This window comes from Nicotiana tabacum, chromosome 22 (genome assembly GCF_000715075.1).
Source record: "Nicotiana tabacum cultivar K326 chromosome 22, ASM71507v2, whole genome shotgun sequence".
NCBI lineage: Eukaryota > Viridiplantae > Streptophyta > Magnoliopsida > Solanales > Solanaceae > Nicotiana > Nicotiana tabacum.
This window is the reverse complement of record NC_134101.1, coordinates 187,962,628-188,034,716: the sequence shown is the minus strand read 5'-3', so window position 1 is coordinate 188,034,716 and position 72,089 is coordinate 187,962,628. Positions and strand designations below refer to the sequence as shown.

Here is a 72,089-nt window from a genome sequence, read left to right as displayed (position 1 = left end):
GTACACTAAAGCAGACAAGAAAGTTGTGGAGAAGAACTTTTGTGCCAAGAAAATTCTAGTGTGTGGAATAGGACCTGAAGAGTACAATAGAATCTCCACCTACGACACTGCCAAGGAGATATGGGAAACCTTGCAAACAACTCATGAGGGAATTGCACAAGTAAAACAGTTTAAGATTGATATGCTCACTACCAAGTATGAACTTTTTAAAATGAGGGACGATGAATCCATTTAAGATATGCACACAAGGTTCACTTCCATCATAAATGAGTTATACTCACTTGGTGAAACTATTCCCAGAAACAAGCTAGTGAGGAAAATATTCAGCTTTCTATCTAGCTCTTGGGAAAGCAAAGTGAATGCTATTACTGAATCAAAGGACTTACATGAGCTGACCATAGAAGAGTTGATCAGAAACTTGAAGACCTACGAGTTGAAGAGAAAGATAGATAATGAAAGAAGAGAACCAAAGAAGGAAAAGAACCTGGTACTTAAAGCTGATAACAATGATTCAAGTGAGGAAGAAAGTGACATGGTTTACTTAACCAAAAGATTTCAGAAGATGGTTAGAAGAAATGGAGAAATGCTAAAAAGGGACGGCTCTAATAGACTAGAAAACTGTGATCTTTGTTACAAGTGTGGAAAGCCTGGACACTTCATGAAAGACTGTCCTCTCTTGAAACAAGAATTCACCAAGAACTACCATGAGAAAATGGCTAAGACAAACCCGGTTCCCTTCAAGGACTTCAAGAGAAAAAGATCCATTGACAATATGATGAGACATGCTCTTGCAGCATGAGGGGTTCCTCTAGTGAGTTTGAAGATGAACCTGATACTGGTGATAGTTCCACGATGGCAGTTGAAGACGAGGAGATTGGATATGACTCAACTTTTGCTTTGATGGCTCAATCAGATGATGATGAAGACAATGACAACAAAAGGGTAAATTTCAAGGATGTTCAGAGAAATCTGAAATCCTATTCTCCAAAAAGACTCGTGTCTTTAGCTGATGTATTAATCACTGCTTTTCATAGTCTTGTGGAGGATATGGATTCTTTGACCTTAGAATTAGGAGAATCTGAACAAACTAGAGACGACTTAGTGGCTGTAGTTACTGACTATAAGAAAACCATTGAAATCCTCAGAAAAGAAAAGGATGATCTGTTGGCAGAAATTACAGACCTAAGGGAAACAACAGTGAAACCATGGACTAAGTCAAAACCTGAAAATTCTGGAAAGGGAAAGGAGATAGCCAGTGAGGAACACATTAGGCTTGAAAATGAGGTGAAAGCTATGAGATCTAGGATGTCTGCTAAAATTGAGAAAAACGAGCAACTCCAAACTAATCTGGAAAGAGTAAAGAATGATTTGAAAAGTCCCTAAAGTGGACCTGGTCCTTAGAAGCTACCGCTGCCTTGCATACTAATGATTGTGAAAACAGGCAGGGAATAGGGTTCCAAAGGGAGAAAACTCCTCACAACCCTCACAGCAAGTTCGTCACTGTCTCTGATAACTGGACTTGTACCCAGTGTGGGAACACTGGGCGCTTTAAGGAAGATGTCCAGGCCAAGAATCAATCAATTCAGAAAAAGAAAGTGTTTGCTGAAAAGGTGACTACAAAAGAGGGACCAGGTACCACTTACAAAAAATGCACATTACCTACATGGACTAAGAGAACTCTTATTCATCCTCTTGCCTACTACAAGGGACCCAAACTTGCGTAGGTTCCTAAAACTAACTCTTAATCTCTTGTGCAGGTAACAGTGAAAGGAAGCGGTCAACAATGGTTCATGGATAGTGGGTGTTCAAAGCACATGACTGGGAACACTACATACTTTCTTTCACTAAAAGCCCTGCAAGGAGGGAGTGTATCCTTTGAAAATGAAAAAAAGGGTACATTCTTGGAGTTGAAAAAGTCGGGAAGTCACTCACTCATTCTATTGAAAATGTGTACTATGTCAATGGCCTTAAGTACAGTCTCATAGTGTCTCTCAAATCTGTGACAAAGGAAACAAGGTGGAATTCTGGTCCAAAATATGTACAGTCTCTAATCTTGTGGCCGGTGAAATAGTACTTGTGGCCAAAAGATACAAGAACATCTATGTTGTTGATTTCGAGTCCTTACAGAGTGGTGATCTGAGGTGTCTGAAAGCTGTTGATGATGCTGCTGAATTATGGCACAGAAGACTAGGCCATGCAAATTTTTCTCTTCTGAACAAACTAATTCAGAAGGACCTGGTCCATGGTCTGCCTATGTCGCAATTCAAGATGTAAAAAGTCTGTGATGTCTGTGCTAGAGGAAAACATGTGAAGTCCTCTTTTAAGTCTAAAAGAGATGTGAGCACCTCAAAGCCACTAGAGCTTCTGCATATGGATCTGTGTGGACCTGTGAGAGTGCAAAACAGATGAGGAAAAAGATACATTTTTGTGATAGTAGATTACTACTCCAGATTCACATGGACTCTGTTTCTCAGAACCAAAGATGAAACTGTTGAGGTGTTTGTGGCCTTTGTGAAGAAAATTTAGGTGAAGATGGAGTCTAGAGTCGCATGCATTAGATCAGATCATGGGACAGAATTTGACAATGTCAAATTTGATGAATTCTACAATGAAAATATCATCACTCACAACTTCTCAGCTCCCAGAACTCCCCAACAAAATAGAGTAGTAGAAAGGAAGAACAGAACTCTGGAAGAAATGGCAAGAATAATGTTGATCGATAGTGGAATTGCAAAGAATTTCTGGGCTGAAGCTGTTAACACTGCTTGCTACTTGGTGAACATGTACATGATCAAATCACTTCTGAACAATACCCCATATGAATTGTTGAATGGAAGGAAACCCAAGCTGACTCACCTAAGAACATTTGGGTGCAAATGCTATGTTCTCAACAATGGAAAGGATTAGCTTGGTAAATTCGATGCCAAGAGTGATGAAGGAATATTTCTGGGCTACTCTTCTCAAAGCAAGACTTACAAGATATATAATAAGCAGACTCAATGTGTTGAGGAAAGTGTCCATGTTATTTTGATGAGTCTTATCCATCATATGAGAAGAGTGCTGAGGAAGAACAAGATGGAGAACCCTTACTAGTCCCTGGTGAAGTCATTAACATGACAAATGGAAAGGCAAATATGATGAGTCAAGTAAAGGAGCTAAATGAAGACAACACTGCCTCATCTTCAATAGAACCAAGTACCTCAATTACAACCACTAAAGCTGAAGAAAGAGTGGTTGATACAGTTCAGGGAACTCCACTAGCACCTGAGAGAAGGACAGAGGAATATCAGCCAAACATACCCTCTTCCTCTCAGAATGAACCTCAGGCATTTAACTGGAGACACCAAAGCTCTCATCCAATAGACAACATTATTACTCCTTTAGATTCCGGAGTACAAACCAGGTCACAGAAATTCACTTGCCTTCTCATCCTTTCTCTCCTAGATAGAACCCAAAAATATCAAGGAAGCCTTGAAAGATGCAGATTGGATTACAGCCATGCAAGACGAGCTACATCATTTTGAGAGAAACAATGTGTGGCACCTGGTACCTAGACCCCCAGATCGAATCATTATAGGAACTAGGTGGGTATTCATGAATAAGCTCGATGAACATGGAATTACCACAAGGAACAAGGTCAGGCTAGTGGTCCAAGGCTACAATCATGAGGAAGGGATTAACTATGATGAAACGTTTGCTTCAGTGGCTCGCATGAAAGCTATTAGAATTCTAATCGCTTTTGCATCTCATATGGAATTCACCTTGTTTCAAATGGATGTCAAGAGTACATTTTTGAATGGACTCCTTAAGGAAGAAGTTTATGTGAAGCAATCCCTAGGGTTTGAATGTCATGAGCACCTTGAATATGTGTTTAAACTGGAGAAAGCTTTGTACGGGCTAAAGCAGGCTCCTCGAGCATGGTATGAAATGTTGTCAAAGTTCCTCTTGGAAAATGGATTTAAAAGAGGGAAAATTGACAACAGTCTTTTCTTAAAAAAACGAGGAAGGAACCTGCTCATTGTTTAGGTCTATGTTGATGATATCATTTTTGGAGCAACAACTGATTCTCCTATGTGAAGAATTTGCAAAACTCATGAGAAGTGAATTTGAAATGAGCATGATGGGGGAACTGAACTTCTTCTTGGGTCTTCAAGTAAAACAGTCCCCAAAGGGTATATCCATTTGTCAGCAAAAATACATCAGGGAGCTCTTGAAGAGGTTTGACATGGAAGCATCAAAGGTGATAGACACTCCCATTGCTACTGCCACTCGACTGGACATGGATGAAACTGGATCTCCTGTGAATCAAACCATATATAGAAGAATTATTGGGTCTCTCCTCTATCTCATTGCTAGCAGACCTGATATTGTTTTTAGTGTAGGGCTGTGTGCACGGTTTCAATCAAATTCCAATGAATCTCACTTGAAGGCTACCAAAAAAATACTGAGATATCTCAAAGGAACACAGGACCTGGTGTTGTATTATTCGTCAGGTGACAGTTTTAATCTGATTGGGTATTCTGATGCAGATTATGCAGGTTATCTTGTGGACAGGAAAAGCACTTCTGGAATGGCTCACTTCTTAGGTTCATGTCTTATCTCTTGGGGTACAAGGAAGCAAAATTCAGTGGCTCTTTCAACAGCTGAAGCTGAATATGTAGCCGCAGCATCCTGCTGTGCTCAACTTTTATGGATCAAGCAGCAACTGGAGGACTTTGGGGTACTCACTGAGAGTGTGCCCCTTCTATGTGACAACACCAGTGCACTCAACATGGCCAAGAATCTAGTTCAACACAAAAGGACAAAGCATATTGATGTGAGGCATCACTTTCTGAGGGACAATGTGGAGAAAGCGCTGATATGTATGAAGTTCTGCAACATAAAAGACCAAATTGCAGACATTTTCGCCAAAGCACTAAGTAGGGAACAATTTGAAAGAAACAAAGTGAAGCTGAGGCTTTTAAAGCCCAATTGAGAACCTGATTCCTCTTTATCTGGCTAAGAAAATCACCTTCAAGAAATAACTGGCTAAAAGTATTTTCTAACCATGTCTAACTCACTTCAATACCGTTGCAGGTAAACACACATGATGAGTATAGAAGTTGTAGATGCAATGCATGAATGATAAAAGAGGATTGATTCTTTCAAATAAAAAGGTCAAGAACCCGGTTCTTGTACCAAAGGTTAGTAGTTCTGTGCATCATTTAACACACGTTTTAAAAAGGGTACAAATCACAACTGCTATGTCATCAACTTTTCAAATCCTGCTGTCATGTCTCTTCATTTCAAATCATTCCATCTCCCTCTGAAACATTGCAATTCTCCACGCCCAACCGCCGTTTTAGAACCGGTGCTTATTCCTCTCTCTTCATAATTATCCTTTCCTCTTAAAAACCTCTTTTCTGCTCTTCCTAACCATAAGTATTACATTAGAATTTCCCAAAAGCATCGTCATACCACTTATTTCAATGGCTGAGACAACTTCCGATCTCTCTGCCTTAGTCGTAACTACTATTGATCAATCTATGGAGTCTTCCGCTCCCACTAAGTCTTCCTCACCCACTATTACTCCTGCCGCTACAGTTACTCTTCATCCAGTTTTCCAGTCTCTTCCTAATTCAAAAACCCTTAAAACTGATGCTCCATTCTCCCCATCATCTGAGGCTCCCACCAGTCAAAGACCAAGTGGAGAACAAAGTCAAAACCCTGAAGTCACAAAGAGTTTTTCCATCGTTGCTACCGATTCCATGGTGGTGGTAGCACCATTTGAGGAAGAGAAAAATGTTGTAACCGTATTTGTGGTATCTGCTGATGGTGTACTGCATGAGATTACCTCTCAGAAAAACGAGGCACAAAGTGTGGGGGAAGAAAGGGCCATTGTAACTATTGAAGGGGATGCACTAGCAGATACTACTAGGGCATCACATGAGGAACCTGATCCCTCTCCGGAGGACCCAGGTCAGGGCTCTTGTTCCTAGGACAGTGTTGTTCCTACATTCGATGTTGTGCCCTTGGAAATTCAAGCACCTGAAATTAGATCTAGTGATGAAGAAGACCTAGACAATGTGGCTCTTGATGCATTCATAAGTAAGCGGAGGGTTGTGTCCACCCCCGAGTCTGAAACCAAACGTCCTACTACCAGGCTTCAAGTTAAGGTGACCTACGATTATACCCTTCAAAAGAGCAAGAAGAGTAGTAAGAAGAAAAGGAGAAAGTTGGTGAAAGACGGTGTACCTGTAAGTGATGAGGCGATCCCTGTAGTCGAGGTGGAAGAGGAAACTCCAGATGAACCTGGTTCACTTGTTAGACGGTCTTCGAAAAAGACGAAGCTTGCTTCAATAGAGAAGGGGTCAACATCTAGGTCCAAGATGAAGGAGGTGGTGAGTGAGTTTTCGATGACTAATGAGGATGTGTTAGTCAAATTCAAGGGAAAAGGAAAATTCAGTAGAGAGAAGTCCGACAAGCACAAGTCGGAAACTTTTGAAGAACCTAGTTCTGTGAAGAGAATGAGAAGTGAAGTCAGCCTTGGCTCTGAACACCTGAGGCATCAAAAATTTCTGTTGGGTCGTACGTTTGACCCAGCAATCTCTGAGATGGCTGGAATGTGCCAAATTTTGGAAATGGTCGAGTTTCAACACTGGGCGCATCTATTTCAAATTGATGCACCTAAGGTATATGAGGATGAGGTACAAAGCTTCTTTGCTAGCCTTTTTCATGTTGAGACTGACCACATTTGTGCCTTGGTCAATGGGGTAGACATCGTGTTCGATGTAAAGTTGCTTGGAGAGATTCTTAAAGTTCCTACAGCTGGTGTGTCCAGTGTAAAAAATGTATGTCAGTTTAACTTCAGAAATGTTGTGGTAAAAGGCAATGCAAACCAGAAGGGGGACCAAATCCATAAGAAAGTGCTACTCCCTGTCTATCAGCTGCTGTTCGAATTGGTTAACAAAGTTCTATTTCCTCGAGCTTAGAGGAGGTCAGTGACTTCTAAGTATGACCTATTCTTGATGGAGCAACTGGACAGTTTTACTCCTGTGAGTCTACCTGCTATTATGATTGAACACATGCAAAAGGCTGCCACCTTCATAGATGGTAATCATGGACTTCCCTATGGGTTCTTGCTTACTCAAGTGTTCAAATTTTTTGAAGTCCCACTGGGGACAGGCAAGGTGGGGACTAGGAAGCAGACTTTCTCACATATAACTTTGAAAGAGTGCGAGTGCATAAAAAAGAATTGGGGGGGGGGGGGTTAGGAAGTACATCAACCGTCTCACAGCTTATTAATGCTTAGAACAGTGTAGCTGAGGAAATTCGTCGGTTGAAGGCCAGGAATGCTATCCTGGAAGGTCAGCAAGCCCAAGGGGTTCCGGTATCAAATGATGAAGTGGCTCATTTGACAAAGGAGAATGTTGATCTCAGGGCGCAAGTAGAGAACCTAAAAGTAGAACTGCTCAATGAGCAAAAGTTGACAAATGCCCGGATAGATCTCATTCTCCAAACGCTTGCTGCAGCTTCCAAGCCATTTACTCCTAGTGCCCCCTAAGTACCCCTTTAGTGACCAATTTCTGGAAATGTTTGTTAAGTTTTCTTTGATGTTTTGGCGGATGTTTTTGTTTTCCTTTTTTTTTGTGGTTGGGATGAAACACTACTGCTCCCGTTTTAACAAGTCCAATGTTGCCCTTTGCTTAAAAGCAAAGGGATATTAAAATTTTATAAATATCAATCCTTGTTTTATTATGTCAGTACTCCCCTTTTGTGTTTCTATTCTCTATCATGATTGTGTGCACATATGTGGCATGAGTTAGCTTAGCTGGACTTCTTTGTGCCGTTATTCTGTCTGTGTTGTTTTAATGATGCCAAAGGGGGGGGGGGGGATATGGAGCCATCAACTCAGGAGGAACACATGTGTTACAAGTCAGGGGAACCTGTGTTTCCCTGTTACTTAATCTGGTTCTTACTGCTCTAAATCCACTCTATAAATGTTAAGTTTGTCATCATCAAAAAGAGGGAAATTGATAGGTTTTAAATGCTCATGCCTTATGTTTTGACGATCTAACAAACTTATTGTTAGATAGGGAACCTGACCTACTCAGACTATACTGCAAGCTTAACGAATTCTAGCTACAAGTGAATTGCTACAGCTTCAGGAGCTAGGAACCTAAATAAGGAACTGATACCCTTGTGGTTTCTTCATCACAGTACAAAGTCAATTGGTCACAACTGGAAATGAAGTGACTGACTGCACTGTTTCTTCCGCACTACACTTTCCAGCGCCCACTCATTCTCTGACCAACTAAAATGATCACATAATTTCAAGTGATGTGATCAAGGTGTACCTACAATGAGTTTACACAAAACATCACTTGAATGTTTTAGTTTCTTATTCAAGCTTCTTGCCAAAAATAGAGAAATCAATCCTCACAAGCTTGAAGAACAAAGTTGAATGCAACTAATATCGTAATATTCGATATTGGTTAGGAGATTATCATCGTAGGCGTGCTGTAACTAAGGAAGAAAAGTTTAATCATGCTCATGCACAACTTCGAAATGTCGTCGAGCGTGCTTATGGAGTACTGAAAGAAAGATTCCCGATATTGGACAAGATGCCTCCATATCCTATTGATATTCAAAGAGATGTTGTTATTGCATGTTTTGTAGTTCATAATTTTATCAGAAAGGAGCACATCAATGATGATTTGTTTAATCAGTTTGATTTGCTTCAAATAATATTTGACGAAGAACGACAACAAGAAGCAGTATTGGATGAAACTAATGGAGCTAGCTAGACAGTTGAAGATTATCAGATTATGAATGACATGCGCAAGCAATTTGCACTCAAACTAATAAAAAGAAGAGGAAATACTTGAGAGTTTTGTGTTTTAGTTGTTTGAAATTATCTTTTGGTGTTTGAATGTTAAAACTTGATCTGATTATCAATTAGTTATTCAAATACTCTAATATTTGGGCATTTAAGTTAGAACTAGTTTTGAGTTTACTATTAATTTGTTGGATAATTTTTAATCACTTTTTTCTGAATTTTATATTTGTTATGTTTAAAATAGAAAAATTATACACATTCAGATGTTGAAAAACAAACAGTCTTAATCATTCAGTGTTCAGATATATATACCATATCTTAATATTCAGACGTGCATTTAGATTCAGACGTCTTAATCTTAATAGAAACAAATGAGGCCTAAGCCCTGTTCAATGTGTACCTAAAAAGGGGTATGACTGTTGTAGTAAATGAACAACTGATATTCCTCGATTTCCCCCTGAAATCAACTGCTTTAGCTCACTTCTTGCCTTCAAAAATGGAGAACTTAGCACAAATTCGCGAAGGAAACATTATATACTTTCTGACCCAGGGATTCCGCATCTGCGGTCCAAGACACCGCATTTGCGGTTTTCACTTATGGGCCAATATCCGCATCTACGATGCATTGCCCGCACCTGTGCTATCGCAGGTGCGCTACCCTTACCGCTTTTGTGGTTCCTGCTGCTCCTCTTTGCCACATCTGCAGCTCCCTCTATGCTTTTGCGAGCCCGCACCTGCAGTCCCCTAGCCGCGGGTGCGGTTATGACAACAGACTATAACTTCAGCTGCCATTTCTAATTTCCATTCTTTTCGTCAATCACCCGAAATCACCCCGAGGCCCCCGGGACCTTAACCAAAAGCACAAACAAGTCACATACCACTATCCAAACTTATACCAATCTTCAAAACACCTCAAACATCATCGAATCAACCAAATCACATCGAATTCAAGCCTAAGGTTCCAAAATCTTCTGAATTACGCTTTTGATCAAAGAGTCTACCAAACCACGTCTGAATGACCTGAAATTTTGTATACACATCCCAAATGGCACGACGAACCTACTACAACTCCCGGAATTCCATTCCGACCCCTATATAAAAATCTCACCTATCAACCGGAAAACGCTGAAATTCCAATTTCGTCAATTCAAGCCTAAATCTACTTTGTACCTCCAATACACATTCCTATCACGCTCCTAAGTCTCAAATCACCTTCCGAAGCTATCTGAACCATTGAAACTCACATCCGAGCCCTCTAACACCTAAGTCAACATCCGATTGACTTTTCTAACTTAAGCTTCCTCAAAAGAGACTAAGTGTCTCAAACCTTACAAAAACCTTTCCTAACCCAAGCCAACCAAACCCGATCACACATAGAACCGATAAACAAAGCAATAAGAAGCAGAAATGGGAGAAACAGAGCGGTAACTCATGAGACGACTAGCTGGGTCGTCACATCTTCCCCCTTTTAAACAAACATTCATTTTCGAACAAGTCAAGAAACATACCTGAAGCCTCAAACAGATGAGAATATCTGCTTCGTATCTCCCGCTCGGTCTCCCAGGTAGCCTCCTCCACGGTCCGACCTCTCCACTACACTTTCACTGAAGCTATATCCTTTGATCTCAACTTTCCAACCTGACGCTCCAAAATAGCTATTGGCTCCACATCATAAGTCAAATCACCATCTAACTGCACCATGCTGAAATCCAAAACATGAGACGGATCCCCAATATACTTCCGGAGCATAGAAACATGAAATACCGGATGCACACTCGACAAGATGGGTGGCAAAGCAAGCTCATAAGCCATCTCCCCAATCCTCCAAAGCACCTCAAAAGGCTCAATGAATCGAGGACTCAATTTAACCTTCTTCCTAAACCTTATAACACCCTTCATGGGCGAAACCTTCAACAGAACCTTCTCACCAACCATGTAGGACACATCCCGAACCTTTCTATCAGCATAACTCTTTTGTCTCGACTGCGTTGTACGAAGCCTCTCCTGAATTACCTTCACCTTTTCTAAAGCATCCTGCACCAAGTCTGTCCTCAATAGCTTAGCCTCACCCGGCTCAAACCAACCAACTGGAGATCTATACTCCCTCCCATACAAAGCCTCATATGGAGCCATCTGAATACTCGACTGGTAGTTATTGTTATAAGCAAACTCTACAAGTGGTAGAAACTGATCCCATGACCCTCCGAAATCAATGACATAAGCACACAACATGTCCTCCAATATCCGAATAGTACGCTCGGACTGTCCGTCCGTCTGAGGGTAAAAAGTTGTGCTCAACTCCACCTGAGTACCCAATTCTCGTTGCGCAGACCTCCAAAACTGCGAAGTAAACTGAGTGCCCCTATCTGAAATGATGGAAACTGGGACACCATGCAAACGAACAATCTCCCAGATATAGATCTCTTCCAACCACTCTGAAGAATAGGTAGTACACACAAGAATGAAGTGCGCGGACTTGGTCAGCCGATCCACAATCACCCAAATAGCATCGAACTTCTTCAAATTCCGTGGGAGCCCAACTACAAAGTCCATGGTGATCCGCTCCCACTTCTACTCTGGAATAACCATCTGCCGAAGTAAGCCACCCGGTCTTTGATGCTCATATTTCACCTGCTGACAATTGAGACACCGGGCTACAAATCCCACAATGTCCTTCTTCATTCTCCTCCACCAATAATATTGTCTCAGATCTTGATACATCTTCGTGGAACCCGAATGAATGGAATACCGTGAGCTATGGGACTCCTCCAGAATCAACTCCCGAAGCGCATCTACATTGGGCACACATATCCGACCATGCATCCTCAACACCCCATCATCACCAATAGTCACATCTCTACCATCATCGTGCTGAACACTGTCCTTAAGGACAATCAAATGAGGATCATCATACTAGCGCTCTCTAATACGATCATATAAGGAAGACCGGAAAATCACACATGCCAATACCCGATTGGGCTCCGAAATATCCAATCTCACGAACCGATTGGCCAAGGCCTGAACATCAACTACAAGAGGTCTCTCCCCAATGGGAATATATGCCAAACTCTCCATACTCACCGCCTTTCGGCTCAACGCATCGGCCACCACATTGACCTTCCCCGGATGGTAAAATATAGTAATATCATAATCCGTTGGCAACTCAGACCACCTCCGCTGCCTCAAATTGAGATCCTTCTGCTTTAACAAGTGCCAGAGGCTACGATGATCAATAAACACCTAGAAAGACACACCATACAAATAATGCCTCCAAATCTTCAACGCGTGAACAATGGCAGCCAACTCCAAATCATGAATAGGGTAGTTCTTCTTATGGGGCTTCAACTAACGAAAAGCATAAGCAATAACTCTACCCTTCTGCATCAACACACACCCAATACCAACTCTCGAAGCATCACAATACACAGTATAAAAACCTGAAACTAATAGTAAAACTAGCATTGGAGTTGTGGTCAAGGCAGTCTTGAGCTTCTGAAAGCTCCCTCACACTCATTCGACCATACAAATGAAGCACCCTTCTGAGTCAACTTGGTCAAGGGCGATGCGATAGATGAGAATCCCTGAACAAACCGGTGGTAATAACCCGCCAAACTAAGAAAGTTGCGAATCTCTATGGCTGAGGACGGTCTGGGACAACTCTGAACCGCCTCTATCTTCTTCGAATCAACCTGAATACCCTCACTGGACACCACGTGCCCTAAGAAAGCCACTGAACTAAGCCAAAACTCACACTTGGAGAACTTTGCATAAAGTTTCTCCTCCATCAATCTCTGTAACACAACCCTCAAATGATCTGCATGCTCCTCCTGACTACGCGAATACACCAAAATATCATCAATGAAAACTATGACAAACGAGTCGAGATAAGATCGGAACACGTTGTTTATCAAATGCATGAACGCTGTTGGGGCATTGGTCAGCCCAAAAGACATCACCAAGAACTCATAATGACCATATCGGGTCCTGAAAGCTGTCTTAATAATATCTGAATCCTTGATCTTCATCTGGTGATAACCCGAACGGAAATCAATCTTGGAGAACACTCTCACTCCCTAAAGCAGGTCGAACAAATCATCAATGCCAAGTAAAGGATACTTGTTCTTAACTGTTACTTTGTTCAACTGCCTATAATCATTGCACTTCCTAATCGTGTCATCCTTCTTCTTCACAAATAGAACCGGCGCACCCTAAGGCGACACACTAGGCCGAATGAACCCCTTATCAAGGAGTTCCAGAAGCTGCTCCTTTAACTCCTTCAACTTTGCTGGTGCCATATGATACGGCGGAATAGAAATGGGCTGAGTGCCCGACACCAGATCAATACCAAAGTCAATATCCCTGTCCGGTGGCATGCCTGGTAAGTCTGCAGGAAACACATCAGGAAACTCCCTCATAACTGGAACAGAATCAATACTGGAGTCTCTACACCGACATCCCTCACAAAGGCTAGATACGAAAGACAATACTTCCCTACCATACGTTGGGACTTCAAGAATGAGATTACTCTATTGGGAACATAATCATCAAACCTCGCCACTCAATCCATGGCACACCCGGTATAGCTAATATCACTGTCTTAGCATGACAGTCAGAAATAGTACACACGGAGATAGCCAATACATGCCCAGAATAACATCGAAATCCACCACACATAACAACAAGAGATCCAATCGGGTCTCTAGACCCCCAATAGTAACCACACATGACCAATACACACGGTCTACAACAATAGTATCGCCCATCAGAGTAGATACATGAATAGGTAAAACAAGAGACCCACAGGGCGTATCTAAATAACGAGAAAAGTATGATGACACATAAGAAAAGGTGGAACCGGGATCAAATAATACAGAAGTATCTCTGTGGCAGACTGAGACAATACCTGTAATAACAGCATCGGAAGCAATAGCATCGGGTCTAGATGGAAGTGCATAGAAACGGGCCTGACCACCACCTGATCGACCTCCCTCTCTAGGGCGACCCCTAGCTGACTAACCTCCACCCCTAGTTGCTGGGTGGGTAGTGGTGAAGTAACTGGTGCTGAAGCGATGGCTGGCTCCTCTGCTCGGATGAACCCACAAGACTATGAGGACACTGCCTCCACATATGACCTATCTCTCTACACTCATAGCAACTCCCTGGCACTGGAGACGGGGACTGAAGGGAACCCCTAACACCGGAATGACTAGCAGATGCACCTGGCATATAAGAGCCCTGAACTGATGGAGCACGGGATAAACTCTGAGCTGGAAGGGCACTGAGTGATGACTGGCCCTGATGAGAACTGTGAGAACCATGACCCGATGATGCCCCACAATAACCTGGGCGAGCTGGCTGAGCATACCTGAACGAACGACCTCTGCCGTGCTGAAACTGACCCTTCGAAGGAGCACCACCATAACTACCAGATCCTTGAGGCCTCTTGACCTCCCTCTCATCTCGCTCCTAGCGACGAACTGACTCAATCTCACGAACAATGTCAACAATCTCCTTAATAGTAGCACCAGACACCCTCTCCCTGGTCATGGGAATATGAAGTTGATAAGTGAGGCCATCCATAAACCTCCTAATCCTCTCTCTATTTGTCATAACCAACCAAATAGCATGACGAGCTAACTCGGAGAACCTCATCTCATACTGCGTCAAAGTCATCTCTCCTTGATGCAACCACTCAAACTACCTACGCAGATCCTCTCTGTGAGACTGCGACACATACTTCTCCAGAAAGAGAATGGAGAACTGCTTCCAGGTAAGCGGTGCTGCACCAACATGCCTACGCCTCTCATAAGCCTCCCACCAAGTGAAGGTTGCTCCAGAAAACTGAAAAGTAGTGAAAGCGACCCCGCTGGTCTCCAGAATACTTGTTGTGCGAAGAATCCGCTGACACTTGTCCAAGAAACCCTGGGCATCCTCGCCCTCTGCACCATTGAACGTCGGAGGCTGAAGTTTACCAAACCTCTCCAACCTACGCTTCCTCTGGCATGGTAGGAGCTACATAGTCCTGAGCAGCTACAACCAGCTGGGCTGGATTTGCCCCCGGTGTCTGAAGTCCCTGCACGACCTACTCAGGTGTGCGAGCGGCGGGAGTCTGAGTGCCTCCCCCGGCCTAAGAAGTAGCTGCGGCTGTAGTAATTGAAATCGCATGAGCTAGGCCAGTGCATACTAATAGAATCTGAGCCAAGGCCTCCTGAAGACCCGGAATCACGATGGGCACAGTTGGTGCCTGAGCTGGTGTTGTTGGAGCGTCCACAACTGGAACCTAATCCTGAACTGGGGCGATTGGTGGATCTGTAAGTGCTGCCCTAGCTACTGTGCGGGCCACACCCTTGCCCCTACTGCGACCATGACCGCGTCCTCAACCTCTATTGGCCACAGTTGGTGGTACTGGTGGTCATCCATCCTGACCGGTAGCGCATGTCATCACCATTTGTGGAGAATAGAATAACAGAAGTTTAGTACTCGGATCAACAGATTCGCACGACAAGAATTTCAAGAATATGAAGTTTTTCCTAAAGGTTCTGCAGCCTCTCGAGGATAAATAAAATTATTTCCGTACCGATCCGCGAGACTCTACTAAACCTGCTCATGACTCGTGAGACCTATGTAACCTAGGCTCTAATACTAACTTGTCACGACCCTAAACCCGGACCCGGTCGTGATGGTACCTCTCGTGAAGACAAGGCCAGCCGATACAACACCCAATTCTTTTTAAGCAATTAAAATAATACAAATTAAGTCTTTAACATAATTATAATACCAAAATAAGCAGTGAAATAATACAGTTTGCGGAAATAAAACCAACATAGTCCGACATCAGGATGTCACCAGTAATGAGCATCTACTAACTGATTAAAAATAGGAAGGGTCTACATAGTCGATTATAGAACTAAACCAAGAGAAAATAAAATAGAGGGATAAGCACTGGGCTGCGAACAACGAGCAGCTACCTAGTGAATCTCTGAATCTGCCTGAGCTGGAAGAATCAACACTCGCTAGCGGGACCTGAAGCGCCTGAATCTGCACACAGGATGCAGGGAGTAAAGTGAGTACTCCAACTTAGTGAGTAAAAACAATAAATGAAGGCTGAGCGATAAGAAATTGCGTAAAAGCACATCAACATGCTATAAAGAAGCAGTATAAAAACCAGTAAAAACAATGAAATAGTGAAAACATATAAATACACCTTAGTTCAGAATAAGCTTCTTTAAAACATCTTTTTAATAGTTAAATAATTAAATGAAAAGCAGCTAAAATAGATAAACACATAAAAAACCGCCCCTCGGGCAATATCATGGAACAACACCAGCCCCTCGAGCTATATCTCATATCACAATGGGTACCCGCGCTCACTGAGGGTGTACAGACTCCGGGAGGGGCCCCTTACTGCCCAAGCGCAATATCAGCCATCTCGTGGCGTAATCAATATGCTCTCGGCCTCATATCAACAAGCCACCTCATGGCGTACAATCTCAGGCCATCGGCCTTACTTAGTCAGAATCTCACAAGCCATTCGGGCAACAGTAAAACATGATGCCCATCCCAAATTATCATTTAAAATATCATTTAATGGGTTAAAATAGAGTAAACATGGCTGAGTTATGAAAACAGTAGAATATAACATGACTGAGTACCAGTATAAAGTCAAAACAATGAGGAAATATCAGTATAAATCCCCTAAAGGTCCAAATAGTTGGCACGAGGCCCAAATATGGCATTCAGCCCAAAACATGATGATAGCAAATAGTTTCCAATCAAATACGTGGTAAAACAATCATTCAGGATGGATTAAGTCACAATCCCCAATGGTACACGACCCCACACTCGTCATCTAGCGTGTGTGTCACCTCAACATAGCACAACGATGTGAAATCTGGGGTTTCATACCCTGAGGACGACATTTACAATCATTACTCACCTCGATCGGGTCCAATCTCTAGCCCGACATGCCTTTGCCCCTCGAATCGGCCTTAACTTGCGTCAAACCTATCCAAAATCAGAATCACGACGTCAAAATATAATAAGGGAATGAAGACCATGCAAAAATAATCAACTTATGACATAAATCCTGAAATTAACCAAAACCCGACCCCAGGGCCCACGTCTCAGAATTTGATAAAACCTACATCAATAGATTCCTTATCTCTCCACGAGTTCATACATATCAAAAGTCCCAAAATCTGACCACAAATGGCCCCTCAAATCCTCAAGTCAAGGTCTCCAATACCAAGCCCTAATCCCTCAATTTTCTTCCTTAATTTCCAATAAAACCATGATTTGACAATGGAAAAATGATCATAAACTCAAGTAATGAAGCTTAGGGAACTTACCCAACTAATATTCCTCGATTTCCCCTTAAAATTCACTGCCTTAGCTCACTTCCCATCTTCAAAAATGGAGAACTTAGCACAAATTCGCGAAGGAAACATTATATACTTTCTGACCCAGGGATTCCGCACATGCGGTCCAAGACACTGCATCTACGGTTTTCACTTATGGGCCAATATCCGCATCTGCGATGCATTGCCCGCACCTACGCCATCGCAGGTGTGCTCCCCTTACCGCTTCTATGATTCCAGCTGGTACTCCTCTTGGTCGTATCTGCGGCTGCCTCTACACTTCTGCGAGCCCCCACCTGCGGTCCCCTAGCCGCAGGTGCGATTATGACAGCAGACTACAACTTCAGCTGTCATTTCCAATTTCCATTCTTTCCGTCAATCACCCGCAATCACCCCGAAGCCCCCAAGACCTCAACCAATAGCACAAACAAGTCACATACCACCACCCAAACTTATACCAATCTTCAAAACACCTCAAATATCATCGAATCAACCAAATCACATTGAATTCAAGCCTAAGGTTCCAAAGTCTTCCAAATTACGCTTTTGATCAAAGAGTCTACCAAACCACGTCCGAATGACCTGAAATTTTGTACACACATCCCAAATGATACGAAGTACCTACTGCAACTCTGGAATTCCATTCCGACCCCTATATCAAAATATCACCTATCAACCGGAAAACGCTGAAATTCCAATTTCGCCAATTCAAGCCTAAATATACTCCGAACCTCCAAAACACATTCCGATCATGCTCCTAAGTCTCAAATCACCTTGCAAAGCTATCCGAACCATCGAAACTCACATCCGATCCCTCTAACCCATAAGTCAACATCCGGTTGACTTTTCCAACTTAAGCTTCCTCAAAAGAGACTAAGTGTCTCAAATCTTACAAAAACCTTTCCGAACCCAAGACAATCAAACCTGATCACACATAGAACTGATAAACAAAGCAATAAGAAGCAGAAATGGGGGAAATAGAGCGATAAATCATGAGATGACTGGCCGGATCGTTACAGTTATTACCCCGGAAGATCAAGAAAAGACCACTTTTACATGCCCTTATTGCACTTATGCATTTAAGAGAATGCCATTTGGGTTGTGTAATATACCTGCGACTTTTCAAAGGTGTATGATGGTTATTTTCACTGATATGTTGGAACGGTTTGTGGAGGTTTTTATGGATGATTTTTCAGTGTTTGGTCCTTCTTTTGATAAATGCTTAACCAATCTTGCTAAAGTGCTTGCCAAGTGTAAGGAAACTAATCCGGTACTAAATTGGGAAAAGTGACATTTTATGGTACGTGAAGGTATAGTGCTGGGACACAAGGTGTCCAAAGATAGACTGGAAGTTGACAAGGCTAAGGTGGAAACAATAGAAAAGTTTCCACCACCGATTTCAGTGAAAGGAGTTAGGAGTTTTCTAGGACATGCAGGTTTTTGTCATCGATTTATAAAGGATTTCTAAAAAAATTTCTCTCCTTTGTGCAGGTTGTTAGAGAAGGATGTGTCGTTCAAGTTTGATGATGCTTGTCTGAAAGCATTCGAGGAGATGAAAAAGAAGTTAGTGAGTGCACCAATCATAGTGGCTCCTGACTGGAACGACCCATTTGAGCTGATGTGTGACGCTAGTGATGGTGCATTGGGGCCATATTGGGCCATATGAGGAGAAAAATATTTCACTCCATTTACTACGCAATCAAAACTCTCACTTTCACTCAAATAAATTATACTGTGACAAAAAAGGATTTGCTTGTTGTAGTATGGACGTTCGATAAATTTTGGGCCTATTTGGTTGGCACCAAAGTCATCGTCTACACAGATAATGCAGCCATCAAGTATTTGCTTGGAAACAAAGATGCTAAACCAAGGCTAATCCATTGGGTTTTACTCTTGTAGGAATTTGACTTGGAGATCCGAGACCGTAAAGGAACAGAGGATCAAGTGGCGGATCACCTGTCCAGGTTAGAAACTCGGGATCATGTAGCTGAGGGAAATGTCATCAAGAAAACATTCCCAGATGAGCCATTGTTGGCCATTATTGCTGGGGACGCTCCATGATATGCGGATTTTGTGAACTATCTGGCAAGTGGAAAAATGCAGCCTGATCTTGAAGCTTATGCTAAAAAGAAGTTATTGAGAGATGTGAGGTCATATGTGTGGGATGATCCATTCCTGTTCAAATCTTGTATTGATCAGCTAATGAGAAAATGTGTGCCCGAATCTGAAATAAATGCTACCTTACATGAATGCCATGCATCACCTTATGGTGGTCATCATGCGGGTGACAAAACAGCAACTAAGGTATTACAATCGGGTTTTTATTGGCCTAGGGTGTTTAAGGACGCCCATGAGTTCGTGAGGAGATGTGATATGTGCCAGAGAACAGGAATAATTACGAAAAGGCATGAGATGCCATTGCATGGTATTATGGAGGTTGAAAATTTTAATGTTTGGGGAATTGATTTTATGGGTTTGTTTCCCTCGTCCAGTGGGTGTAAGTACATTTTGGTGGCTGTTGACTTTTGTAGCGAAGTGGGTAGAGGCCATAACTCTTCCTACCAATGATGCTAAGGTTGCGGTCAAATTTGTGAAAAATCATATCTTTACAAGGTTTGGCACTCCGAGAGTGATGATAAGTGATGGGGGAACCCATTTCTGTAAAAAGCTCTTGGACAATGTCTTAGCGCAATATGTGGTCAAACATAACGTTGCAACCGCTTACCATCCTCAGACTAGTGGGCAAGTTGAAGTCTCAAATAGAGAGATAAAATAGATCCTGGAGAAGACGGTTGGTGCAAGTAGGAAAGATTGGGTTGCAAAGCTTGATAATGCTCTATGGGAATACCAGATCGCCTACAAAACTCCAATCAGAACCTCCCCTTACAAGCTGGTTTATGGGAAAGCATGCCATTTACCGGTGGAACTTGAGCACAAGGCTTATTGAGCAATAAAGAAGCTGAACTTTGATGCAGACTTAGTGGGCAAAAAGTAGTGGATGCAATTTAACGAGCTTGATGAGTTTCGCTTGCATGCGTATGAGAATGCCGAGTTATATAAAGAAAAGACCAAGCGCTGGCATGATAAGCATATTCAGCATCGCGAGTTTGAATCGGGCCAATTGGTTCTCTTGTTCAATTCGAGATTGAGAATATTTTCGGGGAAGCTCAAATCGAGATGGCCGGGCCCGTTTGAGGTAGTGAGAGTCACTCCACATAGTGCAATTGAGTTGCGTGTCTTAGGTGGCGAGAGAACGTTCTTAGTGAACGGACAAAGAGTAAAGCACTATTATGGGGGTGACTTTGATCGTCGAAAGACGAAGGTGTTACTTGCTAATGATTAGATGAGATTATGTGTCGTGCCATGATGTTAAACCAGACACTTGTTGGGAGGCCACCCATCTTTACTGCTTTGTTTTATTTTTATTTTTTAACTTATTATTGTTGTAGTGTTGCTTTTGTTTTGTAGGATTATGAGCATAGGAAGCAAAGCCATTGGAAGAGTGCAAAAGCGAGTTAGATGGTGAGAACTAAGTATGGGGTGTCGCACAAAGGTCATGCTTGGGGGATGTCTGAGTACCCATGAGCTGTTATTGCTTCGGCCTTTGGCCTTTTAGCGAGTTTCTTGTCCACCCTCGTTATTTTTTTGCTTTAATTATGCATTAGGGACACTGCAGTCTTTTAAGTGTGAGGCAAGAGAATTCTCTAAATAATTAGTAGTAGGACGTTAGAAAAATGTTAACTTCTTATTTTTGTTCTCGTAGTTGTATAGTGTGTAGTAAAAATAAAAAAAAAGTAGAAAAATCGGAATCTTCCCGATGATGGATCTCCTAGACAATTTTCTTGAGGGATTTAAGTCTAAAGACAAAGGACAAAAAGATTTTCTTTGTAGGTAATGTAGTAATTCCCCCTTGAGTTTTCTTTGTGGCGCGGTTCTTTTCCAAGGGTTTGTTTGAATTGGGTATAGGTAGTTTTATTATTTTAGGAGTATGAGTCATTGTGATATGTTTTGAATTGAAGCAATAACTCTTGACTTTGTTATGCCTTGAGAATAGTGAGTACTTGGGTTGTGATGCTTAGGCTCAGTTTTTAACTCTTGTATAAGTACCTTAAATTGTATAATCTTAACTTTGCTTAACTGCTTTGACTAGAGTTTCTTGATGAGTCCAATCCCGAGTGAGTTATGTGCCATGTGTGTGTGAGGTTTGTGTGTTATTCTGTGCATCGCATTTGATGTCTAGAACTTGCCCCGTGTGTTTGCAAAGCGAAATAGTAGTTTTGTTCAGTCTTGAAAGTGATATAGGCGTTTCTTTGTTGAGCCAGTTATATGCTTTTCTTACCTACCTAATTGTTATGTATCATAGTTAACCCCTTTGAGCATGTAATCATGTTTCTTTGGCAGCCACATTACAAGCCGTACCCATTTATTTGAATTAACCATTTATTTGAAACTTTTCACCTCGCATGAGCACGTGAATTGTTATAAACTTTATAAAAGTTAAAGAGTGGGTAGTTGGTTTGGCTTTTGAGTGTAACTAATGAAATAAGAAAAAAGGTGCACTGCTTTGAAAAAATAAAAGCCACTTGAATTGAAAAAGAAAAAAAAGAAAAAAAATATTTGTATTGTTGTGAAAAAAAATATTCCTTGATAGTGGTTACTCTTGATGTAATTGTGCTTAAAGAAGTGTGGAGCTAATATACATTAATATGAAGGTGGAGTTATGGTTTGACACAAGTACGGGATTTAAATGTTAAAGTATATGTATTAAAGTATTTAGAGAGGTGTAGTCACTCTTATATCCAAATGTATCCTACCCGACTCGCAGCATACATGCCACGACCCTAAACCCGGACCCGATCGTGATGGCGCCTACCGTAAAACATGGCCAGCCGACACAAATCCCCAATCCATTTAAACAGTTATAATTAATCCATTTAAGTCATTAATAAGAAATAAATCCCAAAATATAGTGAAATAGAACAAGTGCGGAAATAAACACAACCCGACATCGAGGTGTCACCAGCCATGAGTATCTAAACATCTATCTAAGAGTACGAAAGAGACTACACAGTCTATTACAGAACTAGTACAAAGAAAAGTAAGATAAGAGGGAGAAGCACTAGGCTGGGAACGCCGAGCAACTATCTAGTGAACTCCGAACAGCCTACTGGAAGCAATCAGCCCTTACTAGCAGGACTCGAGGCTTCTGAATCTACACACAGGGTGCAGGGAGTAATGTGAATATGCCAACTCAGTGAGTAATAAAAGTAACGGCAGCTGAGCGATAAGAAAACACGTAAAACACAACAACATGCTACAAAGAGGCAGTATAAAGCCAATACAATGCAATAAAATAGTGAAAACTTATAAAAACACCTTAGTTTAGCAAAAACGCCTTTAAGCAGTTCAAAGAATGAATGAAAACATGGAGAAAAGATAGAAACATAAATCAGCCCCTCAGGCAAAATACCAACAGAACCAACCCCTCGGGCAATAACATGGAACAACATCAGCCCTTTGGTCTATATCACATATCACACTGGGTACCCGCACTTACTGGGGCATACAAACTCCAAGAGGGGCCCCTTACGGCCTAAGCGCAATATCAAACCATCTTGTGGCATAATCAAATAGGCACTCGGCCTTATGACAAGCCAACTTGTGGCATAACAAATCAGGCCCTCAGCCTCATAATCATGAATCAGTATATACTACTATGGCGTGCAGCCCAATCAAAAAGTATCCTCACAATACATGCCCTCGGCCTTACTCAGTCAGAATCTCATAAGTCACTCGGGCAACAGTAAAATATGATGCTCAGCCCAAAATATCAAAAACAAGTAAAGATGGCTGAATTGTGAAAACAGTAGAATATAGAATGACTGAGTACAATTACGAAGTCAAAACAATGAGGAATAGTAGTAAAAATTCCCTAAGGGTCCAAAACAGTTGGCACGAGGCCCAAATATGGCATTCAACCCAAAACATAATGATAACAAACAATTTTCAATCAAATACGCAGTTAAACAGTGATACGGGATGGACTAAGTCACAATCCCCAATGGTGCACGACCCCACGCTCGTCATCTAGTGTGTGCATTACCTTAAAATAGCACAACGATGTGAAATCTGGGGTTTCATACCCTTAGGACAACATTTACAATCATTACTCGCCTCTATCCGGTCCAAACTCTAGCCCGCGATGCCTTGGCCTCTCGAATCAGCCTCTGGATGCTCCAAATCTAACAAAAATCAGTACATAACCATCAAAATATGATAAGGGAACAAAACCCACTCGAAAAAAAATCAAATTACAACACAAATCCTGAAATTGGCCAAACCTGACCCCCGGGCCCATGTCTCAGAATCCGATAAAAATTACATCAATAATTATCACTCCCTGAGTTCATTCATATCAAAAGTACCAAAATCCAACGACAAATGACCCCTCAAATCCCTAATTTTAGGTCACCAATTACAAGCCTTAGTTTCTTCAATATTTAGGCTTAAATTCTACAAATTCCATGATTAATTAGGTAAAAAACACATTAGAATTGAGTATTAAGTCCATAAATCTTACCTCCAAGTGTCCCCCCCTGATTCCTTCTTCAATCCTCTTTAAAAAGCTCTAAAATTGTTCAACAATGGTGAAACTTAGGCTAAAAATCGCGGAATTGGTCTTTTAAAACATTCTGCCCAGCACTTAAAACCTCTCCTTCGCGAACGCGATCAACGCCTTGCGTTTGCGAAGCACAACCTGGCGTTGACCACTTTTCCTTCATTGCGAACGCGACACCCCGTACGCAAACGCAAAGCCTCAGTCTTCCCATCATCGCGAACACGACCCTACACACGCGAACGCGAAGCTCACTGACCCCAACCCTTTGCGAATGCGGGACCTCCATCGCGAATGCGAAGGCCAATCCTCCTGCCTCTCATCCGAACCCTTCGTGAATGCGAGGGCCACTCGCAAACGGGAAGGCCAAAAGTCTGTAACACTCACAACAGATTTTCTGCAATCTTTTTCAACTTGAAATGATCCGTTCAACCACACGAAACTCACCTGAGGCCCACGGGATCTCAACCAAACATGCCAACTTATCCCATAACATCATTCAAATTTGTTCCAACCTTCAGAGCGCTCAAAACAACACCAAAACACCAAATTTGCATCGGATTCAAGCCTAAGAATTTCAAAAACTTCCAAATTCTGCTTTCGATCAAAAAGTCTATCAAACCATGTCCGAATGACCTAAAATTTTGCACACATATCCCAAATGACACAACGGACAAACTGCAACTACCGGAATTCCATTCCGACCCCTATATTAAAATCTCACCTATCAACCGGAAAACTCCAAAATTCCAATTTCGCTAATTTAAGCCTAAATCTACTCCATACCTCCAAAACACATTCCGATCATGCCCCCAAGTTTCAAATCACCTCCCAAAGCTATCCGAACCATTGGAACTCACATCCGAGCCCTTTATCATATAAGTCAATATCCGATTGACTTTTCCAACTTAAGCTTGCTCAAAAGAGACTAAGTGTCTCAAATCTTACCAAAACCTCTCCGAACCCGAGCCAACCAACACGAAAATACCTGAAGCCTCAAATAGGTAAGGATATCTGCTCTGCATCTCCCGCTCGGTCTCCCAGGTATCCTCTTCCACGGGCCGACCTCTCCACTGTACTTTTACTGAAGCTATATCCTTTGATCTTAACTTTCGAACCTGACGCTCCAAAATAGCCATTGGCTCCACATCATAAGTCAAATCACCATCTAACTGAACCGTGCTGAAATCGAGAACATGAGACGAATTCCTAATATACTTCCGAAGCATAGAAATATGAAATATCAGATGCACGCTCGACAAGCTGGTTGGCAAAGCAAGCTCATAAGCCACCTCTCCAATCCTCAGAAGCACCTCAAAAGGCTCAATTTACCCCTCTTCCCAAATCTCATAACACCCTTCATGGGTGAAACCTTCAACGGGACCTTCTCCCCAACCATGTAGGATACATCCCGAACCTTCCTATCAGCATAACTCTTTTGTCTCGACTGTGATGTACGAAGCCTCTCCTGAATCACCTTCACCTTGTCTAAAGTATCCTGCACCAAATCTGTACCCAATAGCCTAGCCTCACCCGGCTCAAACCAACTAACTGGAGATCTACACTGTCTCACATACAAAGCCTCATATGGAGCCATCTAAATACTCGTCAGGTAACTGTTGTTATAAGCAAACTCTGCGAGCGGTAGAACTGATCCCGTGACCCTCCAAAATCAATGACACAAGCACGCAACATGTCCTCCAATATCTGAATAGTGTGCTCGGACTGCCCGTCCTTTTGAGGGTGAAACGTTATGCTCAACTCAACCTAAGTACCCAACTCTCATTGCACCGACCTCCAAAATTGTGAATTAAACTAAGTGCCCCTATCTGAAATGATGGAAACTAGGACACCATACGACCGAACAATCTCCCGGATATAGATCTTTGCCAACCTCTTTAAGAATAGGTAGTACACATAGGAATAAAGTGCGCGGACAGCCGATCCACAATTACCCAAATAGCATCGAACTTCTTCAAAGTCCGTGGGAGCCTAACTACAAAGTCCATGGTGATCCACTCCCACTTCCACTTTGGAATATCCATCTGCTGAAGCAAGCCACCTGGTCTATGTTGCTCATATTTCACCTGCTGACAATTGAGACACCGGGCTACAAATCCCACAATGTCCTTCTTCATTCTCCTCCACCAATAATGTTGTCTCAGATCTTGATACATCTTCGCGGCACCCGAATGAATGGAATACCGCGGGCTATGGGCCTCCTACAGAATCAACTCCTGAATCCCATCTACATTGGGCACACATATCCGGCCATGCATCCTCAACACCACATCATCACCAATGGTCACATCTCTAGCATCATCGTGCTAAATCATGTCCTTAAGGACAAACAAATAAGGATCATCATATTGGCGCTCTCTGATGCGATCATATAAGGAAGACTGGGAAATCACACAAGTCAATACCCGACTGGGCTCCGAAATATCCAACCTCATGAACCGATTGGCCTTGGCCTGAACATCAACTGCAAGAGGTCTCTCCCTAATGGGAATATATGCCAGACTCCCCATACTCACCGCCTTCCTACTCAAAGCATCGGCCACCACATTGGCTTTCCCCGGATGGTACAAAATAGTGATATCATAATCCTTTAGCAACTCCAACCATCTCCGCTGCCTGAAATTGAGATCCTTCTACTTGAACAAGTTCTGGAGGCTACGATAATCAGTAAACACCTCACAAGACATACCATACAAGTAATGCCTCTAAATCTTCAACGCGTGAACAATGACAGCTAACTCCAAATCATGAACAGGGTAGTTCTTCTCATGGGGCTTCAACTAACGAGAAGCATAAGCAATAACTCTTCCCTCCTGCATCAATACACACCCAATACCAAATCTCGAAGCATCACAATACACGGTATATGAACCTGAAGCTGATGGCAAAACTAACACTGGAGCTGTGGTCAAGGCAGTCTTGAGCTTCTGAAAGCTCTCCTCACACTCATCTGACCACCTGAATAGAGCACCCTTTTAAGTCAACTTGGTCAAGGGTGATGCGACAAATGAGAATCCCTAAACAAACCGGCGATAATAACCCGCCAAACCAAGAAAGCTGCGAATCTCTGTGGCTGAGGATGGTCTCGGCCAACTCTGAACCGCCTCTATCTTCTTTGGATGAACCTGAATACCCTCACTGGACACCACGTGCCCCAAGAAAGCCACTGAACTGAGCCAAAACTCACACTTGAAGAACTTTGCATGAAGTTTCTCCTCCCTCAATCTCTGCAACACAACTCTCAAATGCTCCGCGTGCTCCTCTTGACTACGCAAATACACTAGAATATCATCAATGAAAACTATGACAAATGAGTTGAGATAGGGCCGAAACACGTTGTTCATCAAATGCATGAAAGTTGCTAGGGCATTGGTCAACCCAAAAGACATCACCAAGAACTCATAATGACCATATCGGGTCCTGAAAGCCATCTTAAGACTATCCGAGTCCCTGATTTTCAACTGGTGATAATCTGAATGAAGATCAATCTTAGAGAACACCCTCGCTCCTTGAAGCTGGTCAAATAAATCATCAATGCAAGGCAAATGATACTTGTTCTTAATTGTAACCTTGTTCAAATGCCTATAATCAATGCACATCCTCATAATGCCATCCTTCTTCTTCACAAATAGAACAGATGCACCCCAAGGTGATACACTAGGCCGAATGAACCCCTTATCAAGGAGTTCCTGAAGCTGCTCCTCTTACTCCTTCAACTTTGCTGGTTCTATATGATACGGTGGAATAGAAATGGGCTGAGTGCCCGACACCAGATCAATACCTAAATCAATATCCCTATCTGGTGGCATGCTCGGCAGGTCTACAGGAAACACATCGGGAAAATCTCTCACAATAGGAACAGAATCAATACTAGGAGTCTCTCCACCAACATCCCTCACAAAGGCTAAGTAAGAAAGACAACCTTTCCCAACCATACGATGGGCCTTCAAGAATGAAATTACCCTACTAGGAACATAACTCGTCGAACCTCGCCACTCAATCCGTGGCACACCCGGCATAGCCAATATCACTATCTTAGCATGACAGTTCAAAATAGCGCGACACGGAGATAGCCAATCCATGCCCAATATAACATCGAAGTCTACCATACATAATAACAAAAGATCCACTCGGGTCTCTAGACCCCCAATAGTCACCACACATGACCGGTACACACAGTCTACAACAACAGTATCGCCCACCGGAGTAGATACACAAACACACTAAACAAGGGACTCACGAGGCGTATCCAAATAACGAGAAAAGTATGATGACACATAAGAATAAGTGGAATCGGGATCAAATAATACAGAGGCATCTCTGTGGCAGACTGAGACAATACCTGTGATCACAGCATCTGAAGCAATAGCATCAGGTCTAGCTGAGAGTGCATAGAAATGGGCCTGACTGCCCCCTGATCAACCTCCCCTTCTAAGGCGACCCCTAGCTGACTGACCTCCACCCCTAGCTGGCTGGGCGGGTGGTGGTGAAGTAACTGGCGCTAAAACCGATGGCTGACTCCTTTGCTGAGATGAACCCCTAAGACGACGAGGGCACTGCCTTCATATATGACCCAACTCTCCACACTCATAGCAATTCCCTAGTGCTGGAGATGGGGACTGAAGGGAACCCCTAGTACCAGAATAACTAGCAGATGCACCTGGCATAGAAGAGCCCTTAACTGACGGAGCACGGGACGAACTCTAGGCTGGAAGGGCACTGAGTGATGACTGGCCCTGATGAGAACTGTGAGAACCATGACCCGATGATTCCCCAAGATAACCTGGGTGAGCTGACTAAGCATGCTTGAATGGACGGCCTCTGCCATGCTGAAACTAACCTCTCGAAGGAGCACCACCATAACTACCAGATCCCCGAGGCCTCTTGGCCTCCCTCTCATATCGCTCTTGACAACGAACAGAATCTCTCAAGCAATGTCAACAACCTCCTCAAAAGTAGCACCAGACACCTTCTCCCTGGTCATGAGAATACGAAGCTGATACGTGAGGCCATTAACGAACCTCTTAATCCGCTCTCTCTCTCTTCGTAGGAACCAACCAAACAGCATCATGAGCTAACTCCGAGAACCTTATCTTATATTGTCACAGTCATCTCTCCCTGATGCAACCACTCGAATTACCTACGCAGCTCCTCTCTGCGAGACTGTGGCACATACTTCTCCAAAAAGAGAACAGAGAACTGCTCCCAAGTAAGGGGTGCTGCACCAACAGGCCGACGCCTCTCATAAGCCTCCCACCAGGTGAAAGCGGCTCCAGAAAGCTGAAAAGTAGTGAAAGCGACCCTACTGGTCACCAGAATACCCGCTGCACAAAGAATCCTCTGACACTTATCTAAGAAACCTTGGGCATCCTCGCCCTCTACACCACTGAAAGTCGGAGGCTAAAGTCTACCAAACCTCTCCAACCTACGCTGCTCGTCCTCTAGCGTAGCAGGAGCTACATAGTCCTGAGCAGCTGCAGCCGGCTGGGCTAGATGTGCCCCGGCATCTGAAGTCCCTACACGACCTGCTCAGGTGTGCGAGCGGCGGGAGTCTAAGTGTCTCCCCCGACCTGAGAAGTAGATGCGGCTATAGTAACTAAGAACGCCTGAGCTAGGTCAGTGTATACTGATAGAATCTGAGCCAAGGCCTCCTGAAGACCCCGAATCACAATGGGCACAACTGGTGCTGCTGGAGCGTCCACAACTGGGACCTAATCCAAAACTAGGGTAGCTGGTGGATCTGTAGGTGCTGTCCTAGCTGCTGTGCGGGCTACACCCCTGCCCCTACCACTGCGACTACAACTGCGTCCTCGGCCTCTAGTGGCCACAACTGGTGGTACTGGTGGTCGTCCATCCTGACCGGTAGCACGTGTCCTCACCATCTGTGAGAGAATAGAATAACAGAAGTTTAGTACTCGGATCAACCAATTCGCATGACAAGAATCAAGAATATGAAATTTTTCCTAAAGGTTCTGCAGCCTCCCGAGGATAAATACAGACGTCTCCATACCGATCCGCGAGACTCTACTAAACCTACTCATGACTCGTGAGACCTATGTAACTTATGCTCTGATACCAACTTGTCACGACCCTAAACCCGGACCCGGTCGTGATGACACCTATCGTGAAACAAGACCAGCCGACACAAATCTCCAATACATTTAAACAGTTAGAATAATTCAATTTAAGTCATTAATAAGAAATAAATCCCAAAATAGAGTGAAATAGAACAAGTGCGGAAATAAACACAGCCCGACATCGGGGTGTCACCAGTCATGAGCATCTAAACATCTGTCTAAGAGTATGAAAGAGACTACACAGTCTATTACAGAACTAGTACAAAGGAAAGTAAGATAAGAGGGAGAAGCACTGGGCTACGAACGCCGAGCAGCTACCTAGTGAACTCCGAACAGCCTGCTGGAAGCAATCAGCCCTCGCTAGCGAGACCCGAGGCTCCTGAATCTGCACACAGGGTGCAGAGAGTAATGTAAGTACACCAAGTTAGTGAGTAATAAAAGTAAAGGTAGCTGAGCAATAAGAAAACACGTAAAACACAGCAACATGCTACAAAGAGGCAGTATAAAGCCAATACAATGCTAAAACAGTGAAAACTTATAAAAACACCTTGGTTCAGCAAAAAACTCTTTAAAACACCTTTAAGAAATTCAAAGAATGAATAAACACATGGAGAAAAGATAGAAAAATAAATCAGCCCCTCGGGCAAAATACCAATAGAACCATCCCTTCGGGCAATAACATGGAACAATATCAACCCCTCAAGCTATATCAAATATCACACTGGGTACCCATGTTCACTGGGGTGTACAGACTCCGGTAGGGGCCCTTTATGGCTCAAGCGCAATATCAAGCTATCTCGTGGCATAATCAAACAGGCACTCGGCCTTATAATAAGCTACCCCGTGGCCTAACAAATCAGGCCCTCGACCTCATAATCATGAATCAGTATATCACTGTTGCAGCATGCAGCCCGATCCAAAAGTATCCTCACAACACAGGCCCTTGGCTTTACTTAGTCGGAATCTCATAAGCCACTCGGGCAACAGTAAAACATGATGCTCAACCTAAAATATCATTTAAAATATCAAAAACAAGTAAAGATGGTTGAATTGTGAAAACAGTAGAATATAGCATGACTGAGTATAATTATGAAGTCAAAACTGTGAGGAATAGTAGTAAAAATCCCCTAAGGGTCCAAACAGTTAGCACGAGGCCCAAATATAACATTCAGCCCAAAACATGATGATAACAAATAGTGTTCAATCAAATATGCAGTTAAACAGTCATACGGGGTGGACTAAGTCATAATCCCCAATGGTGCACGACCCCACACTCGTCATCTAGCATGTGTGTCACCTCAAAATAGCACAATGATGTGAAATCCAGGATTTCATACCCTCAAGACAACATTTACAATCATTACTCACCTCTATCCGGTCCAAACTCTAGCCCGTGATGCCTTTGCCTCTCGAATCGACCTCCGGATGCTCCAAATCTAACCAAAATCAGTATATAACCATCAAAATATGCTAAGGGAACAAAGCCCACTCGAAAGAAATCAAATTACAACACAAATCCCGAAATTGGCCAAACCCGACCCCCGGGCCCACGTCTTGAAATCCGATAAAAATTACATCAGTAAACTCCTTATCACTTCCCGAGTTCATTCATATCAAAAGTACCAAAATCCAACCACAAATGACCCCTCAAATCCCTAATTTTAGGTCTCTAATTACAAGCCCTAGTTTCTTCAATATTTAGGCTTAAATTCTATAAATTCCATAATTAATTAGGTAAAAATCATATTAGGATTGAGTATTAAGTCCATAAATATTACCTCCAAGTATTCCCCCTTGATTCCCTCTTTAATCCTCTTCAAAAAGCTCTAAAATCGCCCAACAATGGTGAAACTTAGGCTAAAAATCACGGAATTGGTCTTTTAAAACATTCTGCCCAGCACTTAAAACCTCTTCTTGGCGAACGCGGTCAACGCCTCGTGTTCGTGAAGCACAACCTAGAGTTGACCACTTTTCCTTCATCGCGAACACGACACCCCGTACGCGAACGTGAAGCCTCAGCCTTCCCACTCATCGTGAACGCGACCCCACACACACGAACGCGAAGCTCACTAATCCCAACCCTTCGCGAACGCGGGACCTCCATCGCAAATGCGAAGGCCAAACCTCCTGCCTCTCATCCTAACCCTTCACGAATGCGAGGGCCCACTCACGAACGCGAGGGTCAAAAGTCTACAACACTCACAACAAATTTTCTGCAATTGTTTTCAACTTGAAATGATCCTTTCAACCATCTGAAACTCACCCGAGGCCCTCGGGACCTCAACCAAACATGTCAACTTATCCCATAACATCATTCAAAATTGTTCCAACCTTCGGAGCACTCAAAACAACATCAAAACACCAAATTTGCATCGGAGTCAAGCCTAAGAATTTCAAAAACTTCCAAATTTCGCTTTCGATCAAAAAGTTTATCAAACCACGTCCGAATGACCTGAAATTTTGCACACACATCCCAAATGACATAACGGACCTACTTCAACTCCCGGAATTCTATTCCGACCCTTATATCAAAATCTCACCTAGCAACCGGAAAATGCCAAAATTTCAATTTCGCTAATTTAAGCCTAAATCTACTCCGTATCTCCAAAACACATTCCGATCATGCTCCTAAGTCCCAAATCACCTCCCGAAGCTATCTGAACCATCAGAACTCACATCTGATCCCTTTATCACATAAGTCAACATCCGGTTGACTTTTCCAACTTAAGCTTGCTCAAAAGAGACTAAGTGTCTCAAACCTTACCAAAACCTCTACGAACCCGAGTCAACCAACCCGAAAACACATAATACCGCTGAACAAGACAATAAGAAGCAGAAATGGAGCAAACGGAGCAGTAACTCATGAAACGACCGGTCGGGTCGTTACACTATATTACAACCAATTAAAGTCCTACTTGATCCTAGACTGAATGAGCTCGATTAGTAGAGTAGTACACTACGGGCAAGCCTATGACGCATCTTTTGTGGCATATGAATATTATTTCTGAGAGTGAGTGCATTTTATTCTATCTTGAGTTTCTAATTGTTCTTAAATTTTATTGTGTGTGGAACTACTCTCTCTTGTTGTGTGAGGGCACTTGATTCATGAAGGAAAGGTAATGTCATTGACCTCTATGTTAGAGTAAGTGAGTGAGTTGTGAATAATGCATGGTACTTGTGAGTCAAATCTTGAGGTGAAGATGTTACACTCTTGTGCTTAGTCTATTGTAAAGATTCTTGGTGTGATGAGTTAGAAGAATTGTTTAAAAAGGTTGTGTCTATATAAAGTGTAGTTTGATTGCTCGAGGACGAGCAAACGTTTAAGTGTGGGGCAGTGATGTTTGGCTATAATTCCATATTTTTAGTGCATTACTTACCTTACATTTTAGGGCTTTAATGCTAAATTATGTTTGTGCTTAATTGAGTTTATTTTATATGTAGGTACGTGGAAGACGAAATTGGGAGCAAAGGAGAAATTTTAGGTGTATTTTATACGCTACAAGATTGGAGTTATGATTATTTGATTATTGAATATACAAGGATTAAAGTTGAATATTACAAAGGGAATCAAAACAAAGAAAGAAGAGTTGAAAGTGGAACGAAGCAGTATAATCTTGTCTTATATCCAAATGCTTCTAATCAAAGGCAAGAAACGAGAATGAGTATACTGTAATGAAAGTTAGGCAGCAATTCAAAGATGTAAGAAAAAGCAGGCGATGCGAGATGTAATGATCGCGATAGAGTGCGGCGCGAGCAATTTAGCTCGCGTTTGAGCTGGCGACGCGAGATGCCAAGCGCGCTACAGGGCTGGCGACGCAAGGCATGAGGCGAGGTGGAGTGCGCAGAGCTTGTGAGGCACGATCTGTAGCGAGTTGGTTCCGGATTTTTAAAGCCTATTTTGTATTTTACTTGGTTTTGGACTTGGTTATTTCGTTTGAGTCTTTTCCCTACATATATAAATAATCATTAAACACCATTTTTAGATAAGTTTGGCGACCGGAGGCAAGAACATCACATGGATAACTTTTGGAGGAGAAAATCATAGAGTTCTTCGTCCCTAATTTGTTTATGCAAAATACTTGAAAAATTATTACTATGAACATGAGTGGCTCAGCACTCTACATTCTAGGGTTGTGGTTAACATGATTATTAATGTTTATTAATTACATCTTCGTTAATTCAGATTATTATCTTTTAGTTGTTTCTTTAATTCTAGCTTTAACTTGTGAATTGTTGTAGCTACCAATTCACCCTACTATCTATGTTATGCTTGGGAAAGCCGTGTTTAGATTAGAGTGGAATTAGAGAGAGCTTGTTTTTGAATCCGTGGCTCGGGGAACGATTGTGCGGTTAGGATAGGAATATACCTAACACTCTTGCTTAATTAAATATTGTATTATATTCGTTCATGATAGACTCAATACCATGGGAATATACGGTTGATATATTGTGGGCAGGTAAGTAGTATTGCGGGAACATGCTATTCATATAAACGATCCGGTTAATTAGCAACCATAGATAATCTGGATTAACGGGTGTGATTATTGAACTTAATAGTTTTGATAAACCAACCACAACCTTGAAATTTTAATCTCCACTGAAGTAAAATCTCATCATACACATTTGCATTCTTGATAATTTAGTTGTTATTTGTTTAATTTCCGCAATAGTAGATTAGTAGAAAAATATCACTCTTAAATATTTTGGACAATTAATTGATTTTAGTTTACTTAGTTAACGATCAATCTAAGTCTCTGTGGGTTCGATATCTGACTTTTGAGTCACTTTATTACTTGACGGCCACGTATACTTGCGTGTACTTGGGGAACCAACAAAACCACACCAAAACGAAAAGTCAAATCAAACCGATTAAAAAATCCGATTAGATTTGGTTTGGTATTGAGTAAAAAAAACCTAACCAAGCCGACATATAAAATATATAATTTTTATATATACTTTTAAGACTTTCCATAGAATTTTCTTTTAAAATGTCTAGTAATATTTGTGATTCTCTTATGGGATGTAATATTTAGTTAAATATGAAGTGCTCTATTTTTGTTATCTTTAAATAATGGGTTGTGTGATCACCTTCTTATCAATTGTTAGTGAAATGTTTCAATCTCTTTGTTCTTCCATATTCATATGTCAAGATCTATTAAATTCTTATATTTTTCGAATTTGAAGTGGTATTTCCATAATCTAAAATTAAATATAACATATCATTATATAGGTATCATATTGATTTTTATGTTTAATTATTAAATACAGATAACCTTGAAAATGTACATCAATGAAAAATCATTGTCAAACGACTAGAAAAATAACTATCATATGTTACTAAGAAAATTCTCCCAAAAGAATATGTTAATAGATCATATGTTTGTCAATTTTTACTAAACATATATTTATTTATCAAAAATTTAACAAGGTAAGATTAAAATAATATTCATGTAAGAAAAAAATTCGAAAACTTGACAAAATCGAACCAATCCAAACCGATATAGTTGGTTTGGTTCAGTTTTAATAAAAACCGAACCAACCCGGTCCATGTACACCCCTAACTAGAAGTAATCACTCTATATGTCAACCAGTGTTTTAAAAGGCGTGGGCGTAAGGCGAGGCGTTTTACATATGCCTCAGCGAGGCGTAAGCCCCATATGTATTTAATTTTTAATATTTTATAAAATAATATAATTATAGTAAATATTCACACACACACACACACACACACACACACACACACACACACACACACACACACACACACACACACACACACACACACACACACACACATATATATATATATATATATATATATATATATATATATATATATATATATATATATATATATATATATATAGAGAGAGAGAGAGAGAGAGAGAGAGAGAGAGAGAGAGAGATGTGCTCCATCCCCACAAAAACTAGTCAAAACAATCTACTATATGCTACTTAGAAGCATAAGTAATTTGAGTCAGAAAGAATAAAGTTTTCTACATTGAGGAACAAAAAGGATATTAACCTGCAATTTGAACTTTGAACTTGCTGCTATGAAGGAGAATGTAGTTCTCTTTGTATTTGTAAAAAAATTGAATATTTGTTGCTTTTGGGAGATATTAACAGACTAGCGGACAAGATAAAAAATTGGGAAAGATCATAAATTAGGGCTTCAATCAATAAAAAATGTCTTTGACTTTTAAATTTAATATATTTCAGTTTCTTTTTAAAACTTTTGAGTAATTATCAAGCTACATTTTGAGAATTTGGGTATTATATAACGACTTATTCAAGAAATTTTGTTTTAATTTGAAAGTCTCGGGGGCTTACGTCTCACGAAAAAAGAAAAAAAACGCGCCTCAAACGCCCGTATTACTGGGCGTACGCCTCTTGAGACTTTCGCCCCACACCATCGCCTCGGAGCGTTTTTGGTACTACTCGTCCCGGGCTCTTCCGGAAAACGCCTCTTAAAACACTACTAATGTAAGTTATTAAGTGATGGACTATATTCTAATATTTTCCAATTTCCCTCCGAAACAAACCGCGATCACGTTACTCTCATTTCAAATTTCCTGGTAGCCATCGTTCACAAATATGAAAATCGACGAGATCTCTTCGCCGGAGCTCCGGGGAGGTCAAAACGACCTTCACAGTCAACTGTGCTCACAAATTGAATCCTCAATCAAAGATATCGAGAAACACGTACCTGGAACTGCCTTGCCGGATTCCTTCTCCACCGATCTCCGGCGTAGTATCTCTCAGCTGAATTCCCTCTCTCCTTACCCTAACTCCGTCAAGCTCCATATTTGGAAACTATCCTACCGCCTTTGGAATGCTTGTGTCGATCTTTCAAATGCTGCCGGTTTTAAAACTTCGGGTCATAAAATCGATGAGGAACACGCAAAGCTGCGACAAGTATCAGCTGACCTCCTCTTCCTCGCCAGTGACGTCTCAGGTATCCCCTCGCCGGCTATTAAATCTGCGTCCTTCTTCTATAAAACAGGTCTTATTTGGCACGATCTTCGAAAATTCGAACACGCTAACTATTGCTTCGAGAAAGCTACGGATCTTCTATCGAAAGTTGAAATCAGTACTATTTCAGAAAATGAAGAGAAAAGGTTTCTGTTAGATCTTAATATTGCTCGATCACGTACAGCTTGGGAAGTCTCTGATAGAAATTTAGCGGTCGCTCTATTGAGTCGATCGAAAAGCATGCTCTTCGCTGTTGCGGAGAACTATAAAGCTTTAGCTAATCAGTATTTGACATTTGGAAAAGCAATACTATCGAAAAATGAAGCTTCTGGAGTGAATGAAGCATTGAGACTGATGAATGATGCACTGGAATTGTGTGAAAGGGGTTTGACAGTTGTGAAGAGGACAGAGGACACGTTAGCTTTGAAGGAACTGAGATCGAAGACGCTTAGGTTTTTGGCAGCGGTTCATTTGCAGAGAGATGAATTCGAGAGCGTGTTGAAATGTGTGAAGGTTTTGAGAGACGGTGAGAAGGATCAGCATCCGAGTCTTAGTGTGTTGGCAATGAAAGCATGGCTGGGATTAAGGAGGTTCGGGGAAGCGGAGAAGGAGCTAAGAGGAATGGTAGTGGATAAGGGGATTCCTGAAGTAGTTTGGGTATCGGCTGTTGAATCATACTTTCAAGTTGTGGGGGCTGCTGGAGCAGCAACAGTGAAGGGAGTGTTTTTAGGACTACTTGGAAGGTGCCATGTTAGTGCTGGTGCAGCAATTAGGGTGGTGAGTAAGGTACTGGGGGATCCTGCTGGTGCTGGTGAAGAGACCAGATTGAGGGCAAAGGTGGTATCGGACCTGGTGTCTGATGACAGGATTCTGACGCTCTTGAGTGGAGAGGATACTTCCAGAGAGAGGACAGCTATGCATGCCCTTCTTTGGAACTGGTATATTCAATTATTTTGTGCTTTCCTGCTGAATACATCTTTTATATTCTGTTTGTCACGTAGAACTTGAAATTATGTATTCAAGCATTGAATAAAAGGAGTTGGATTCTCGAATCAATTAATGCCTTATTATTAAAAAGGACCCAAATATAGCAGAATGGTTATTGAGGATTCATATAGTGGATCTCGACTAGCTGGGATTGAAGCATAGTTATTGTATTACAAATGTAAGCCTCTGGCAGTTACTAGCAGCTTATCATAATTGTTACTAGTATTTCTTATTGGTAATATGTGAAATGGATATACTTTCTGAAAGATTTCAATCTTGACTGCTTCAGCCCTAAATTCCACAGCTTGGCAGAGAATGGAATCATAGAAAAGGAAAAAGGAAAGCATTGAGCAAAACTTTCTTTTTGGTTCTTTACGTTATTTCAAATGTATTTATGAAGCGGCAATGCTTTCTACTTATCATTTAACATCTACTTTTGATTCTTCCACAGTGCAACAGAACACTTCCGGTCAAAAGATTTCCAGACTAGTGCTGAGATATTTGAAAAATCTTTGCTTTATAACCCTTCTGACATAGAGAGCAGAAATCTCAGAGCAAAGGGATTTAGAGTTTTATGTCTCTGCTATATGGGCCTTTCACAGTTAGATCGTGCTCAGGAATACATAAACGAGGCAGAGAAGGTGCATTCAATAAATTAAGCACATTTTCTCTCGTTAACTTGATCTGATACTTTTTCTTCTTCTGCAGCTTGAACCAAATATAGCTAGTACCTTCTTGAAGGTGTGATTGCTCTCCCCTCCCTGAATATCTATGTATTCAATTGGTGCTCCTAATTGTTTGGCTATGTGAATTTTGAGATATATATGAATATGGCAGTTTAAGATCTACCTGCAAAAGAACGAATGCGATGGTGCTATCTCTCAGCTTCAGGCAATGCCAAGTCGCCTTGACTTCACCACTGAATTCCTGTCTCTAGCTGCTCATGAAGCTATTGTCTGTCGTTGTCATCCAGTTACTGTTGCTTCTCTGTCACTTCTCTTGAACTTCTACCCCACAGGGAAACAGATGCCAACAACTGAGGTTGTAGTTTTCAGGACTTTAGTGACGACTCTATCCCAGGGTCCTCAGAATGATTCTGATATCCTAAAGCAGATGAAACGAGCTCATACTCGGCTATCTGAGCTAGGTGCTGACAAATTTTTTGGGAAAGGCGAGATTGGGAGACGGGAAAGGAACTGGTTTTCAGTGAATGCATGGAATTCCGGTGTTAAAACAGGGCAGGAGGACCAACATGCACTATCTGCAGAGTTCTTTAGACTGGCATCGGAGTTTTATGGTGCTTCAATTGATGAAGAGAAAGAAGGGAACCATGTAATGGTATGCAAATCACTGATTATGACCGTGTCTGCAATAATCTCAGATGAGAGGCAAAGAAAGAGTTCATTACTGGAAAATAAAGTGAAGGAAGCTATTTCTTTGCTAGACAGAGCAGGAAAGGTAACCAATTTCGATCATTGAATATTTCTTCTTCCATTTTTTTGACCTTCACATTTTATTACTTTGTCGTTTGTTATTTTGGTTCTTATCTGATTGAAATTTCTTAGCCGCCGGATTATGGAGCTATTATGTTCATGATCTTCGAGACATGTTTTTCTCTAGACTATAATTTTCATTCTCATGTGATGCTTGATGCAGATGTTAAGGTCAAGCTCAACGGAATATGACAAGTTAGAGGCCATCATTGAGCCTAATCTCTTGTTTATGTACACTTGGTGTGCTTTTGATCTGTATTCAAGGCTTGATGACACAGGAAGTCAACAGCTCCTCCTTATTAAGCGTTTTGCAAATTCAAAATGTTGCAATCCAAATCATCTACTTCAGATTGGCATTGACGCTTCACAAGGACCCCGTTCCAACCACGAAGTAGCCACCTTTGCATTAAGCACCTGCCTCTCCATACTCCTGGCCTCATCTTCGCCTGATTATGAAAGTGTGGCACTCATACTGAGGAAACTTATTTGTCTAAGAAGCATCCATGGAGCTGATAGCAATGACGATGCAACAATGGAAACATACAAGCAAGCATATAGGATAATGGTGGGTTTGAGGGAAGGAGAATATCCAGTTGAAGAAGCGAAATGGCTAGCCATGACAGCATGGAACAGAGCAGCTATCCCTGTGAGGATGGGGAATGTGGATGAAGCAAAGAGGTGGATGTCTATGGGGTTGGAGTTGGCCAAGAAAGTCCCAGGGATGCAAACATATAGGTCGTGCATGGAAGATTTTGTTGCTGGCCTTCAGAAGAAACTGTCAGGGGAATGATGATGGACAAACTAGCTAAATCTCTGAAGACATTAATGCACTAAATGCTTCTCTGTACATAAGACGTGGATAGATTCTATAGATGTTAAAGTTAACCACGAATCCCATTTCGATTATTGCTTAGAGTAATTTTGTTTTCATTATCGCTATTAAGTAGAGGAATGGCAGCTTCAATATGGAACTGAAGAATTATAAAGGATCGTGTTAAGCAATTCGTCTAAAAATTTGCCAGGCAAAGGGAGAATTGATTCCAGGCAAAGAAGTGGTATCCTTTTGTGAAAGCTAGCTATAGAGCTTTAAAAATTGTGGAACACATTTACTTGGTTTATTAAGTTGTACGTCTTAGTTATAATCACACATTTGAAGTACAAAAAGGAGGAAAAATACAAGATCTTGGATTCGGAATTCTCTAAGAATTTGTCTATAGCTACCTTCACTTGGTATAGTAGTTGAATTGCTTTTGGATGATGGGTAACTTGTAATTCAACTCTTTATCAAAAAATAAAATAAAATAAAAATTGGTTCCTAATAATCACATAATGACATGTAACAACAACAAGAGTTTTTGGTCCAAATTGTCCCTTATGTTCGAGGGTAGGTTTAAATTTGTCCTTTACATATTATCTTGAACACTTATTGTCTCTTAAGTTTATATAAGTTGAGCACCTTTAGTCTCTGTTAACACCAAACCCAAACAGATGCACAAAACTAACGGCTCCTTTAGTTCTGTCATGAAATGCACCTGACGTCGTAAAAACAAGACCAAATCGAAGTCTTCTTCCTAGCTAGAGCTAATGAAACTAGATACCTGAATTTGCCAATGATATTGTTAGTTTATATGAGTCCACCAAACTATAGAGTACCTGGTCCTCTATGAGATGATGCTTAGAATGCAGTAAAGACTGAAAGTAAAGAAGGCAAGAGATTTTCTATGTGAAAAAATTCCACACAAGGGGATCAAAAAACCACGACCTACTCTTATAGGCTTTTAACTTTACTAACTTGCAATCTCCCTATTACAAGTCACTTTGCAAAAACCCTATTGCAAAGACTTCAAACTAACTTGTGATGCAACCACCACAAGCCACTCTATAACTATCCTAGTTACAAAGGCTTTAAACTTATGACTATCCCTAGTCACAACATAAACTCAGAAGTTTACGAATTTTGGTTTGTTCCTAAGACAACGCTTCTAAGAAAGCAAACTAGGAATTACAATGACGAACAAATAACAAGATTACAACTCAACTAAGGATGTACATAAACTCATTAAGAAACTGATCCTTAGTGGAGTTGTCTTCTTGTTCTTGACACACCGGTGACTTCAATGCCGGATGAATACTTTTGTTTCTTGAGAGAATATCACTGAATGCACGAAGAATGGTGTGTCTTGCACTTGGTTGTTTTATCACAAAAGTTAGCACAATGGATAATGATGTCAACTCTTGGTGTACGCTTCTTCCCAATGAGAAGTGAACGATGTACTGTCTGCACAGCCACTTCTGGGCAGTTACGTTCCAGCTGGATAGTGGACTCTGTACTTCTGTCAGGACACACCAACGGACCAGGTCCTAGTTGTGTTCCTCTTCCGTGACAGTTGCTAGATGGTCACTTTCTTCTGCTACGTTCCAGCTTTGTATTTGACTTGTACTTCTGTCAGAGAACCCAAGGGGAGCAGGTCCCTGTTGTATTTCTCTTTATATGATTTCACACAGTCACTGACTTGTGCTTGTGTCGGAGAACCCTGAGGGACCAGGTCACCAGGTCCCTATTGTATTCCTCCTTGTGGTCGTTCATCCATTTGCTGATTTTCAGACTTCGACCAGGTCACATGAAATGTATACCCTGTGGGCTAGGTTCTCTATCTGGTTCTTCATGACAAGTTTGTTAGATCATCAAAACATAAGAAGCATAATGCCAAGATATTGAAAACCCATCAATTTCCCCCTTTTCGATGATGAGAAACTTAGGCATGTACAGTATTTGTTTAGAGCAAAAATAACCAGATGAGATGCCAGAACTACACAAAGTTCCCCCTTAATCTCAGATCTCACTCCTTTGTGATATTCCCTTACTTATACACAAAGCATATTACCCCCACCCACACAATACACTATGATACCATTTTTTCCTTTTTGGCATCATTAAAAAGAACATGTAATAAGCATAAAGAAGTCCAACACAGCTAGCTCATACCACATATGTACACACAACATGACAAAAAAGAGAAGCCAGAGGAAATCAGTAATGTACAGGCAAAGAAAGGGGAGCTGTTTTATTAATGTTTATATTGGACTGAGCAAGTCAGGAAAAGTAATGGCTAAGTTCAACATTCCATCACACAAAAAGCAAACAAAACTGAAACAGCAGCCATAAGATTTTGGAGCAAGAAATAGATGGACACTAAGAGGAACCCAGGGGACACTAGAGGAAGGAGGCTTGGAGGAAGAGACAGCAATGGTTTTGAGAACCAAGTCCAGTCGAGCATTTGCAGACAGTTGTTCTTCAAGTAATTGAGCCCGAAGTCTATCATTTTCCTTTATCGATCGTGCTACTTCCTCATTGACAGAATCAGGTCCTTTAGCTGCTTGACTGAGCTGAGTTTCTAGTATGGCATTTCGAGCCCTCAGCCTTTTTATTTCCTCAGAAGCTACATTTTGAGCATTGATCAACTGAGAAATGGTCGAGATGCTTCCACCAACTCTTTATATACATTCACATTCTTCTAGAGTGGTCTTAGAGAAGGTCTGCTTGCGTGTGCCCACTCTGGGATTCCCCAAGGGGACCTTATAGAATCTAAATACCTGAGTGAGGAGAAATCCATAAGGTAATCCATGATTTCCACCCTTAAAATTTGCCACCTTCTGCATATGATCTATCATGATTGCTGGCAAATTGATTGGGACAAACTCATCAAGCGCTTCCATTAGGACCATATCCGATTTTGTAGCAATAGAGCGCCTCTCAGAGCAGGGTAAAAGTACTTTATTGACCAATTCAAAGAGAAGTTGGTACTCAAGAAGCAATACCTTCTTATGCATCTATTCCCCCTATTGAATAGCTTGCTCTTTCATGATAGCTCTCCGAAAGTTTACTCCACAGACACCCTTAACTGAGGACATACCTTCATATGGAATTCTGAGAACCTTTCCCAACATTGAAGCATCAAGTACAATGTCTACTCCATTTACGAGCGCACAGATGTGATCCCCCTCAACAGTGAAAAGAGATGCATAGAAAGTTTGTACTACATCTTCGTACACCAGAGGCATACTCCCTTTAAACAAGTGTTCTCATTGTTGAAATTTCACAATCTCCTGGATTTGTCTCATGCCTGCCATCTCCGAAATTGCTGGATCAAATGTATGACCCCACAACACTTTCTGAGTTCTTAATCTTTGCTGCCAAAGACCACCATAACAGGTCATGGACTTTATTGAACCAGGTTCTTTAACAGTTTCCCTTTTTCGTTTGCTAGGCCCTTCGGTAAACTTTCCTTTCCAGCTTGCTATCCCCACGGTATGGTCCTCAGACCCGGCTAGCTCAGTTTGACTCCGTTTAGATATGTTGTTGTTCTTTATGGATGACCCTTTCTATTCCTCAACAGTTTCATCGGAGGCCTTTTCCATAGACTTTTGAACTGTCATAGATTGTTGTACTAAGGAACCAGGTTCCCTAGAAGCATCTTTATCTATCCGGTTTACTGACACACTCTTGATGAAATCCCTTGGATTCATTTTCCTCTTTTTCCTTATCTTGACACTCCTCTTACTTTTCTGCAATGAGGATTCAGAACTCTCTTGTTGCAGTGACCTGATAGTGGGTAGCTTGGAGGAAGACTCTAAAAGCCTGGAGTGAACAGGAGGTGCAGGAGTGAGTTTACATGGAAGAGAATCAGGTTCATCAGAAGGCTTTTCTGAGAATATCTCATGAGCCAAGGACTCGAGGAGTGATGTGGTTCTTACATCTCCTAGGAATGGAATTTCTTCCCCTGGTACTCAGACGAGAAATATGCTCCTTCATTCATCTGACTTTCAGCAGCTATAACCATGATGTTATGTGTTGCTTCCTTTTCTGGTAACTCCTTGAGAGTCACTAAGTCCAACATGGAGAAGTTCAGATACTGGTCAGGATCATCCTCAGGGGCTTCTGACACTTGAGGAGTAAAACCTCCTGTGTGTTCTTTGATGAGATCATAGGATTGACTAGACATAGGGTTCTCAAAATGATGGTAAACAGGGTTTATCATAAATGGAAAAATTTTAGGAGTGGAGGAGGAGCCAGGAGTGGGTAAGGTGGTAGAAGGCGTTAAATAGTGACACTCTGGGGATGATTTCAGGGATAATAACGAAGTGGGAGCGGTGTTAATGGTGGGAGAATGAGACGATTGTTCGATCTCCATTAGATGAGTACTTAGTAGACGAGTAGAGAGATGAGGAGAAGATCCTAGCTATACAAAGGAGATGAAGGTTCATGACTTGCCGTGAGAGAGAAAGAAAGTTTTATTGGAAGAAGGGCTAATGATGAGTGGAGAGCAAAATAGGTTTTGAATAGTTCTAAAAACGGCGGTAGGTTTGTGGGGAAGTGTTACCGTGCAGAGGGGATGAAAGGATTTGAAAGACAAGACATGACACGTAGACGTTGAAAAGTCGGATGATGTGGCAGTTGAGTTAATTTTGTGAAACAAAATTTTATTTTTATTTTTTGTTTTGAGAGGGCATGTAGAGTTAAGCACATTACTACTAACCGGAGGTACAGGAACCTTATGCCAGAACAATTTTTTGAAAAAGGTTTTATCAGCTCCTCTCTCGCAGTTCATAATTGTACCTTTAGCTTCTATGATCGTCATGCGTGTTTACCCACAACGGTATTGATGTGAGTTAGGCTTGGTCAGAAAACACTTTAGCTACCTTTACCCGGTGTTGTCATACATAGCCAACTGATGGAGGATCAGGTTCTTCATTAGACTTTTGTGACCCCATCTTCACCTTGATTGATCCAGAATATTCTCTACTCGAGGCTTTGATGCAGATATTTGGAATTTGGTCTTCTGTTCTACAATACTTTCCACAGATCAGTCCCTTCTTCATATTGACCATCAGAAGATGATCTCACCCTTCAATGTGCTTGATCCTCTTATTTTTGAAATTCTTCTTCAGTTGTTGATGAGGCCATTGAGTTCTACTTCATTGTCTCCCAAAGGATGAGGCATGAATTATGACAAGTGAACCGTTCCAAATGTGTTTTCCTTTTCCATAAAAAAACCTGCATAGTGAACATCATCATACCCAACAAGATTAAAAGTACTGTCACCTGAGGGGTAACACAGGACCAGGTCCTGAGTTCCTCTAAGGTATTTCAAACTTTTTGTGGGCAGCCTTCAAGTAGGATTCCTACAGACTTATACTTTCGATTCTATTCTGGAGTGGAGATACATAAGGAAAAGAAAAAAAATTGCATCTTTATCTAACTCTAGAATAAAAGAGAGTGATTGACTTGTCACGCAGATGGGAGCCTTTGGTTTTCCAATTTGAGACAGAAGTTTGATTGAAGAGGGAGATGTGGAGGTTAATTTGATTTTCCCACACTTTGTGTTCTGCTGCTTGTGCAGTGCCATGAGCTGCATCTTCACTTCAGCTTTAGTGGTAGTAGATGATGTACCAGGTTCTTTGTGAGACGTGGAGGATGATGTTGCGTTGTCTTTCACCAGTCTCCTTCATCTTACTCATTTTATCATCCTCCCTATTTGAAGCCTCAGATATTTCCCAGAGACAGGGTTGGTTCATCATATTGATCATCACCGTTTCTTTCTTGGCAAGGGAAAGTGTCTTGTTAAATACCTCATGAGCACCTTCTACCATTTAGTGTGCCCTTTGTTGGAGATTTTGTGGCCTTATTTTGTGGATTGTACCCTAGAAGGATTCCTTCGCTCGTCTTTTTGCATTGAGCTTCCCAAGCTGATCCTTCCTGTTGTCGAGAACATGGCATTTTCCTCCATTTGGCAGCTCATGGTGGGTTTTGATTCAGGAGGGACCTGATCCGACACCTGTTCTCCACGTAGAAATCAGTATTTACTGCTTTTGCCCAGAATTTCTTGGTGATTCCATAGTCGATGAGCATTGTCTATGTAGTATTTTCCAATTCCGTTCTTTCTTTCAGTAATACCATTTTGCTGTGGAGTCCTTGAGTGTTGAGAAATTGTGTGTGATCCTTTCTTCCCCCTCCTCCTTTATTTTGTGAACTCATGTCCAGGTGATATTTGAGTTTGGCAGACCATGAACCAGGTCTTGCTGAGTTAATTTATTCGGAGGTGAGAAGTTTGCATATAACAATCCTTCATGCCATGGTTGCGACTTCATTTATCTCATACCACCAGCTTGTGGAGATTCATAATTAGTTGGAGTGGATGTTCTTATTTCCTTTGTCTACTAAGACCACTTGGCAATTTATCAGATTGGTTACTACACTTTTTAGGCCATTCACATAGTGCATGTTCCCACTTGAGTGCCAAAACAACCTTTCTACCTTTTCATTCACTGAGAATGTACCCTTTACTTCCTTCTTAAGGATACATTCCATTCATGCAGGGCTTTCAGTGAGAAGAGATTCATGATGTTTTTAGCTGCATGCTTTAAGCATCCACTGTCCATAGTCCATCGCAGTCTGTTTCTTCTCACTGCTCCCTGCTCATGCAAATCAAGGGTTAGATTTAGGAACCCAAACTAGTTTGGGTCCCTTGTTATGATAAAATGGATGAATGAGGGATTTCTTAGTTCATGTAGGCAACATCCGCTTTTTGTGAATGGTACCTGGTCCTTTGTTAGTAGTCACTCCATCAGTAAACACTTTGTTTTTCTGAGCAGACTGAACCCTGGCCTAGCAATTTTCTTTAAAATGCCCATTGTTCCCACAGTGGGTACATAGCTAGTTATCAGGTACAGTGACATACTTGTTGTGCGGGTTGTAGGGAGTTTTCTCCCTTTGGAACCCGATGCCCTGCTTGTTCCCACTATTGTTGAGATACATGGCAGTGACAACATCTGAGGACCAGGTCCACTTTAGAGATTTCTCAAGATCATTTCTTACTTTCTCCAATTTAGCTTGAAGTTGTTGATTCCTCTCGAGTTCATTGCAGAGACTGGTTTTCAAAACAATTAACTCCTTTTAAAGCATGATGTGTGTCTCACTCGCTACTTCCTTTCCTTTCCCAAGACTTACATTCCTATATTCTCTATTGAGTCTCTCAATGGTTTCCTCTAGATCAGTGCATATTACTAACATGTCATCCTTTTCTTCTTCAGTAGATGCAACTTTTTCTTCTAAGGTGTGTTTCTTATTGTTAAGTCCTTCTATTCTTTTAGATCAACAACTACTACCATCAGAACATCTCTCTCATTTTCCACACTAGTTATTCTTTCATTCAAGACTTCCTTTTCTTTTTCAAGATTAGTTATGGTCTCATTTAAGTCCACTACACAGACCACTAGATCATCTATAGATTTCTCGGCCTCTCCTAGTTCTATGGTCAGGATCTCCTTATTGTTTATAAGGCTATAATAGGCATCAATTAGGACATTAGATAAAGACCTTAGCTTCTTAGAAAAATAGGATTTTAGATTTCTCTGAACATCCCTAAAGTTTACCTCATCGTCTTCATCTTCTTCATCTTCTTCTTCATCATCATCATCATCATCATCTGACTGAGCCATCAACGTGAACAGTGAATCGTACTTCGTTGCTTCAGTTTCCACTACCATCATGGAACTGTTTTCTGCATCTGATTCCCTTTCGGATTCACTCGAGGAGTCTCCCCAATCAGCAAGAGCATGCTTAACAATATTGTCTGCAGCATTTTTTCGATTGAATCTTTTATCTGGAACCAGGTTCCTTTTTCCTGCTTTGTCAGGATTTTGCTTGTATTGCTCATGTTTTGCGAGTGGGCATTCTTTGACGAAATGCCTTGACTTTCCACATCTGTGACAGAGATCGTTGTTCCTTATTTTACTTGAACTTTCCCACTTTGGTATACCACCATTTCTTCGAACCATCTTTTGAAATAGCTTAGTAAGATAGGCCATGTCACTATCTTCATCACTTAAACCACTACTTTCAGCCTTAAGCACCATGTTCTTTTCCTTTTTGGGCTCTCTTCTTTCACTTTCTTTCTTTCTTTTCATCTCGTATGTCTTCAGATTACCAATCAACTCATCTATAGTCAGAGTCTGTAGATCTTTAGCTTCAGTGATGGCATTTACCTTACTTTCCCAAGACCTAGGTAGAACATTGAGGATTTTCCGTACAAGCTTGTTTCTGGGAATGACATCTCCAATTGAGTGAAGCTCATTTATGATGGAGGTGAATCTGGTGTGCATATTTTGTATGGATTCTTCATCCTTCATCCTGAAAAGCTCATATTCAGTGGTGAGCATGTCGATCTTGGATTGTTTGACCTGAGTAGTTCCTTGTTTGTAAAGCTTCCCATATTTCTTTGGCAGTATCACAAGCTGATACTCTGTTGTAATCATCAGTTCCTATGTCATACATCAAGATTTTCTTGGCATGATAGTTCTTTTCTACAGCTTTTTTGTCAATATCGTTGTACTCTTTTCTCCCTTTGGGCACCATTGGTCCTGTTTCTTCAAGCTTCTTCATGGGAACATATGGACAATCACAAATGATGTCCCACAGTTCTGAATCTTCTGCCATCATAAAATCATGCATCCGGGTCTTCCACCAGCCATAATATTGACCATTGAATCTAGGAGGTCTATGGGTTGATTGTCATTCTTCAAAGTTTGGTGGAGCAGCCATTGAGATCCTTCCTAAGTGTTAGTCTGATAGGAGAAACCTGCTCTGATACCAATTGTTAGTTTATATGAGTCCACCAAACTATAGAGTACCTGGTCCTCTATAAGATGATATTTAAAATGCAGTAAAGACTGAAAGTAAAGAAGGCAAGAGATTTTGTACGTAGAAAAATCCCATACAAGGGGATCAAAAAACCACGACCTACTCATGTAGGCTTTTAACTCTACTAACTTGCAATCTCCCTATTACAAGCCACTTTGCAAAAACCCTATTGCAAAGACTTCAAACTAACTTGCGATGCAACCACCACAAGCCACTCTATAACTATCCTAGTTACGAAGGCTTTAAACTTATGGCTATTCCTAGTCACAACATAAACTCAGAAGTTTACGAATTTTGGTTTGTTCCTAAGACAACGCTTCTAAGAAAGCAAACTAGGAATTACAATGACGAACAAATAACAAGATTACAACTCAACTACGGATGTACATAAACTCATTAAGAAACTGATCCTTAGTGGAGTTGTATTCTTGTTCTTGACACACCAGTGACTTCAATGTCGGATGAATACTTTTGTTTCTTAAGAGAATATCACTGAATGCACGAAGAATGGTGTGTCTTGCACCAGGTTATTTTATCACCAAAGTTAGCACAATGGATAGTGATGGCAACTCTTGGTGTACGCTTCTTCCCAATGAGAAGTGACTGTTGTATTGCCTGCACAACCACTTCTGGGCAGTTGTGTTCCAGCTGGATAGTGGACTCTGTACTTATGTCAGGACACACTAACGGACCAGGTCCTAGTTGTGTTCCTCTTCTGTGACAGTTGTTAGATGGTCACTTTCTTCTGCTATGTTCTAGCTGTGTATTTGACTTGTACTTCTGTCAGAGAACCCAAAGGGAGCAGGTCCCTGTTGTGTTTCTCTTTATATTGATTTCGTATAGTCACGGACTTGTGCTTGTGTCGGAGAACCCTAAGGGACCAGGTCACCAGGTCCCTTTTGTGTTCCTCCTTGTGGTCATTCATCCATTTGCTGATTTTCAGACTTCGACTAGGTCACATGAAATGTATACCCTGTGGGCCAGGTTCTCTATCTGGTTTTTCATGACAAGTTTGTTAGATCATTAAAACATAAAAAGCATAATGCCAAGACATTGAAAACCCATCAGATATACTGTGCAACAGTATCCTCTCCTTATTCCTCATAGCTTTCCGAAAGATTCTTGCCCATTCAACTAGTCAAGGAATTACATTAGTTTGAGAAAACTGATCTAGCCGACTAGTTAGCTGCACGTGGAAACTGGAAAGATTGATCTTGTGAGTGAATACCGTGAGCAAATTTGTGAAATTGCTATAGCATAATCTGCTAAGATAACTTACACTAAAAACTTATTATCTTCAAAGCATGGATGGTTCTCATGCGTTGTTTGACCACTCAACTAAAAATTAATAATTGCAGAAGTGCACTAATGGCCCACCAACATATTCAACCTTTTAGTTTCTGATGCAAAAATGCTCTTCAATGATTGTCTAATTGCAAAAGTAATGGTGAGAACGTTCTTTACAATCATATAGTTTTAACAAAAAAGAAATACACAAACAAAAAAAAGAGTCGTTAAAGAGAGAGAGAGAGCTCTTCTGGCATCGAAGATGAAAACAATCGACGGAGACACTGATGGCGAGAGTAGGTGAAGAAGACCCTGAGCTGGGTTTTATTTTAGAGGTCGTTTGGTATAGTGTATTATAGAAAATAATGCATGCGTTAGCTTTGTGTATTAGTAATATTTTGTTTGGTACACTTTTTCAATTTATGTATAACTAATACAAGCATTAGTTATACACTCTACTTGGTATTATTCTATGTATAACTAATGCATAAAAATTATGGTATTAGTAATACCAAGGGTATTAATACATGCATTAGCATGATTAAAGACAAAATTGTCCTTAAAGTCCTTTAAAGCTAAAAAATAATAAGGGTATTTTTGTAAACAACTAATTTATTTAAAAGTTGTGCAATGCATTTTAATTTTTAATACAACATACCAAACAGTATATAAAAAATAATCTCTGTATAACTAATGCTTGCATTACTAACCCATACATTACTAATCTTTGCATTACTAATACACCATATTCAACATTATTCTTATACACCCTACCAAACGACCCCTTACTGTGCTATGTTCATTGCACTAGGAAAGGAACCGTTAGTTTTGTGCATCTGTTTGGGTTTGGTGTTAACAGAGACTAAAGGTGCTCAACTTATATAAACTTAAGGGACAATAAGTGCTCAAGATAATATATAAAAGACAAATTTAAACCTACCCTCAAACATAAGGGACAATTTTGACTAAAAACTCACAACAACAACAACAACAACAACAACAAACTCAGTATGATCCCAACAGGTGGGGTATGGGTAGGGTAATCTGTATGTAGACCTTACCCCTACCTAATGCAAGTAGAGAGCCTGTTTCCAATAGACCCTCGGCTCAAGAAGGGTAAGAATAAGAGGAAAGCAAGGAAGGAAGAAAGAAGAAAGAGAAAAGAAAAAGAGAGAGATAAAGGATAAGTAGTACCGAATAATAGCAATAGGGAATACAATACCTGAGACAAACAAAACCACATAACGTAATACAAATCTAAGAATATGAAGGGACATACATGCTACTAAGACTATCGGTGAACAACTAAAAACTATCCACTAACCTTCTACCTTAATCATCGACCTCCACACCCTCCTATTAATGGTCATGTCCTTAGTGAGCTGAAGCAGCGCCATGTCTTGTCTAATTACCTCTCCCCAGTACTTCTCAGGCCTATCTCGACCTCTTCTCAAACTCTCCATGGCCAACCTCTCACACCTCCTGACAGGAGCATCAATGCTTCTCCTCTTAACATGTCCGAACCATCTCAGCCTTGACTCCCGCATCTTGTCCTCCACGGGGGCTACTCCCACTCTGTCCCGGATAGCTTCATTCTTAATCCTATATCTCCTGGTACATCCACACATCCATCTCAATATCCTCATCTCTGCTACTTTCATCTTCTGCACATGGGAGTTCTTGACTGGCCAACAGTTAGCCCCATACAGCATAGTCGGTCGAGCCACCACTCTATAAAACTTACCCTTAAGTCTTGGCGGTACATTCTTATCACATAAAACACCGGAAGCGAGCCTCCACTTCATCTTTACCGCTCTGATGCGATGTGATACATCTTCGTCAATCTCCCCGTTACCCTGGATAATAGACCCGAGATACTTAAAACTCGCTCTCGTGGGGATAACTTGAGCATCAAGCTTTACCTCTACGCCTGCTTCATGGGTCCCCTCACTGAATCTGCACTCTAAGTATTCTGTCTTGGTTCTACTCAGTTTGAATCCTTTAGACTTCAAGGTTTGTCTCAAAACCTCCAACATCGCATTAACTCTGCTTCGCGTCTCGTCAATCAACACTATATTATCGACAAATAGCATGCACCAAGGCACCTCCCCTTGGATGTGTCGCGACAGTACATCCATGGACAAGGCAAATAGAAATGGGCTAAGAGCCGATCCCTGGTGCAACCTCATCACCACAAGGAAATGCTCTGAGTCACCACCCACAATCTTCACCCGAGTCTTAGCATCATCATACATATTCTTAATCATCCTAATGTACGCTACCGGAATGCCTCTAACCTCCAAACACCTCCACAGGACCTCCCTGGGGACTTTATCATACATTTTCTCAAGGTCAGTAAATACCATATGCAAGTCCTTCTTCCTCTCCCTGTACTACTCCACTAATCTCCTTACCAGATGAATTGCTTCTGTAGTCGAATGCCCCGCCATGAATCCAAACTGATTCTCGGAAATAGACACGCACCTCCTCACCTTGGCCTCCACCACCCTCTCCCAAACCTTCATAGTGTGACTCAACAACTTGATACCCTTATAATTGTTGCAATTTTAGATATCACCATTGTTCTTGTAAAACGGAACCATCGTACTCCACCTCTATTCTTCATGCATCTTTTTCATCTTAAAAATAACATTAAAAAGCCTAATGAGCCACTCCAAATCTGCTCGCCCCGTGCTCTTCCAGAATTCTATCGGGATTTCGTCTGGTCCCGTCACTCTGCCCCTACACATCTTACGCATTGCCCCTTCCACCTCATCTACCGTAATCCGCCTACAGGACCCAAAATCATGCCGACTCTCAGAGTGCTCCAACTCACCCAGCACAATGCATCTATCCCCCTCCTCGTTCAACAGTTTATGGAAGTATGTTTGTCATCTTCTCATAATAAGTGTCTCGTCCATCAATACTTTGCCATCCTCATTCTTTATGCACTTGACTTGGTCTAAGTCGTGGGATTTCCTCTCCATTACCTTGGCCAACCAGTACAACTTCTTATCCCTGCCTTTGCTCCCGAGCTCCTCGTACAAACGAGCAAACGACACATTCTTAGTCGTCGTAACTGCTAACTTTGCCTTTTTCTTTGCCTTTCTATAACACTCCTGATAAGTCCTTTTTCCTCCTCATTTGTACTATCCACTAGCTTCAAATAAGCAATTTTCTTAGCTTCCACTTTACCTTAAACCTCTCCATTCTACCACCAGTTCCTTTAATGACCCCTAGGAGAGCCCTTCGTGACCCCTAAGACCTCTCTAGAAGCTACCCTAATGCAATTCGCAGTCGTGAACCATATACTAGACGTGTCCCCCTACTTATCCAAACCCTCATAGCCAACAACTTCTCCCCTAACTCCTGAGCTTTGTCCTTGGTCAAGTTACCCCACTTGATCTTAGGTTGCATGCCCCCCGCCCTCTTCCTCATACTTCTATTGATCTCCAGGTTCATAACTAGGAGCCTATGTAGGGTCGTGAGGTGCTCACTAGGGATGACCTTGCAGTCACTGCACAGACCTTTATCGCATTTCCTACAGAGAAGATAATCAATCTGAGTCTTGCCTATTGAATTCTGGAAAGTGACCAGGTTCTCTTCCCTCTTCGAAAAACTCGAGTTAGCTATAACCAAATCAAAAGCTCTAGAAAAATCCAATAGTGAATTCCCTCCCTCATTCCTATCCCCAAAACTGAACCCACCATGCACATCATCATAACTCCTAGCACTAGCCCCAATATGTCCATTGAAATCTCCATCAATGAACAACTTCTATGTGTGCGGAATACTACGCACCATCTCGTCCAAATCCTCCCAGAATTTCTTCTTGACTTCCTGGTCCAAACCTAACTTAGGAGTGTATGCATTAATCACATTTACAATAAACCCACCAACTATCAGCTTGATACTCATCAACCTATCATTTACCCTCCTAACCTCGGCCACGAGCTTACTGAGGTCCCTATCAACTAAAATACCTACCTCATTCTTACCCCCAGCCCTTCCTGAGTACCATAGTTTAAACCTATCTACATCTCGTGCCCTAGTACCCTTTCATCTAGTCTCCTGAACACACATTATGTTGATTTTCCTCTTCTGAGTAATCTTACCTAACTCTATAGACTTTCCTGTCAACGTCCCAATGTTCCAAGACCCAACTCTCAGCCTAGAGGCTTTCTTACCCCTCTTCCCACCCCTGGACCCCACCCTCAGCCTCACCCGAGTACATGACCTCACTCTCACATCACTCACTACTGCCACTATAAGCAAAAGGTATTAGGTAAACACTACAACTAAGAACAAGTAGTGGGAACGAAGGACTACAAGCTACGAACCCGAGATCTAAAAACAACTCAAAGACACTACTACGAGAACGATAACACGAGCATACACTAGAACAATGAAGCTACCCCTTGCAAACATAGAATTAAAATGGATAGATGAAAACTTAAGCTTAAAACACTAATAGAAAAGATAGAAAAAGCAATCAATCCAACTACGAGTTACCTCAAGGCATCAAAATCTCAGATATTCTCAGCCAAAGAGACAATAAACCAATTACAGTAATTTAAACATCGATTCAAAAGCAGAAAAAGAAGGTGTGACATATGATTAACGAACCCGGGGAGATCGATTGTAGCAGAAGAATTGAATCTTGGATGATGATTACTTTTTTCATTTAACCAAAACAATGGAAAATCAAAAACAAAAAAGAAATTCTACACGATAGGGTTTGAAGAAGAGCAAATAGATACGAAACAAGAATTAGAGAAAACCTGCTCGTTACAAGGAACTGAGGAGATTCTACTTCACCACCAGTGAGATTTAACGGTGAGAGACGTCGAGGATGACGACAATTCAGAAAATTGAAGATTTGGAAATCTTTAAGCTCACAGTAGTAGAAATGATCCTTTCACAATATCACTAAAATATTAAAAAAATATTCGTGATAAAATTAAAGAAGTGCCTTAAGAACCTGGGGAGATCGATTGTAGCAGAATAATTGAATCTTGGATGATGATTACTTTTTTTATTTAACCACGGCTACGGAAAATAAAAAACAAAAAAGAAATTCTACAAGATAGGGTAATTATGACATGAAGGAAAAGGCAGAAATTGTGAAAATGTTCTGTGTGTATTTTTATTCACTGTAGCTTGTCTTTTATACAAATCTATGTATAGATACAAAAGAATGTAAATAAAATATTCCTATACACTTGTACTATTTCCTATTGGCAAAAATCTAATTAACTAACAGAAATATTCTGTACAATGTGTGTGAGCATGTGTGGTTCATGTGTAAACAATTCTAGACCCTTCTCATTTGAAAATGAGAAATATCAAATTGGATGGTTGTGATTTATTCATCTCTTATCAAATCAACGTCCCAGATGAAGTTAGATGAATTAGCATCAATGCTCATGATTTGGACACGTGTCTCTCTTCAAATAAGATTAGTGTCTCAGATATCTTCAGACATAAGCTCAAACAAATCCTTAGAGACTCTGAAATTTCTTTTCACTTCTTCTCCCCTCTTACTTCTTCTTCTCTCTTGTTTCTTCATTATTCTGTGAAGCATCTGTTGAATTAACATAAGGGTTCTTATCTTCAACATCCCCCTCAAGATGGAGGGGAGATAATGGACCCCCAGCTTGCTCAAAATATGGCGATAAGAACCCCCAGATAAGGGTTTGGTGAACAAATCGGCGAGCTGACAGTCCGAGGGAACAAAAGAGAGAGATATCAAACCACAAAGGAATTGCTGACGAACAAAGTGGCAATCGAGTTCCACATGTTTGTTGCGTTCATGAAAGACTGAGTTGCGAGCTATGTGGATCGCAGCCTGGCTATCGGAATGGATAGGAACTGGTAAAGTAGATGGATTGTGAGATCCCCCAACTGACGAACGAGCCAAGTGATCTCTGCTGTTACTCAACGCATGGAACGATATTCAGCTTCAGCAGATGACAAAGAAATGGAAGCCTTCTTTTTGGATTTCTAGGAAATAGGTGCACCTCCAAGGGTAATAAAAAACCCCACTGACTGAGCATCTAGAATCGCGACTTGCTGCCCAATCAGCATCGCAAAAAGCCAGCAAATCAAAAGAGGGGTGTGAGGAAAGGAGAATTCCTTGTGAGGGATCTGTGCGGAGGTATCTCAACACACATTGAGCAGCAGTATAATGGGAAATGCAAGGCTTTTGCATATATTGGTTGAGTGATAGAACAGTAAAAGAGAGGTCAGGTCTGGTGTTCGTCAAATAGTTAAGCTTACCAACTAGATGGCGATAAAGACTTGGGTTGTCCATTGGTTCCCCCAAATCTGCTTGAAGCTTGATGGAAGGTTCAAAAGGTGAAGAAATTCTGCTTCATGAACAGTCGAACTCTTGTAGCAGTTCTAAGGTAAATTTTCATTGGCTTATAATGAATCCCTGCTTTTCTCTGAGTATTTCCATGCCTAGAAAGTAATGAATATCCCCTAGATGTTTCATTTTGAATTCTGAATTGAGAAAACCAGTGATTTGTGTAATCTCTGTGGTATCATTCCTTGTGAGTAGGATATCGTCAACATATACTGCTAGGATAGAACAAGAGCACCATTGTGCTTATAGAAAAGGGAATAGTCATTGAGAGAACTAGAATATCCTTTAAAACTCAAAACTCCTGCAAGTTTGGCATACCACTATCTGGATGTCTGCTTTAACCCATAAGGGACTTCTTTAAGAGACAAACCTGATTTGGTTTAGGTGGAAGAACACTTGCAGGGAATTTCATATAGACCTCTTCTTGTAATTCTCTATGTAAAATGCATTATTCACATCAAGCTGTGACACCCTTCAACCTTTCTTCACAGCCACAGTCAAAAGGCACCTTATAGTTATCATTTTGACCACTGGAAAGAAGTTCAAAATAGTCAATCCCTTCTTTTTGAATGTCCCCCATCACTACTAACCTATCTTTAAACCTTTCTATAGTTCCATCTGAATGATGCTTTACCTTGTATACCCATTTACAAGGTAAAGCTTTCTTTCCTAGAGGCAAATCTACCACATCCCAAGTGTGGTTTAGTTGCAGAGCTGTAATTTCTGCATCCATGGCAGCTTTCCAACCTTGGTGATTAGAAGCATGTACATAGTTGCTAGGTCATAAATGGTAGATAGGGATTGAACCACATGTTGATTGGAAGGGGATAAAATTGTAAAAGAGAAAGCATTAGGAATAGCAGGCTGATTGAAGCAAGAATCAGTGAGATTAGAAAGAATAATAGCATTGCACACATAGTTTGTCAAATAGGCAGACCTTTGAGAAATTGTATCAGACTTTCTAATAGGTGGCGGAGGTGTGGGAATTACATTTCTGGATGTTGTGTGAGGGGGTGAGTAGGAAAGAATGTAAGATTCACTTGGGATTAGTGTGGGTTCAGCTTCAGAGTGAGGTGAAGAGTGTGGAACAATAAGTGAAATAGGGCTAGAACTAGATGTCCTAAGAGGTGTTGAATGAGTGTCTGAGAGAGGTGAATTTGGTGAGTGAGTAAGTTCTAGCTGTTATGAAGAAGATTTATCTCTGGGAGCTAGAGAGTAGGTATTGGGAGTTGGCATATCTGGTGCAAAAATATGAGTAGTGGGATTAGAACATGATGGAAAAAGGTGGAGGAGTGTGCTTGGTGAAAAGGAAAAAGATCCTCATGAAATTTTATGTTCCTGGAGACAAATACCCTTTTGTATCTATATCCAGTACCTTGTATCCCTTTTGTCCTTGTGCATATCCTAAGAATACACAAGTCTTGGCTCTAGGTTCAAATTTTCCTCTGTTCTGAGATAAGGTGAACACATAACACAAACATCCAAAACTTCTTAGAACCTCATATATAGGTTCTTTCCCAAATAGAACTGCATATGGTGTTTTCCCTTTCAATACCTTTGAGGGGAACCTGTTTATCAGAAATGTTATAGTTAAAACACATTCTCCCCAATATTGAAGAGGAATCTTGGATTGGAATAGTAATCCCCTAGCAATCTAGAAGATGTCTATGTTTCCTCTCAACTACCCCATTCTGTTGATGTGTAGCTACACAAGAGGTTTCATGAAGGATCCCTTGTTCTTGAAAGAATATGTATTCTTGTGTTCCCTTTCCCAATTCCCAAGCATTGTCTGATCTTACCCTTTTTACTTTCTTGTTGAACTTCCTTTCAACCATATAAAGAAAAGACTTTAAAACTGAAAAAGCATTGTTTTTGGTACTCAATAAGAAAGTCCAGGTTGCCCTACTAAAATTATCAACTATGGTCAAAAAATAGTTGTATCCATTATATGTAGTAGTCTTAAAGGGACCCCAAGTATCTATGTGAATGAGGTCAAATGGAGATGTAGTTCTGACTTGGTTAATGGGAAAAGGAAGCCTAGTTTGCCTTGCTTTAGCACAAATGTGACACACAGGATTAAAATCTGAAGGAAAATGAACAAAGCTAAATTTCTTCATTACTGAAAAGGGCAAATGCCCCAACCTTACATGCCATTGAGTTACATCTAAAACATCATTTGCAAAACTGAAACTGAAAATGAAACTTTACTAGGTACTAGACTGAAATCACTTCCTTTTGGAATGGAAATTACATTCTGACTAAATAGAATTCTAGACTCTGAAGTTCTAGGCTGGAGTAGATATAATTCATCTCTTACTTCACCAAAAACTTGTCCCCTCCTCATTAAAGGGACCTGCAATAGACATTCACTAGAAGTAAGATTGATGATGCATTTGAATTGAGTGCATAACTTATGAACAGATAACAAGTTATACTTGAAAGATGGAACATAAAGAACTCTTTCTAGGATCATATCTGGCTGAATGCAAACCTGCCCGTGTGACAAACAGTTGAAAAGAATTAGGCAAACTTATATGTAAAGGCACAAGTAGTGTTGTTAGAGTTAGGAAAGACTTGGAATCAAAACACATATGTTCTGAGGCACCTGAATCAATTATCCAAAAATAGCAAGACATGTTCCTGAATATTTGAGAATAGTACCAGCAACAACATTGACACTAATTTCTGAGGTTGCATTTCCTGTACTCCCCACCTGCACCTGTCTAATTATGTTAACCATTTCAAATACATGTTCCTTGCTGAAAAATTGTGCCTGATTGTTAAGGTTTGCTTCATTGTTCTTACCAGACTGTCCATCACCCTGCTGATCTGAAACTACAGCATTTGATTTTATTGCTTCTCCTTGAAAATTTTCACCCTTAGTGAATTGGAATTCATCGGGGAATCCTAAGTTGTAGCAATCAGCCCTTACATGTCCTATCTTTGAGCAATGGCTGCAAGTAACATTTGGATTAAATTTAGATTTCTTTGTCTTAGACTTACATTGTGTGTTTCCTGGCTTCTGCTGAGAACTCCAACCCTTTTGCATTTGGTTGTTTTTCTGTGGAAATTTGTTCTGTGATCCTACCATGAAGAAAGCCCCATCAGTAGGATATTGTGGGCTCATATAGATCTCCTTTTGGCTCTCATCTTGTAGTAAGAGTGAGTAAGTTTGATCCATGCCAGGAATAGGACTAAGCATTAAAATGTTTCCCCTTGCTTGTGCATAAGCATCATTCAGTCCCATTAGGAATTGAATGACCCTTTAATCTTCCATGAACTTAGCCATCTTCTTCTTTCCATCACAGTTACATGCACAAGAGCGCCCTAAGTGTGAGTTAAGTGAGTCTAGCTCATCCCATAGTCTCTTAAGAGTGGTGAAATATCCTGATATGCTGTTGTTTTCCTGAATTGTTTTTAAAATCTCCTTCTGCAGATGGTATAGCTTTGCTCCACTTGACTGCCCAAACCTGTGTTCCAGGCTGCTCAAAGCTCCTTAGCTGTTCTTGAGAAAATGACACTGTCACCTATTTCCTTGGTCAAAGAGTTGTGCAACCAAGAGGTGACCATGTCATTGGACCTACTCCACAATGGATAATTTTTGTCATCCACTGGTGGCTCGGCACAAGATCCATTGATGAAGCCAAGTTTGTTCTTGGCAGAGATTGCAATAAGGACAGATCTCTTCCATCGTGGGAATCATTTCCCATCGAAAGGTGTGCTCACAAGGCCCATTCCTGGAGTATCAGAAGAGTGTAAGTGATAAGGGTGATTGGAGTCATTGGTCACTCCACTGCTTTTGGATCCAGAGACAGAGATATCAGTTGCTGCTTCTGTACTAGTCATGATTGAATCCACAGATGGATAAGAGAAGGAAAATTTGATAAAAACTTAAGATGATTTCTGAATGGATCGGGCTAAATCTGCTCTGATACCATGAAGGAAAAGGCAGAAATTGTGAATATTTTCTGTGTGTATTTTTATTCACTGTAGCTTGTCTTTTATACAAATCTATGTATAGATATAAAAGAATGTAAATAAAATATTCATATACACTTGTACTATTTCCTATTGGCTAAAATCTAACTAACTAACAAAAATATTCTTTACAATGTGTGTGAGCACGTGTGGTTCACGTTTAAACAATTCTAGACCCTTCTCATCTGAAAATGAGAAATATCAAATTGGATAGCTGTGATTTATTCCTCTCTTATCAAATCAACGTCCCAGATGAAGTTAGATGAATTAGCATCAATGCTTATGATTTGGACACGTGTCTCTCTTCAAATAAGATTAGTCAAACAAAGTTTCTTTTCACTTCTTCTCCTCTCTTACTTCTTCTCCCTTGTTTCTTTATTATTCTGTGAAGCATTGTTGAATTAGCACAGGGGTTCTTATCTTCAACAGGGCATGTCATATTGAATATAAAAATATGTGGTAATTACCTTTCTACTAAATGAATACTCCTCTTTTTAGCTGACCTTTAAACTAAAAACGTATATATCCATGAAAAACTAATTTCAAAGTTTCTCAAGGTTGAAATTTCTATTAATTATACTTTTCAAGATTTTTCTATCCCCCTATTTTTACACTTTAATTATAAGAACCTTCTAATTCGCTTTATTAACTTCTGAAGTATTTAAATGCGAATCAATTGGAAATTTAATTCAATTTACTGAAAAGTAGTAATATTCCTTCCTGGAAAATAAATAGCAATTTGCCGTTATAAATGGCGCCACATCTTATCGTCTCCTTTTCCATATCAAATCCATTACATCTTTTCCATCCTTCTCAGTTCTTTTATCTCGGCTCCTTCTAATGGAGTCTCTTTCGGTAGGCATTTTAACTTCTTTACCTCTCCAAAATCACTTCAATACCAACAAATCCTCTCCAAAATCCCCATTTCCCAACTCTTCTCCCACTTTCCTCTGCAATTCACTCCAACTCAATTCCCCTAAAACCAAGAAAATCCGTCCCCTTTTACAAACAGAAGCCCCAATTCATCATTCTACAAAATCCCAACAAATCTTTCCAAAATTTCATCTCTCTTTCCTTTCTCTGGGTCTTTCTTTTCCTCTTACAACCTTTGCCGCTGAAACTGCAGTACCCACTGAAGAAATTCCCTTTAAAATCAACGTAGAAGCAATCTTGGTCTCTATTGATGAATTTTTCACCAAGTATCCATTTTTTGTTGCCGGGGTTACGTTTATCTGGCTCGTTGTGATCCCATTAGCTGAAGAGTACTTCCAAAAGTATAAGTTCATCTCCGCCGTTGATGCTTTTGGGAAGCTCCGAGATGACCCCAGTTCGCTGCTGATAGACGTTCGGGATAAGAAGAGCTTGGCTTATTTGCCTTCGCCCAATTTGATAATGTTGAATAAGAGTGTGGTGCAGGTTGAGTTCCGTGAAGGAGATGAAGATGCCTTTGTTAAGAGGGTGTTTGAGAATTTCAAGCAGCCGGAGAATACAACTGTTTGTGTTTTAGACAAGTAAGTGTTGTCAACATTATGTTTAATAAAATGCTTAGTGCATATTGTACCAATATATGTGAGAATTTTGCATTTTGGCCTTTGATGCTTCGTGCTTCATATGTTTTGTTTTGTTTTTATTTTTTGTTTTTTGGTTTGGTAAGATAGAGTAATTTCTTTGATGTGGTTCCTGTATGAGTCACATGGTATGTTCTTCTCAAACATGCAAGACTTCACAGGTAGCAAGTCTGTTGCATAGTAGGGCAATTATCACACAGGTAAACATAAGCATTTCAGTGATGATAATCGAGATTGTTATGTATATTGTCTTTTGGTTATTCACTTGCATAATCAATTTGGTCGTTGTGGTCGGACTCTATTATGGATTTCTGACCACATTCTCCATTGGGCCTTCTTGTCTTTTCCTTCTCCGAGCTCTGGTTATGGAAGAAGGAACCTAGAAGAAGGTTTCAAACAACTGATTATATTACGGGACAATTCATGATATTCATATCGATTTGTTATGTGCCTCTGCATCTAACGTTGGGTAGACCTCATACGATAACTGTCCTAGCTCTACCATGTCTTTTGTTTCATTTCTTCTAGAACAATCACAAACTTTTTTTATTATGGAGATTAGCAAGGTATGTTATAGACGCCACACTGAGCTGGATGATTCCAATTTTGAGTCCTCCATTTCTGACTATCTACCTGTTTTCTTCATCTGATTATGAGTTTGAAGTGGAGCATTTGACCTGCTGATGATATAAATTTTACCAGTCTCGGAATTGATTGACCTTTTCTATAAGCAGTTTTTTTATTGTCGAAATTTTCCCATGTAAATAGATATTAGCTGCTTTAGCACAGTAAGATATGGCAAGCTTTTGTGGCAATGTCTATTGGCTCGTTTGGGAAGAAAGATTGAAAGATTCTTACATATTGTTTTCTATTTGTCTATAATTATTACAGTGCTTCTATTTGGGATCAAACATCTTACGTACCATATATATGTGTGTGACTCTTTGCCTCTGGTAATATATGTGTATGTGTGCGCACATAGGGCGTAAGTAGGTGGTTCTTGTTTGTTTTTGTGTCATTTAAGGAGTATAGACACGTAGGGAGATTGGGAGGTTCTAGCTTTGTGCCCGCCATTATATTTTCCAGATGAACTTGCAAATTTCTCTCGTGATCCTTCTTCCTCATTAAATCAAAAAACTCTTTTAATTTATGAAAGTGCAATTGCTATTGTAAAGTAAGATCTGAGGTGGAGCTATGATTTGATGCTTCCTTGGTTATCGAAGTAGTGGCAGGTGTAAATGCCCTTTCCACCTTAGTTTTATCCTTCTAAGTTACCTCACATTCTCATTATCATTATTAAAAAAGTTACCTCACGTTCTGTCTCTGATGATTCTTTGGGTGATCATGAGGCTTACTTTGTTACCAATATGTCAACCCAATATAATGTCTTTATTAATCAGCCTTGTAATTAGGTTTTACCATCAGATAGCTGCTGCAAAGAAAAGGAGAGAATAGTTAAGTTTCCCATTTAATGAACATGTATATGTTGAATATGTCTCCTCTCCTAGAGAGAGTTGGCTTTATGGCCTCTGCTCCGGTAAACACTGGATGTTTTTATAGATAGATAGCTATAATAGCAGATAGTGACATAGTAACACTCAACTGTTTGAGCGGTTTTAAGAGTTTGACGGATATCTTCTTTTATGTGGAAGGTAGTTTTGATGGAAACTCAATCAAAGTGGCTGAGCTATTGGTAAAAAATGGTCTTAAAGAGGCTTATGCTATCCGAGGTGGGATAAGAGGCAAGAAAGGATGGCAGGTATTCTTCCTTTCTTCCAAGTAGTTTGAGTTAGGCTGATTTAATCTCTTCATTCATGTCCAACTGCATCTTCTTGCGTATGTATGTTTGCAAGTAGTTGTTTTTATATTCTTCGCGTAGAATTCTGTCACTCATAAATGATGAGAGATTCCAAGAGTTTTTGGGTCCTGATAACCTGCATCTTACCTTGCCTTATTGGCGACCTAATAGATTTGGCCTTAGGCACTTTAACTTTATGTTGCTGGTCTTTGGAATGATATCAGAAGCTTGATGCTTTAGTTATCAGAAACTCTGCACGGAATTATTTCATCTTTTTCAGTTACGTTTATTTTTTCTTTTAGGAGATCCAAGAAACCCTTCTCCCTCCATCTGTTCATATCTATGCCAAGAAGAAGGTCAAAGGAATGCAACAGCAAGACAGCAATGATGGGGTGATTCAAGCAAATGAAATTAACAGTCAATCTCCATCTGCTATAGGCGTGACCCAAGTTGAGCAGATAAGCAATGGTTCCATTAAGAAGTCTGTTGACTCAACCTCAGCGACAAAATGTGGTCCTAGATCATCATCCCCATATCCAAATGTATGCTCTCTCTCTCTCTCTCTCTCTCTCTCTCTCTCTCTCTCTCTTTGATTAAACATCCATGAGCAAGTGTCTGAGATTGCAAAGCTATTAAACTACTATCTTTAACCTCAAGAGTAGTGGAAGGGTGCTTGGGACAATTCTCAAATGCCGCTTGCTGCTTCAGCATCCAAGTTGGCTGTCTCATAGAGACTGTAATGTACTCTTTTATGCTTTAGGTTGTTGGTCTGAACGGGGAGTCTGCCACACCTGTCCCAACTGTGTATAAATCTTTCTCAAAATATAATTACCTGACCCTCCCTGCATCTCACGGTAGCCAGCAGTTGAAAGTTCCAAACTCACCAAAGTAGAACCATTATTTCTTATGTCTCATTTCCTCTCGGTGTGGTGATCTCAGTCAGTTTAGGTCATGTACTAATGCTAAAAATGGTTTTGGGGAACTTCTTTCTCCTCTTTGCACACAACCATCAATTTGCTTTTTGCTGGCAATAACTTTAGGCTTGTGCATTCTCTCAATTGGTTTATTGACACTGTTATCTTTATATCTTGCAGTACCCTGATTTGAAGCCCCCGTCATCACCTACTCCTTCAAAGCCTCAAAGTTGACGGCAGTTGCATGCATGTTGCTTTTTCGATGCCTCATATCTCGTCGATCATGTGAATGGCATAATCTTTGCCATGTATCAGCTGCAGCTTGACACCAATATCTTCCTGAAGAGAGCATGACAGATGCACGCTGATTTAACGAAGCAAATAATGGCTCTGATTTATGCTCGATTACCATGGGATTGCAGAATTACTTCTACAGTTCAGTTTTGGGCAATTGCATGTATCAACAAGCTAAACATGCTAATGGATTTAGTTATTCTCAATGCTATCCATATTCCAGAGCAATTTTCGTATTTTATACATACATGTTCTTGTCGGAGAGGGGACCATACGTTAAATTACCAAGATAATTAGAACAAACCAATTTAATCAGGAAATTGAGGTACTTGTAATGTGATACAAGGGATGTGATTTCCATCAATTGGTTTGAGTGAGATAGCACTATGGGAAAGAAAGAGGACATAACTTTGAGAGTCTGAGTAGGTAGATAATAGCTAGACTTTAGCAACATAATTAACTGACGAAATACATGTCAAAAAGAAGGAAAAGAACATAATTAACCTATGAACTTTAAAGAAGGGTATTACTTATTTGAGAACCATCCAGTTTCTAAGCAAAGGTGAAAGTATCATTTACTCTATCATCTAACCAAATGTCTTGGGGGTAAAAAATCACTTTTAATTGCTGAAACTATTTGTGTTAATAAACAAACACGTGTTTGAATGAAGTGCTAAAATTGTTAACAATCAATAGGTGTGTGTGATAAAAAAGTCTTGATAATGCAAGATATGCATTCTATGTTGCAGGAGTGACACAAGAGTTTAAAGCTCAGATAATGCAAGATATGTATTCTATGTTGCAGGAGTGACACAAGAGTTTAAAGCTCAGATAATGCAAGATATGCATTTCACTATTGGGGAGATGCCATTCAAATATTTGGATATTCCATTGTCTTCAAGGAAATTTTCTATTCATCAGTGTCTACCCTTAGTTGAAAAGATAATTGCTAGAATTCAATGTTGGACCACTAAGTTCCTCTCATACAGTGGAAGAGTGCAGCTCATCAAGAGTATACTGTTCGAGATGCAGACATATTGGGCACAAGTGTTCCTACTGCCTAAGAAGATTTTGAGTATGGTGACAAATGCATGTAGGAATTTTTTGTGGACAGGAAACAATGAATACTCAAGAAGAGCCTTAATAGCCTGGAGTACAGTATGCCTTCCCAAAGCAGCAGGAGGATTAAATATATTGGACTTCTTTACATGGAATAAAGCTGCAATCTACAAGCTACTGTGGGCAGTGGGTAAAAAGGACAAACTGTGGGTTCAATGGATCCATAGTATATACATAAAGGGCAGGGAGCTGAACAATATGTCATCCCCAAGCCAAGCCAGCTGATTAGTGAGGAAGATATTTGATGCAAGGAAATGGTTGACTCAATATGGGAATGTGATGGACTACCTTGAATCATTTGAAGATAAAGAGAAGTTCAGCATCAAGAAGGCCTATCAATCCTTTATACCTACATCTCCAAAAGTTTCATGGAAAAGTTTGACCCTAGTGAAAGGAATTATTCCTAGGCATTAGTTTATTCTATGGCTGACAGTTCATAAAAAGTTATCAACAGTGGACAGACTACAGAAATGAGGAATTAAAGTGATGCAAGACTGTGTTTTATGTAATACAAATGCAGTAGAGACATTGGAGCATCTATTCTTTTATTGCGATTATTCAAAGCATATATGGAGCTCATTGCTACACTGGTTAGGGGAGAAGAGACCAGTCAGAGGATGGGATGATGAGGTATGTGGGCATCCAAAAGAACTAATAACTCTCGAGCAAGAGCAGGTATCATTGGTTTCTTATTTGCAGCAAGTATATACCACATATGGGCTGAGAGGAATGCAAGAAGATTCAGAAATCAGAGACGAGAAAGCAGGCAGCTGATCAAGGAGATTACAATGCAGCTACATATATATGGTCAGAAGAATGACAAATGGTAGCAACAATTGGATGGCCTGAACAATTACCCAATATAGATGTTAAAGAATTAATCATGTTATCACTAGTTATTGACAATAATTGTAGAAGTTAGCTAGATAAGGAACAATTAGAATAGTTATAGAGATTACTGAGAGCTGGCTCATGAGTCTAATGAGTCCTTTGTACATATTGATATACTTGGTTAAATAAAAAAATTTAGTTTAACCAAAAAAAAAAAGTCTTGATAAGATCGGTATTTTTTTTAACACTAAATTACCCTTTAAAATTGCTTATAATAAAGATTTTTACGAGGAGAAGGTCCAATGGTGAAAAAGTTACGGAGAGGAAGCTAGAACTTTTTTTTTTTGGAAATGGTATTTCATGGATTACAAAAGGTATTAGAGATAAAATAGTAAATATTTTGGTCAAAGAAAAAATATCATAAATTAAAAAAAAAACTATAAAAAAGGCTTGATTAACTTATGACTTTTGGTGCTTTTGATTTTTTAACATTTACTCATACTCATCCAAACACTCTTAATTTTTACGTCGAATCAAATGAATATATCATTAAAAGAAATATTTGATTTAGAATTAAATTGAAGTTTAAAAAGTTTTGTGGAAACTCCATATGAACTTCCGGCTGATAATTACTAGTACTTCGTATGGACCATATCTTAGTCTTTGGCGCCTCTTCTTGAAAATCTCTAACTGAACTCAAAAGTCAAAACACCAATAAGCTGATTCTGAAATTTTCGAATTTTCACTGCCGATATATTTTATCTCAAGATTCTATTATTACCGTCAAAGAGGTATTCTCTAATTTCCAGCAATCTCTCTGTATATTTGCAGAGGTCAATACCTATCTGTTGTTGTTCCTGTAATTCGCTATGTTAAATTTGAGTTAAAATTTATTAATCAATGATTACATAAATTGTGTTATGATAAATATCACATTATGGTGGATGTCTACTCTTCTTCCATGATTTTCATTTCAAATGCTTAATGACATATTCAATGACATATTTTGTATGTTCAATGACATATTCCATGACATATTTTCTTCACTTTTTATGCCTATATAAATGCCTTGTAATAGATAGGAAAATACACACAATTGAAGAAGAAAATCTCTTCCTTCTCTTTATCTCCATTTCTTGTTCATGTTTTACTAAATTGCTTATATTTCTTGTTCATGTTTTACTAAATCGCTTTTATTTTATAACACGTTATCAGCACGAAACTCTAACCAAATTGAAAGGATCGATAGCCCATTTTATGATGGAACTATGAATAACCAACAACCTTGAATCAAGTTGGTTGAGCCAATAAAACCTGGGCATTTCGTATGTCATATCAATATTGAGTTTGCTTCTTGCTGTCCAGCAGTGAGTATTATTTTTAATTATACCATAAATTGTGTATTTAGCTTATGTTAAAATTTAAGATTTGTTGTTGCTTTGGTTAGAAAATAGTAAGCTTTGATTTTAAATTTTCATGCATGTATGGTTGTGTATGTCCGCTAATTTTGTTCCTAGTTCTAAGATTAATCTTATACAAATATAACATCATGCTATCATTAATTTGTTATGATATTAAAAGATCTTTGTGAAATATTAAAAGGCATTCTGGTGATGTTAGGCCATAATGAGGTTACTTGATATTGTTTTTGTTTTCAAGTGTATTTTCTTACTGAATTTAAGTACTTGGGTACACCTAACATAATGCATTATTATACATTATTATGCAATATAACATGATATACTACACTAGCTACATGTAACTATTTATTTTGACAAGCTTACATACAGAATATTAGTACACATGAAGATACTATGTAGGTATAGATTTTACGATATTAAATTTTTTTTTTAGGTGCACTTATAATTCTTTTATGTGGTCAATCTAGAAAAGTGATATACTTCAATTTTGGCAGTAAAATATATATTACGCTAAATAATATTTTGCTTTAGACACATGAAAGATAATAATAGTTATATCATTGTCCATTAACTAATTAAATGCACATATCATCAATCTAAGTTGATTACTTCTTCAAAATTATCCTTAAAAATAATAACTTTGAGGAGCAATAATATTTGTTGAGCTTTAATATCCCAATTGAGATATGTAATTGTATGGCTATCCGTTAATTAACTTTATATATCTTATGATAAAATAGTTCAATTTTTGGATTAAATTAAATATGTGATAAGGTGATGCAGATACTAGACGATTTTTCACTTATAATTGTTGGGCGTGGTAATATTGTAAAGTCTTATGATGACTGGATATAATAATGTCATTGGTTGAGGTAAAGACAATGGGTTTAAGCCCCATCGCACTATGATGATAAGAGTTGGGTTTGAGTCCCAACTCATTACGGCCTAACATGCCTTTATATGGGTAAGGCATTGGGTTTGAGTCTCAATGCACCATATTGATGATACAATGATGACTAAAGAAAAATAATATATTTTTCATGAAAAAGCATGAAGTTTGTCCCACTTGATTTGCTTCATTCTTGAAGTGAATGTGATAACGGTGCATAATAAGTCTAAATAAAGATAAGTGGTTGACCAATGAACGTCGGTGTGCCAAAGATTAAATAATAACAATCATCATTATGGTAATTGTAAAAAGGAGAACAATAAGGGTTCTCAAAATGATCCTTCAAAGGTGAAAGAATATGTATCAATATGGTATGTTAATATGAGACACGTTCACATGATTATAGTATATTCGTTGAAAATGTGACGTGTGATAAGCATTGTAAATGCAGGCTCATTCCTGAAAGTAAATGTTGAAATATATACGTGATAAAAATTATGCATAAGAATGTGCTTATGCATGGTTGGATAAATACCACAACTCACCTCTAAGGGAGGTTTGAGAGAAATAAAGATAATGAATATTACAATATGGTTACATGAATATCTCATTGGTCGCGTTCATGTGATACGCCAAATATTATTTTGACATGCCTTATAAAAGTTATTAAAGGCAAAATTAAAGCAATAAATGATTTTGCTTATGATGATTCTGACCATGACAATTTATTATGATATAAGTTTCTCCGTGAAGGAGACATTTACCATATGAATGGTATGATAAAAGATCTTGTAGTACAAAAGTTGTTAAGAGCTCCGAAAAAACTAATTTGTTACTACTGGGATGAATAAAATTATTCATGACATTGATATTGTAAAGTCTCAAAAGAAACTTTTTGAGTTTCAAATGTATAAGTCAAAGTGGTTGTCATATTGAGACAATAAATAAAAGGAAGATTGAATATCTTCTCTATAATCATACCAGGTAAATATGAAAGGTTACCCGATTTTATTTCTATTTGAACTACACAAATATAAGTATGATGCTTGAATCATATGCCACAAGTAAACTAGAGGTTTACTAAAAAAAATATTAGTTGGCATAACCGGTTGACCATCCCGGTTCAATTATGATGCGAAAAAATTAATTGAGAATTACATTGGCATATATTGAAGAATAGAATATTTTTCAAGAATTCTCTTGTGTTGCTTATTCTCATAATATACCAGTTAAGGTTGGGATTGTATCCCTTGATTTCTGGAACAAATAAAAGGTGATAAATATATGGGTCCAGTCACATGCCATGTGGACCGTTTACTATTATATGATTTTAATAGATGCATCTATTCTATGGTCATATGTGCATTTGTTATCAACTTGCAGATTGGTTTATACAAGGTTGCTTGCTCAAATTATTAGAGCACAGTTCGAGAATATAAATTATGATGATTTATCTTAATAATATTGGTTTAAATCCAAGTTGGTTTAGCAGAATTATATGCCTCCAATTATAGCTAAATCATTGGTTATGAGAACAAAACTCTCAAAAACGAAATTTTGTATGAGAAGTATTATTAATATACAGCAGCACTTGTACGCATCTAGCCAAGTTATGAAAATTTCTCTCTATCACAATCGGTTCTGGGTCAGGAACCAAATAATTTCTATATAGAAATATGGATGTACTATATGATTTAATTATTCCACCACAATGCACAAAGATGTATTCCCAAAGAAGGTTGGAAAATGTGTTAGTGATCCCAACATTAGGGGGAAAGAATGGGCAGCTGAGGAAGTGATACATGAAATGAATTATTATGAATACATATAGATCCTCGTATAGGAAAATATGAACTTAAAGTTCAAGTTCAAGTGATAATTTATTTACAAATTATTGTCAGACGCATTTGCTGACCCAAAGCTAAATGTCATATTTCAGCTGTTAATGCTCCAAATAGAATAAAGTCCATGAGGGACAAAGTCTATGCCACGTATGAAGCGTAACAGACCAATCGGTTCCAAAGATAAAACTCCTTGAAGAAGGAGAGGGGCAAATATTCAAAATGGTCATAATAAGGAGGCAAGTGCTCTAGAAGAGCACTACAACATAACACTTCATAAGACCTCATGGGAGAGGCTCAAATACCTGAAAATAATGAGATAAAGAAACATCAATAAGTTATGTCTTTATTAGGTAATAATGAACCGACATAAAGTGATCGTCGACGATATTGTTAATATAATGTAGCACTCAATATTATTAATATTGACGAGGATCTTGAGCTCAAATCTGTCATGAAATTTGGACAGATAAATGATTGGCCAAAATAAAATAAAATATACGCAATCAAGATTGATTTCACCTGAAAAATGTGAAGTTGGATGATAGTCCCAATACCTAAAAGTATAAAGCCAGTGGAGGTATAAATGTGCTCTTGTGCGAAGAAAGACAAGTCGATAGACATAAAGACGACTTGTGTCACAAGAAGATTTGTAAATATCCTGGCATTGATTATATAGAGACATGTTCTCTTGTGGTGGATGTAGTCATTTCAGATTTTAATCTGGAAATACATAAAAAA

The 72,089-nt window shown here is 40.1% G+C and overlaps 2 protein-coding genes and 1 long non-coding RNA gene across 3 annotated transcripts; 2 read left to right on the top strand and 1 right to left on the bottom strand.

Annotated features, from left to right (window-relative positions):
• Window positions 1-30,035: 30,035 nt before the first annotated feature.
• On the bottom strand, window positions 30,036-36,733 carry LOC142176746 (uncharacterized). The gene is made up of 3 exons (XR_012705499.1): window positions 36,596-36,733; window positions 31,258-31,325; window positions 30,036-30,274 (listed from the first exon to the last, which is right to left on the bottom strand). It is a non-coding gene; the product is annotated as an uncharacterized LOC142176746 (long non-coding RNA).
• On the top strand, window positions 36,375-40,260 carry LOC107768518 (TPR repeat-containing protein ZIP4-like). Its single transcript, XM_016587652.2, has 5 exons — window positions 36,375-37,799; window positions 38,300-38,489; window positions 38,557-38,589; window positions 38,686-39,306; window positions 39,505-40,260. Exons 1-5 carry the CDS (start codon window positions 36,484-36,486, stop codon window positions 40,129-40,131), a joined length of 2,787 nt encoding a protein of 928 aa, XP_016443138.1. The 5' UTR covers window positions 36,375-36,483; the 3' UTR covers window positions 40,132-40,260.
• A 20,806-nt stretch (window positions 40,261-61,066) lies between these two features.
• Window positions 61,067-65,462, top strand: LOC107768517 (rhodanese-like domain-containing protein 4A, chloroplastic). The gene is made up of 4 exons (XM_016587651.2): window positions 61,067-62,184; window positions 63,898-64,000; window positions 64,342-64,581; window positions 65,134-65,462. The coding sequence occupies exons 1-4, from the start codon at window positions 61,514-61,516 to the stop codon at window positions 65,185-65,187; spliced, it is 1,068 nt and encodes a 355-aa protein (XP_016443137.1). The 5' UTR covers window positions 61,067-61,513; the 3' UTR covers window positions 65,188-65,462.
• The last annotated feature ends 6,627 nt before the right edge of the window (window positions 65,463-72,089 follow it).

Bases quoted from the DNA above. Each gene is read 5' to 3' on its own strand.
- LOC107768518 (XM_016587652.2), top strand. From the start codon at position 36,484: ATGAAAATCGACGAGATCTCTTCGCCGGAGCTCCGGGGAGGTCAAAAC. The intron at 38,590-38,685 runs GTGTGATTGCTC...TGAATATGGCAG, and splicing joins TAGCTAGTACCTTCTTGAAG to TTTAAGATCTACCTGCAAAA. The intron at 39,307-39,504 runs GTAACCAATTTC...TGCTTGATGCAG, and splicing joins TGCTAGACAGAGCAGGAAAG to ATGTTAAGGTCAAGCTCAAC.
- LOC107768517 (XM_016587651.2), top strand. From the start codon at position 61,514: ATGGAGTCTCTTTCGGTAGGCATTTTAACTTCTTTACCTCTCCAAAAT. The intron at 64,001-64,341 runs GTATTCTTCCTT...TTTTTCTTTTAG, and splicing joins GAGGCAAGAAAGGATGGCAG to GAGATCCAAGAAACCCTTCT. The intron at 64,582-65,133 runs GTATGCTCTCTC...TATATCTTGCAG, and splicing joins CATCATCCCCATATCCAAAT to TACCCTGATTTGAAGCCCCC.